Source organism: Polistes fuscatus, unplaced genomic scaffold (assembly GCF_010416935.1).
Source record: "Polistes fuscatus isolate 324 unplaced genomic scaffold, CU_Pfus_HIC Scaffold9, whole genome shotgun sequence".
Classification (NCBI taxonomy): domain Eukaryota; kingdom Metazoa; phylum Arthropoda; class Insecta; order Hymenoptera; family Vespidae; genus Polistes; species Polistes fuscatus.
The window spans coordinates 6,969,642-7,035,452 of NW_025113173.1; the positions used below are offsets into that span (position 1 = coordinate 6,969,642).

Here is a 65,811-nt window from a genome sequence, read left to right on the forward strand (position 1 = left end):
TGTTTAGAGAAATTTTTTCTTTTTTCATTTCCATATACGTGTACATACGTATACATTAACCAATTATTTAATTGCACCAATGCATTTTTCTATATTGCAGCTAATTTTACCCTTCAGTCTCACTGCGCAGGAGCATAAAATAATTACACAAAAATTAAAAGATACTAAAATAATGAACGTACAATCTTAAATATTATGTATTAGTGATGACACCCTTTATACACATGCGAACGTTAGGAAAGTCAGATAAACACGTTTAATCATAAAGTACTTTCATAGAGGACAAGAGCTCATTTCAACGGTGGATTTCGAAGGGGACGGTACCATTAGATCGTATATTCCTAGCTTTTAGACAACAATAGACATTCCTATCGATTATTTAACAATTTTTAATATTCTGATCCAATCTCTTTATATTTCAGATTGTTTAAAACACGCATATGTACTGGTTTAAACATTACATACTTAGTAATATACTTTGAATATAAAATAATTTTAATGTGATATTTTTCTGGATAAAAATTTTATTATCCAAAGTCATCATTGCACAGGGACGTTAAAACACAATATGTTAGTTTTAAACAATTACATAAAAATTGAAGGAATGTTTAAATCAGAAGTGCCATGTGATAAAGTTTTTAGTGTATATTGGTCTTTATTTTATTCGTTATTTTTTGAATATTAACAAGGAACGTACACCTATAGAAAAATAAATAGATAAGCATAATTATTAATTGGATTAATAATTAGATAATTATAATTGATAATAAAATAGATATTTATTGTTATAAATAAATTATGTATGTTCTTCTGTGCGGTGTGATAAGGTTTATAGTGCATATTGTCTTTATTCTTTTCGTTATTTTTAAATATTAACAAGATACTTGTACCTTAAATAGAAAAATAGAATAAATTTTTTATTTATTTAATAAATAAATATCTATCTAGCTTGACTAGCGTGGTCCATAAAGAAAGCCGAGTTACGGACGTGTGACTGGGCAAGCTTGTGTGCGGTTAAATTTCTATATGGTAATTGGGAATTTTTGATTGGTCACTTATCTCTGCAATAATTATCAGCCAATCAGGCTCTTGCTGATCATTCTTCTTTTCTTTTCGCGCGTCGGTGCTGGAGATCGGACGGATGCTACGTCGTTCCGTTAATCTCAGGTAATTAAAAAATATTTTTTAACATAAATAATCTTCCTATACTAATAGATTCTTCTAGCAAATGACTTCCAAATGATATAATCGAAAGATTACGATAATGTCGAGGATAAAGAATATTTGCGTAGAAAAAATTCCATGTACATTGGTATGCATTTTTCTACGCAATGATATATATTGTTTTAACGGCATCATTTCTATGGATATCGACTTATAATGTTCAATTTTGATTGTTTGGATTAATAAAGTATATATTTCGACAATTTTTATGTTCCTATATCCTATTTTTAACTATTCGATATGTTTTCTATGATAGATGGAAATAACGCAACATTCTGAAGCAGCCATGATGTCGTCTCAGATGTCGCTTCGTTTCTTTGCGGCTACGTCATAGCGACGACCACCATTTTGTATACCTGTCATCTCGTTTAACTCAGGTAATTGAAAAGTATTTTATACCTTTCTATTATATATCAAACGATAGCTACACATAAGATTTTCATACGTGAATGTTTTCAAAACGAAATATTGAAAAGTTCGATAGATATCAGTGAGAATGTAACATCGATATATCTCGATGTGCCGCCAAATCTCACCAATGTTACTTAACAATATTTCTTCTAATTTCCACCTTTTTTCATGGTATCGATACTTACTACCACCTCTAATGATGCTCTAATTAATTATTTTTCATAATTATGTATCCAAAGATCGTATTTCGTATTAAATTCGATTCCTGTCACATACACACATACAGGCATATATGCATAAGTATAGGTAGCTCGTACACACACTCATATTTGATTTTCTTTATCTTATACTAATGTAATCTTTTTTTTTCCTTTTTTAGGTACCGAGCATTAGGAGAGTCCAGCAGGAATACATATACTCAGTCTAACAATTGTGTTTACTCTTTTTTATCTTCATATTCATCGAGGTAAGTGTTATTCTTTTTTTTAAACCATACAGAAATGTATAGGAAGAGTGAGAACGAAAGTGAGAGAGAGAGAGAGAAAATAAGAAAACAAAATATTCTATCTACGGGCAATAACGAATGTGTACGTATATTCCAGGAATTTCTCGAAGCGAGAACAGAAGAAACGAAGACAGCCGAAAACAAAACGAAGATAGCCGAACGTTCAACGTGAAGGACGCGGTTACGTGTTCACTCCTGATCACTCCTTCAACGAGCTAAGATCTAACGAACGTGACGTATTAAACTATTATATATATATATATATAACGTTATCGATTTTTATTAACAATTTTCACTTATATTAAATACTTTATATGTAATTTTATACAAGTAGTGAGATAAAGGCAATTAATATTGCTTGAATTTATATTGATTCTTTATGATAAAATATCTTTAAAAGTGTGCAATGCCTTCAGGAATGATTCACAGGATATATTGTTCTATAATCTTTTTAGTATGTTTCAGCTTTTCAGAGTTTTATTTAATTTTATTTTATTCATCGTCATCCTAAGGGTAGGATACCCATCCTGCAGTCATCAATGAAGACTAAAAGTAAGTATATTTTTCTATCAAAAATTTCTATAATAACTTCAATGGTTTTTTATTACGACGATGACATTAATTGTTCTTTTTCTTTTTCTGTTTCAGAACATCATTGCAATCGAGCGCGTAGGCAATGAGGTACTCGTGTGTTGCATCGTAAAAATAAAATACAAAAGAATCGGAAAAAGTAAAGTCAGTGTTGATCGTCGCATGTTAAAGTTTCGTTTGCTCGGTTAAGAAACTCCGTAAGTTTCTTTTATTCGGTTTAAACGTGTGCTCATCGTCATCCTAAGGGTAGGATACCCATCGTGCATTCATCAATGAAGAATAAACGTAAGTCAATTTTTATTTTAAACACTTTCTTAATAATTATAATAATTTTTTTACTTACAACAATGATATTTATAATTTTGTTTTTATTTCTGTTTCAGATCATCATGGGAATATATCAGTGTTGGAAGTGTTTGTGAATTGTGTTTGTGAAGTGTTGCAAGTGTTCGTGCATTGCTATCGTGCGCGAAGCAATATACGGGAGTGTTGTATCGTTAAATATAATTAAAATCACGGATTAGAAGCACGTTCGTTCGTTTTCTTTTCAATTCCGTCGCGTTCGCGAAATATTTTTGAAATTTATATATTAAATTAACTGCGACCAATGCAGTAATTGCATTAGAGTTTGTTCGAGTAAAGTTGTATTTTTATCTTTAAACAGTCACACAGACTGTTCGCGTATTAGAATCAGTGCATCAATGAAGATTTTTCTACTTGCATTGACTGTGTGCAAAGCAGTCTTTGAATTAGTTGTGTAGAATCAGTGATCGGGCGTAAAACAAATTAAAATCAAACGCGAATTAGAATCAGTGTTGTTCGCCGTATAATAAAATTTCGGTTTCGCGATAAGAAACTCATCTATAGTTTCTTATTTTCGTTTATACCGCGTTTTTAGATTCACGCGAGGTGCATCGCCATGGTGCAATTGAATTTCATCCCATTGGAATGCATTGTAAGTATCTATTTTTATTAACATTTTATTCGATTTTATTATATATGATTTTGGATTATATTGCAAATAACTTATCGTTATTTTCTATTTTATTTTACAGATATGACGACGGACTTTCTACCTTATCAAAGATGTGGAATGAATTCTTCGATGGATCTTCGATGGATCTTCGATGGATCTTCGATGGATCTTCGGTGGATCTTCGATGGATCTTCGATGGATCTTCGATACTCGCATTCTAGAATACTTGCTGCGAAGTAGGAGTGTTTTGGAGCCATCGTAGAACTTCTTATGCCGTGAGTTAAAATTTAAAGTCCCTCCGGTGCTCAATCATGTCGAGGATGAAAGGTCCTAATCGGCACGAGTTACTGGTTGTAATTTTTTAAATAAATTAGTGACGAGCACATGAGTAATTCCTTTCTAGGAGTTACTCATGAAAATTGTATATTATATTGTATATTGTATTGTATATTTTATATTAGTTCAGGATAGGTTTTCTTGTCTCATCGGTTAAATTCATTTAATTAACAGTGCAATCAATTAATGCACTTTCTTTTTTATTACGTGTTTTGTTCGTGGTTAGTAGTGATGAAATCGAGCATTTATTTACTCGTTTTCGTCCAGAAAAGCATGTAATAAATGTCTTACATGCATCGCTTCGTACTTAGTTTATCTAATCGCGATTAATTTTGATATATCGATACTTCGATATTACAAATAAATGAGCAAGAAAACAAACTCATTCGCGACGGATAGATTCTAGCAGTTAAGTGGTGGCTCAAAGCCCAGTTCTTTTATTAGAACAGCCAACTTAATGAAAGGAGTCGTCCGAGGTTTTTAAATATATTAAAATATATTAAAAGATATTTTAAAAGATATTAAAAGTTAATATTTATCAAATAAATTGTAGAGTCCTTAGCCGCTTAGATAAATTTCTATAAAAATGTATTTATGTCTTATGTATATATGTGTTTTTAATCATATTTTTTAGATCAGGATTTTCAGCTTCTAATATACTAATCTCCCGTTTCTCCCCCCTATACTTTCTGCGTTCTCATCTATGCCTGTGCCCAGGTGCTACTCGTATAGGTGAGAAACAATTAGTATAGGTTTAGTTTTAAGTTTTTCCCCCTATTGGCGGCTGTCATTGTGCTAGTGATTGCACGTTGTACGTTGCACCTGTGTGTGCGTTTAGGTGTGTGCATTGTACATCGTTTCGCGACACGTAAAACCGCGCTTATTATTTTTTAAAGTTATTGAATAAAAATAACTTGTAGAGTCACGTGTACGATACGAACTTATTTTTTTTTTTTTAACAATCGTTTTGCATAGTAGAGTTACCGCATTTATTTGTGGAAACTTTGATATACTCGTATATTACTAGTATGCATATATACTAGTGTATACTTGTATTTTTGCTGTAGTTTTTTATGCAATAATCACTAGCCTTGGCAGACGATTACAGCAATCAGTACGTATACCCTTTAGCATATAAGTTTAGAAAACGTGGTTGAACTAGGGTGTCGGAGGTGCCCCGGGGCATGCTCTCTAGTTTAGGCTTTTGCACCCTGGTGGTATGTGAGAGAATCGTGGAGTGAGTGGGTGGGTATGTATGTATATTTGCTCTTTTTAAATATGGGTAATTGGCAGGCAGGTAGCATATTTCTCTGAGTGAATGTGAAAACTTTAATTTTAAGTAGGTAGGATCCAGGATAGGCACTAGGCTTGCTTCCACTCCGGAGTGGAAATTCCGCCTCCTGGTTTATACAGAATTGTTACAATAATCTTTTTTTTTATTCATTCTATTATGCTTACTTTGTAAACTTTTTTTTGTAACTCTTCTGTAATTTTTATTATGTATCATTAGATTCAAAGGAATTTGCAACGATTTGAAAGATTCATTTCTATTTCGATTCTATCTCGAACGAGATAGAGTCGAACAAATTCGCAAATACTTTGATGAATTTGATACTTAGTTTTAAGTATTATAACTAACACTTCGCACCATCGCGATTTAGTATTTGAAATATTTGATATAATTCAGTATAAAGAATAAATTGAATGAAAATATTGCAAGAAAATGCATAACATTTATTGCTTTATTTATTTCAATTCTATTTTATTTTTTGACATTAAAAGTGCGACGTGTTATTAGGTCATCGATAATTGTCTGCTTGGACATTCGTTTAATTGTGCTCGTGTATATGTTAATGAACTCTAAGTTCATTGATAGTTCACGAGCTTTACTATTGAACAGAAAATGTAAATTAATTTTTTAATAATTGAGAATTAGAATTGTAACATAACACAAGTTAATTTGCAAAAGTAGTATGAAAGATCTTATCTTTCTTGCACGTTGAAAATGTCCAATGCAGTTTTCAGGGATGAAGAAAGAAGAGGCTAAATGCCGAAGAGGCTAATGCCGAAGAGGCCCCCACTTAATTGTGGCTGAAGAGGGCAACTACATAGACTATTAAGTTATTTTCAAAGGTTCAACAATAAGTTCGAACTTTTCGAAAATAGCTCTTTAGTCGTATTTTATATTCTATTGTATTATTTATTTGCTCGTCATTAATTTGTAATTGTAATTGGAGATGATGGACCATTCCATCTCCTTGGCACATCAAATATGTGTGTCATATCGTCCAAAAGATGCATATGTGTTTAGTTAGAGTCAGAAATATTACAATTTTTGTATTATTAAATTTTGAAGCTTAAATAACGTTCGGTAAATATTACAGTAATTTTTCTTTTCTTGTTTCGTCTTTACAATTTTTCACTTTGATAGTATTTTATTAAATTTGCAATTTTTTTTTTCTATAGAATGCAGTTTAAAAGTATCTCATAATAATTAATAGATATTTTTTTTAGTGACTTAGTATTCTTATTTTTCCTATTTCTTTTTTTTATTTATTTTATATAAATGTAAAATCACGCGTTTAAATTTAATTTTATTTGCAACGGTAATTAGAGATTTGGTAAAAAGTAAATAAAGGATTAAATTGAAAAGTGCATCTGCGAATTGGACCACTTATATGTCAGGCTATTGTATCACTTGATTCTATGATTAATATAGTTTTTTTCTTGTTACAGGTGATCATCGTTGGATTTATCATCAAACATTCTGGATTCTTTTTTATTTGAGTGTCTTAAATTGCTTCATTTTAAAATGAATATATATATAAATGCATTTCTGAAGGCACACACATGTTTATATATTAAAAATTAAATATAACTATATAAAATTCTATATTACAATATAACTATACTATATATACTGTCAAAGAATATTGCATTTTTTTATAGCATTGTACCGTCATTGCATTAGGTATCTACTATCGCCCATTGATGGTCAGGTTAGTAACTGAGATGAATGTGGTTACGTGAAAAGTGGATTTGTGAGCTTCTGTGTACTTCTGATCAAAATTTTATCGACGGTTCTGCCCTATAGTAAATGCGTGTGCGCAATGCCATGTTGAAATTTGGCGCCACTTTATAACAAATTCAAAACGTAATAATTTAAGTATCTAAATATATACGTAATTAAGAACGGAAAAAAGATAAATGGTCGAAATAAAATAAATCAAAAAGACAAGGTGAATACTTAAAAGTGTAATGCTATATTTCGATAACATACAGAGTTTACATCGAGAATGTCAATTCAATTACAGCGCAGTCTCGATAGGCGCATTTTCATTTTCTTTCTCTCTTTCTTTTCTTCTTCTTCATCATCATCTCTGTTTTACACTGCGCATTTTGTTTTGTTATACATTTTGTTATTTTATATCATGGAAAAAATAGCAACGTTATGGAAATGCCGATCGATTGGAAAATACGATAATTGCGATAGGCGACATTTTTTGTTTTTTTTTTTTGTTTTTTTTTTGTTTTTTCATTATCAAACGTCGCACATTCTAAGTAGATTATTTATTTGGCAACAATTAACAACAAACAGGATCAAGGATTGTACGCAATGGTGGCCGTGTCTTTTTTCTTTTTTTTTCTTTTTAAATATACATGCGCGCTTTTATTATTAATTTTTATTATTATAATAATTATGATTTATCATTATTATTGTTGTTTTAACCGTTCATCAAAAATGTTTAACAAAGAATTGTTATCAATCAATTCTTTTAAAATTTAGGGAAGAAAAACGGTACCATTCAGAAATCGTTGATCCCAAGGCATGCGAGAGTTCTCTCTCTCTTTCTTTTTATCTTTTTATCTCTCTCTTTTTATACCTATCTCTGATTGGATCTGATCCTTTCCGAAGTAACGTTTCGGGCCACGTAACACATCTCCCGAAGGGAATTCTCGCGCGTTCAATGGGAGGTTTTAAACGTAAGTAGTTTATTTAAGTAAGTTAAGTTAATTAAGTTAAGTAAAGAGTAAGTAAATATATACATGTTAGACGAGATTCAAGAAATATTCGCATGTTTTGGAAGTAATAAGGTAAACGACCACGTTAGATGGATACAGAATGAAGACAAAACGAGAACTATCAATTCGTATATGCACACACACACGCGCGCGCGCGCGCGCGTGCATACACATACACACACACATGTATATGCCAGTAGCAAAGAAAGTTTGTTTTTTATAGGTTTTTAGGTTTGCGTACTATAGATCTTAATTTAATTTTTCAAACGGCACGAATTAAATTGATCGATTAATTGATATTAGTAAAGAATATATTATGTATTGTGGTATATCAGTTTAGGTGCAATCAAAAAAGGTTCGTGCCATTTGTAAAATCAATAGAAATAAATAATACGCCAATCTAATTTTTTACGCGTATATTTGTATATGCACGAGTGCACGCACGCACGCGCGCGCGCGTGTGTATGTTATACGAATAATTCGAATTCTTCATTCGCGGCAGGGAACATTAAATTAGTTTAATTATCGCAACGTATGTAATTACGAATAGTTTGTTTGTTTTCTTTTTTTTTTTTTCGATTAATTCTCGCCTTCTTTCGAATTTCTTTTAGTATTCGATGAATTCATCGAATAATGTAATACGTAAGACGCGAGAAATCAAAATGGCGCGTCTTTACCGACTCGTTTTACGACGAAAATCGGCTGCCATAATATTTGAATCAATCAATCAATCAATCAACATTTTTCTCAACTTCAAAACTTCAAAGGATACAAAAAATTGTCGTCGTCGTCGTCGTCATCATCTCGTAACAACGAAGAAAAGTCTCTTTGGCAGTAAGGGCGCTAATTCTACGCGTAGTTTGTTTGTTTCTTTGTTTTTTTTCGTTTGCATTTCTTCTTTCTTTACTTTTTTTTTCTCTCTCGATTCTGTAACTTCTTTTTTTTTTCTCTTTGCCTTTTTACAATGATCAAATTAAAAAGTAAGAATTAGGATTGGCGAACGACATCGAATTTGCGGTTCGAGTATACCTGAGAAAAATTATTCGAGCCCTTCGATCGTACGTTCGCTCGTTTCACCATCATTTCCGAATTGTATCGTAATTATTTTCCTATATTATTTGGTTTTATTTTTTATATTTTGTATTAATTCTTTCCTTCTCTATCTCTCTTTCTCTGTCCTTTCCTTTCTATATATGTATATTTCTATTTCCTTTACTCTCATTAACGATCGATCGAAAGGAAGAGAACGTTACGTGTGTAAGTGTTCTCCGCGCAGGCATAGAAAATTTGTGTACGCGCGCGTGTTTGCTATTTGTATGTATGTGTATGTGTATGAGGGTGTGTGTGTATGTGTGTGCGTGTTAATGTAATATTTTTTTTGTCACTTCTCTCTTTTCCTTTTTTTATATATATATATATATATTATATAATTCGATTTAATCGATAAAGTAGTTCATTCTTAAACTCGTCGACGTACCAAATTTGTCTTTTTTTTATTTTTCTTCTTTTGTTTTTCTTTAACTATGGGTATAAAGGCAATGTAACACTCTAAATTGTAAATTTTGTTAACTTCGAAACGTCGTAGGAAGTCGACGCGAAAACAGCCATTCTTGTTTGGCAAGTTATTCTTCCTCTCGAGAATAAAATCGATTAAAATCGTTCATTAGTTTTCATTCCTATATTCGAACCATACGTTATTACTCGTTTAGGATGCTAAAATTATCTTCATTTTATTTTTTTTTAATTTAGGGAATTCTTTGATCAATCAAAAAAAAAAAAAAGAAAAACAAAAAACTGCGATAGAATTGAAGAATAGTATTTGAAAGGGTTAAAAATACGTATTAGCGTACCGTCTCATTTCGTATCGTTTCGTTTCTCGAGAGGAAAGAAACTTATCCTTTCTCTTATTTAGCGATAAGAAGCACGTATTGTTTATTTTTTAGTTCTCTCATTCTCTCTCTTAGTTGTCCGCATTATCTTAATCAACCATATCTCCCGTTCATTGGTTAAACTCGAATAGGTTGTAGGAGAGAATTGTATTCATTGCACCCAAGAAGCTGGAACCCAAAGAGGTTCGGATTCAACTCTGTGAACGGCGTTGACTAGTTGCTCAAAAGCTATCGAAAGATCAGCATTTACGATGACTTCGTCGAACAGATGAGAATAAAGGAATTCTATCCTTGCTGCACTGTGCAAGATCTCGTTGAATTCTTCGTCCTAAAAATCATAGAAATAACAATTAATAAAAATTACAAAAAAAGATAATAATAATAATATAACAAGTAATATAATAAATCAATGAAATTTTGTATATAGGTATACCGTGAAGCCTCGCGAGTTGCTCTCGTCGAAGGTAGACCTAGCTCTTGCTTCGTTTCTGGTTTCTTGAAGTGTCTCAAACCTAGGTGGTTTGATATAAATCACGTATGGTTTAGATTGTGGCGTTCTAAGCATCTTCAGAGCCTGATAATGTGGATTTAATAAGCAAACGTATCCTGCATTGATCAAAGAACTAACACTCTCCGCACTAGTCCCGTAAAGGTTCCCTTTGTATTCGCCATACTCGATGAATTTACCAGTTTCGATATCCTCTTCCATTTTTTCACGAGTTACGAAATGATATTCCTTACCGTCGATTTCACCCGACCTGGGAGGTCTCGAAGTATCTGTGCGAAATCAAAGATATACATATATATATCATAATTAATTTATTCATTTCATTGAATATATTTCTTTCTCTTTTTTCTTTTTTTTTTCTTTTACGTTTCTACTCGTCGCACAAATAGAAAAGTTTCAACTACCAATGTAAGCGGAAAATACAAAACTATATGATGTCACGAGGGTATTCAATTTAATGCTTACTAATACGTAATCCGACTTCATTCAGAAATTCGTTTCGCGTTTCACAGTTCTCTCGGTGCGATTCGATAGAGTTTATCGCTCGTATACTTTCTGTTTTATCTTTAGAGACGAGTGTCCCTTTTCATTACTTTTGTCTTTTTATTTTTTTTTTATTTTTTTTGATTTATTCGTCTTGTTTTTCTATATAGGAATAATCTAATATTTAATAAGAGAAATTCATCCCCAAAATACTCTCGGCACGGAATTATTTTGCAAGACTCATATTTGTTGGTTAAGATAATAAAGTTTATTATTAAAAAACTCACAGGGCACAGGAGTCTTGTACTTGTCAGGATCGGTTGCCATCAGCCTCCTCTTGAGTTCGTTTCTGCCGACACCAGGTGGTCCAATAAGAACAACGGGTCTGTAGAGACCCGGCCTTGGATAAAGTTTGGCGACCTCTTCGTAGGTCGGTACCTCTTCCCGATCGAAGTCGTCGTTTTCTGCAGCGTCATACATGATTTTTTTAGTTTTTATTCCCTGCAAGTTGCACTTTGTAGGCGAGGCGTGCAAAGAGGTACTGGGACGGGGGCACAATGCGGGCAAAGGCACTGGAACAGAACACAAGCCTAACCGACGGTTAAGCCGTCAGGCCATCATCCGTTAAACGACAAACTTACTATGATACTACCAAAAAAAAGGCTTGCGATTTTTGTTTGTTTCCTTTTTTTTGTTTTTTTTTTTTTTTCATTTCTTTCCCTTTTTTTTTAACCCTCTCTTCTTGTTGTTTGTAGTTGTTGTTTTTTCTTCTGTGTGCGTGTGCGTGTCTTTTTGATTTTTCTTTTAACGCACGTACCCCTACTTCGAGAAAAATTGTATTCCTCTTTTTGTTAGCAAAGCATGTGGGAGTGATATGATTTATGTTAGATAAATAATTGATCGTCAGAGCACATCTTTATAAGAAAATACGAGAAACCAGGCCTTAGATTCGAATCGGTTATGTTATTCATCCAGATAATAAATTCGTAAGCACAGGCAATATCTTTTTGAAAGACTCAACACGTTTGATACCAATGAGAATGAGAAAGAGAGAGAGAGAGAGAGAGTGATCGATCGAATCATCCCTCTTTCATCGTTAAAAATAGACGACGAGGTGACTTATAAAATTCATCGTGCTCGTCTCGTATATAAACGTGCTTTCTTTTTTTCCATTTATTTTTTCTACCAATCAAATCGTATCTATCGTGTATCAATATTACGTGTGCTCTGAAAATTCGATCGCGAATGAAATCTAATGTTACTTTTATGTTATTTAATTTGAAGATTGATAATAGTTAATTTATTAGTGTGACAAGAGACATGTTATAAAAATTCGAAAATGAAATTTATTGAATAATGAAAAGTATAAAATATATGTGTGATATAGAAAAAGACAAATCCGATGATATTACGATAATCGGATAATATTATGAGAAGAAAAAAAAAAAAGAAGAAGAAGACAAAAATGAAAAAGGAACAAAAAAATATATCATAGGAAATATTGATTAGATTATCAATACTTACTTATATTGTCATCGTCGATTTTTTCCCTTTGTTGTCTCTCGAGAATGATCCTACGTTCCTGAAGTGCTCTACTGGGGATCAAACCGGCTCTCATATTTCGATCACCTTCCCTTCTTGCTTGCCACCTGATTCAATGTACGATTCTACTTAATTTTTATATGTTTTTTTTTTTTTTTCTTCTTCTATCAGAAAAATATATATAATATAACTAAATCATCTTTAATCTCGACATCGAGAAATCGGAATATCGTTTACCAATATGCATCGTCCTGGCTGACGATGTGCAAGACATCACCTTTGACGAAATCCAATCCTGCTTCCTTGCATGGTATAGAAGGATCTTCGGAAGCTTTGTACGAAAAATGTGCTCTCACTCGTACCTATTCGTAATAGATTTTTCATTTTAAATGAAAACAAAAAAACAGAAAAAAGATTTTATTTTGAGTGTCGTCGTTATGGTTGTTAGCATTCATTTAATTACCTTGCTTTCTCTTATTCCACCCTTGCTGTCTGCCGGTACGATCTTGAACGTTATCGTACCTTCCGAATTTGCTGAACTTTTACAGAAAATAATATTGGTAAAATTTAATCATAATAAAAAAAACTAGGACACCCGCGTATGTAATATTTTTTAAAATTTAATATTTATCATATACCTTTTTCTAGATTATCATACTTCAGTTATATAAATTTGATACTAATAATTTATGGTATCTCATAATTTTAGGTTTATGGATAAACCGTAAAAAGAAAAAAAATATATATAGGTAAAAATATAATCTTAGAAATGTACCAGAATTTTAAGAACGCAATTCGGTGTCTTCCCTTCAACGCTGATACCATTGACCTCGCATACTTCATCCCCAACATGAATAAGGCCAGATCTGTCGGCTGCACAACCGTGCATTATTCGTGCGATCACGATTTTTCCGGTTTCCTCGCAGGTCTTTATGGTTGCCCCCTATTTTCAACATGCAAACTAATATTATTATTTCGTTTAAATTCGTTTTCGTTCGTTCGATTTAAAAAGCAACCTTTTTTCGTACTTTAATAATAAGAAATAAAAAAAAAAAAGGAAAAAAATAGATCGAACAAAAATACCACGAGGAAAGTCCTCTCTCTCTCTCTCACACTCACTCAAAGACGTATCTTGCCTTTCGGAAGAAAAAACCGATAAAAAAAAATATAAAAAAAAAGAAAAAGAAAAAATCTACAAGACAGATCGAGCTATCGAAATACGTGAAACTTTTATACGTGTTTTGCTTATCGATTTATATTCTTTTTATTTCTTTAGATTATTTCTTTTTTCCTCTCTATACTTTATATTTTACATTTCTTTTCTTTACATTCGAATATCCGAACGACGAAGAAGGATCACGTTCGATGTTCGATCTTTTTTCTTTTCCTCCCTTTTTATTTATTATTTTTTTGTCTTTTTTTTTGTACATCACGTTACGTACTCTCACTCACTTACGTGTATATTTATTTTTTTCTCGAGACGAGGTAGAACATAATTGATTATTGTACTCTCGTTTCGAGAATTTTTCGTACGAAATGTAATCGAATTGTTTTAAAATTATGAACATGCGAGTCAATAACACAACGTCTCGGGGTTGTAGTGAAATTGTTCAAGCCACAAACAAATAAAATTAATTCAAATAACTATTACTACTACTACTACTTACTACGACAACAAAAACGAGGGGGGGGGAACAAAAAGGAAACAAAAAGGAGGAAAAATGAAAATGGAAATGAAACGAATGATTGCAGTGCCCCGGAAAATTCGAAATAAAATTTACATATTCTACGCGCATGCAACTTATATGTAGGAAAAAAAATATTATCAAATCATTACAAGCATATGGGATGATCGATAGAACAAATTGATAGACGAACGAACTAAGGGATGAAAAATATAATAAAGGGACGAAGAATATAAATAAAATTACACACATATATAATATTAAAAAAAAAAAAAAGCAACTCGCGCTTCGGTATCTACTGCGATTCGTCGATCAGCAAAGAGCAGCCATTTATTATTATTTTTTTATTTTTTCTAACGATTTCGCGCATTGTAATATATAAATGTTATAATATTTGCAATGAAATGCCAAACGACAGGCGCTAAAATAAAAAGATATAATGCGAAAGAAATAATGAACGGAACGGCAGCCAGTAAAAAACATTGTGTGTAATTTTGAATGAAGTGCAACGATTGTGTTGTAGTTGTTGTTGTTGTTGTTGTTGTTTATCTTTAAGAATTATTCTTATAAATATGTATGTTGTATGTATCATATAGAAACGAGATGAAAACTATTTTTCTTTTGTATTTTTTTTTTTTTTTTTTTTTTTTTTTTTTTTTTTTTTTTTTTGAAAAATAACAAATTTTGTGTCATACCCGTAGCATATTAATATAATATAATTAATATTAATTATATCACATATAATATTTTTACGGGCAGTCAAAAGGCGAAAACTTACCACGATCGGTTCGACCCCGGTGCCGCACTTCGAAGCAAGTTTGACGATGAAAGAAATACGTTTATTACTTGAGAAAATTTATTTTGTTTCTCTTTTTTTTGTTTTTTTTTTTTTTTTTTTTGTTTTTTTTTTTTCTTAATAACCGGCCAAGCGGTAATACACGAGGAGTAACTACTATAAGTTATTTTTTGTACGATTAAAAAAACGTTGTATTCATTTTTTTTTTTGTCGTTTTTTCTTTGGTATCTACACGGTGCTTCAAAAAAAAAAAAGGAACGTTACGAGATATATATATATTTGTCAAAGATCGGCATGCAAGTATAATATAACGATAATGAAAAAAAAAAAACAACGCGAGATAATAATAATAATAATAATAAAAAAAATAATAATCATAATCATAATCATACCAATAATAATAATAATAATATAACTGAACCCTCTCATTCGTTAATCTTTTTTTTTTCTTTTTCTTTTTCTTTTTCTTTCACCCTACCGTCCCAGTTTTATTTCGCGTTTTTTGTAAAAGGGAACCCCTCGGCGATCAATGATTAATTTTCCTATTTCTTTTTTTATTTATGTCGGTTTCGTTTTATGTCAAAGGTTAATCAAATGGAAGAAAAGGAGAATATGTATACGGACAGTCTAGAATCGAAGTTACGATCGAACAAATCGATTTCTACGTACCAGGGGCTCGTTCGATTTGACCAGCTGAACGATCTTAACAGTTTCCTCATCCTCGTCTACTTCCAATGGGATTTCGGGTAATCTGGGATAGTAATCCTTTTGGGCAACGGCGTCGTGAGCGCATAGTAAACCCTGAATAAAGTTACAAAGCTAATTGATTGCAGAAAACAAAAAAAAAAGAAAGAAATTTGTTTATTTTTAAACATAGTCGTACAGACCTGCATGTTGGGTTTTTGTAAAAGATGAAAAAGTTCTTTGTAATCTTCGGAAACGTGGGTTTTCGTAGACAACATATCGAGAACTTCGATATCAATGTCCATAGAATTGGACAATACGGGAAAGAACTTATCATCCTTGACATTGTTTATTATCTTATTGTGAACGGTGACCAATGCGTTCAACTCTTTAGATTGTAACAACTCGCTTAGAAAACCGAACTCCTCGTCGGTACAACTTGGTATTTCCGATTTGTTTTCCTTCAGAGACTTCAGAAGTTTCGACAATGCTGTAAAGAAATCAATTTCATATCAATGAAAATGTTTTTTTTTATTCGATGATAAAATGAAAAATATTTATGGTTTAAGGATAACGTTCATGATTTTGAAAAAATATGTATAAGTGTGTGTCCTATGTATGTAACATGTATCCCCGGCGAATCTTAAAAGACCCACGCGACGTTGGCACGCGAAACCTTGCAAATACACAGGAGTAATACACTCGGTTTACGTCAGACAATATATTTTCGTGTCGTGCGAGTCGATGGCCACGGGTCGATGAATTAACGTCATTGCTTTTCTTTTTTCTTTTTTTTTTTTTACACTGATTCTATTTTTTTATTTATAACACAATTTCATTCGCCATTAAAAACGAACGAACGAATCATTTATCTTTGTATACAGCATTACGTTGTTTTCAAATAATTTTACACGATCGCACAAAGAAATATGTTATGGGGGTTTGTCAGATTATTTTTATAGAAAATCTTAATTTTTATTACATCAACAAATATCGAATGTATTAATCTTTTTATCTATCTGTATATTTAACATTGTTTTCTTGACACAGTTAAATGAGATATATCAAGTTTTAACAAATAATTCATTCAATAATTTCATATTTGTGACTAAACAAACGAATCGTACTATATTTATCAATCCAGATATATATCTAACACTGTTTTCTTCGCGCATACACGAGTACACCGAACTAGAGAGAGAAAGAGAGATAGAAAGAGAGAGAGTGAGAGAGTAACTCGTGCGTTTAAAGGGATGAAAACACAGATAGAAAGAGAGAAAGAGGGTAACTAATTCGTAAACTTACCGGGATCCCAGTTAACGTTTTCCATGACGAGCGCAGCTGTCATAGTTTCCTGTCCGTTTGGTATTCGCACGTCTGTCGTTCTGCCGTGATTTATCAACGAGAGGAATGAAATCCCGACGGGACGCTTTCACAGAGACACCACACGGGTGCTGATATATACGTATATATATATGAGTATTTAATATATATATATATACATATATTGAAAGAAGAGAAGTAGGTGGTCGACGACGATAAAGAAAACGAAAATGAGTGCAATGACGCCGACGACGACGACGACGACGACGAGGACGTCGTGGACGCCGCAAAGAATGTACAACGAGGAAGTTGAGAATAACCGAGGAAGAAGAAGTAATAGTCAAAGTAGAAGAAGCAGAAGTGGAGAAGGTTGGTGAAGTGGAGGAAGAAAATAAGAGGAGGAATAGGAGTAGGAGGGTAAAGAGAAGGAAGAGGAGAGATGATTATTCGGGTCAGTCACGACGTATTTCTGGCAGGGTCGCAGGCAGCGCCGCGAATAACCACCCGTCGTTGGAAGGATCGTTTCTGTCGTTTCGTATTCGCGCCTGGAGTATCGTTATCATAGCGAGAATAATCCGTTACGTAAGCGGCCGCCTGTCACTCGAGATCCGGGGTAAAACGGAGCCCGATATTCCTATTTGCATGTATATATGTACATGTACACATATACACACGTTTATCTGTCTATCTATCTATATATATATATATGTATAAGAAAGACAGAACATGCAATAGGACGAAGCCGTCACCGGATTGGCCCATTTAACGAGCACAAGCTCAGAAGGTTGCCACTCTTGAGGGTGCCCTCGACACCTTTAACGAGTATCTATATTTTTCCTCTATTATTACTCTTTTAGTACAATGATCGACTATGATACTACTCGTTCACTAAACACCAATTCCTCCTCCTCTAGTTCGCCACCGTCCTCGTCTCACGTCCTCGACGCGAAGCGTCGCGCACACTGCCGACGCCATCTTCAGAACGACCGACCCCTCGTCTCTCCTTCACCCCACCTCCCTGCCACCCTTTCCACCCCTACCTCACCCACCCCTTCTCCTTTCCACTCCTTCTTTTACTCCCCCTTATTTCCACCTTTTTTTCATCCCCACTTTTCTACCTTCCTTCCTTCCTTCCTTCCATCCTCCTCAATTTACTCTCTGTGCTCTTATTAAAGGTTCCTTCATAATAAGGGTTGAATAGTGGAATTTATTTCAATTGAATTACATTTTATTTTTCGACAGAGATTTTGCTCCTTTTTTTTCTTTCTTTTCTTTTTGCATAACCAATTAATTGGATGATATTTATTTCGTTTAGGATACTTCGACGATTCGTTTATTTCGAATGGGGCAGAAGGGTGTTTCTTGTGAGAATTGCTTTAAAGAGATGGCAGAATTGTTACAGGCCAGTGATACGCAATTGGTTTTTGTAATATAGTTATTTTTGTAGGAACTAATTGTTAGGGTTAGAAATAATTGATTGTTATATTCGATTAGAATCTACCTTTTGTAGGATTGTCTTTGATAGCGGTAGTAATATGTATTAAGTTATTAATAAGTGAAAAATATATTGAATTGTTCGCGTAGAAATGAGCACCACTGTGGCGTCTGATACACCCACGTTTATAGCGCCACCGATGAGACGAGACTACATACGATTCGTCGGAACTTGGCCTGAATTTTTTAACGTTTTACGAATGTTTCGTCAATAAATATAAACTTCTACTACTTTTCAACTTGTCTCTAATGTTAATAAAATATAAATGAAGTAACATATATAATATATTCGATAAAAACAATCGATTCTTATATAAAAATTCTTAGTATTTCTTTCGTCGAGTAGTAAAAGTCAATAATCGTACTCACTTATCCTCGATTAATTTATAATAATCAAGAAAAACAAAGAAATTCAGGTATAATTTTGAAGAATCACGGAGAAAGGTAACGATTGAGTTTGAACAGGCGTCGCGACGCGAATTTAAATTTGGCGGGCTTGGGACCTTGGAGGGAAGGAGGAAGAAAACGGCGTCGTCGCGTTAGTACGTTGAGACGCCGTCGACTTGGCAGCACTATCGCCAATGTGTACATGCAGTCGTTCCGCGGACAGAGGGAAACGTCTCGCCGCAAGTCTCCTCCTAGTATTTTGGTGAATTCCGTGGCCGTTTGATTTCATGTGTATCGCGACTCAATGGGATACCTTTAAAGAAGACAATATTTGATCGTTTTGATCGTTCATTGGTAAGGATCAACGACATTTCGACAAATTATTTGGCCCAATACTAAAGCGGCAGGAGCACACGGAAAACAGGACGCACACGAGCTCACGGGGAAGATTATTTACCGCGAGAAATCGTTGTTTTTGCCCAACCCCAACTACTTTCCCTCCCTCCCTCCTTTTTCACGAGTACGACGTGAATATCGATATTAAAATTTCATCTCATTTTGTTTGATTATCTTTTTATTTTTATTTTTCATCCACTCGTTTCCAATCGTCGTTTTCGCGTTTGTGTCGTGTCTTTTTCTCGTCTTCGTCGTCGTCGTCGTCGTCGTCGTCGCCATTTATTTTGTTCATTGGAAGAAGCAGTAAGAGCAACAACACACAACCATAACTGCAACAGCAATAGCAACAGCAGTAGCAGCAAGAGCAGCAAGTGTCCTCGTCCTCTAGGTCGTGCATCTCTCTCGCACTTTGGGCCATGCCTGCAATCCACAAGTGGTTGTGCAGTATACAACGCGGTGGCGACGCCTGCGTCGTCGTCATCGTCATCGTCGTCGTCGTCGTCGTCGTCATCGTCGTCGTTGTCGTCACCGTCGTCTCTCGTGCGCGTCACGCCATAGAGATGTCAAAACTATTATTCTCTTCCCTTCACCCCTCAAACACTCCTTCCCTTTTTGTCCCCAGCCTCCCCCTCTCTCTCTTTCTTACTCGTTTCTTCGAATATCTCGCCTACGGCTACGATCTTCCTAAATTTTTATTCTTGCTTTCCCGTTTTGGAGTTTTTTTTTCGGATTCTTTTTCTTTTCTTTTCTTATTCCTTTCTATTCCTCATCCTTTTGCATCTTATTTGCCTCCCCGTCGTATTATCAATTAAAACTTTGACTTTAAACGAAATAGAAACTTCGGCTTTTCTCGGGCGAAATCGTTCGCGCCATTTTATCATTCATCCTTTGAAGTTTTCGATTAATCCAATTTGAATCAGTCGGTACATTGACGTCGTCTTTCCGTTCTTTTTAAAAAACGTTCGTCGATTAATATCGATCCTTTTTCAGGATCGATTCTTTTTGTCCTTCTCTACGTTTATACCTACGATTGTTTTTATTCTTTTCTTTTCTTCTCTTTACTCTTTCTTCTTCTTTATTTTTTTTTTTATTTTTAAGATAGTTTCTTATTTTATTCATTTCGCGGGTGAAAAATTCTTTCGTACCGACCGTTCCCTCGTTCGATGTTAGAGTTCTCCTTGATTCCGGCGTTCCTGTCAATTTTATCTGTCATTCATTTTTGTCATTTTCTTTTTGTTAATATTGTTTTTTTTTTTGTTACAGAATTTCTAACGCCTTGTTGTTAAACTTCTGTGCCCGATTACCAATTGTTTCAATCCAGTTTTCATTTCTTGCGTTACACACCCCGCAACCTTTTAAATTCGATTTTGTTTTGTTCTACAAGTTTATTTTGGTAAGTTTTTATTTATTTATATATATATATTTATATATATGTATATATTTTATTTTTTTAATTTCATTTTTTAATTTATTTTAATATCCTCTTTACTTTTAAATATTATATATTTGAATTGTTAATTGTTAAAAAATAATGAAAAGAAAATATGAGTTTCGTTTGTTACCATTGATCGATAATATCGAACTCGCTCTCCGTCCGTCGGATGGCGCCAGCTGTATCTCTTCGAGATAAACGATACGAAATTTAAATGTCCTCTTCGTATTTTTTTCTTTTCGTATTTAAAAAAAAATAATAAAAACTAAAAAAAAAAGAAAGAAATAAAAATAAAAATAAAAAGATCTTAATACCTATATTTAAAAATAAAAAAATCAACGTCACATTCCTCTCGTACCAAAAACGTGAATTATATTATTCAATGCAATTTCCAGTTCGGAAAGTAAGATGGAAAGAGAAAATTAGCGATTATAGATAATGATTAGATAGATGTAGAAAGATAGTAATAGATAGACAGATAGATAGATAGATTAGTAACGGTATCTATACATTGTCCCAGTATAATTAGATTTTCCAGTTGCAATTACGATAATAGTACAAACAACGAACAAGGAGAAAGAGGAAGCGGTGGAAAAGGGGGAGACGAGGAAGGTAGAGATGAGGAGAATGGGTGGGGGGAAGAGGGGTTTTGAAGGGGGATTCGTTGGGTGATCTAAAGCAAGATTATCGAACGTACGAGCGATTATCGAATATGAAATAATAATTTAAAGGGTGATTACGCGTGCGATAATTTAAACCGCGATCGTTGAAGGAAAACGTTTAGCACGGTTACGAGACAAAGTTTTAAGAAAATAAGGGGGTGTGGGGCGGGGGGGGGATGTTTGACATAATTCGAAAGTTTCTTTCCGGTAGGAATATGAAGGAATATTTCGTCGAAGTATTAACCAGAGAAAAAGGGGGTAGGAGCAGGGGAGGGGGTTGTTTAGTTTAGTAGGTTGAACGTTCTACGTTAGAGGAGGCGTTTTGGTAAGAGGAAGAGAGAAAAGGGAGAAAATTCGCGTTACGCTTGCAAAGTGGGTGGAATAGACGGGGTTGGGGGGTTTTCTAGAGAGAGGGAAAGGGCGAGAGAGGAAGGTGTGGAAGAGAAAACGGCGGAGAGTGTCAGGAGAGTGTTTTACTAGCCTTAATTTCGTGTGCTTTCGCAGCCAATATGTCGGGCAGTAAATTCCGAACTTTCTGCCTCTCTCGGCTTTCGGCATCGCGCGTTTTTGCGATCGTGGTTTTAACGATTTCAGCCAGCTTCCATCCTCCCCCACCGATCCCTTCCTTCCTTCCTTCCTTCCTTCCTTCCTTGCTTTCTTCCCTCCCTCCCTCCCTTTTCTCCCTTCTACTATTCTCGTAAAAGAGAGCCTTGTCCCGTATATTAATTTTCGGTATAACGTACGGCACTTTCGTTGTTCGGACTTTACCGCTGGACTTTAAGCGTCTTTACCATTGGAAACGGAGAAAAGGGATTTTTTATTATTCTTCTTTGCGAAATTAAGCAAACCCGGAAGATTATTTTCTTTCTTCGTCCCTTCGCCTACCTTAGTTTCTTACTTGAAATATTCAAGATGATATTATACATACGTTCCGATTTGAAAAACAATGAAAATCGAGGTTCGGCCAAAGTAAGGCATTCTCGGTATAAGCTTATTTGATTTTTTCTAATATCGAATTATAATCGATTGAAAATATAAAATCAAAGTTAAGGCTAAGGATGGGTTTTATCGAATCGAATTTCTTTTTATCGTTGTGGTTGGCCAATCTTTCTTGAAGAATTTGAATACGTCCTTGGCGAGTACGTAAGAAAAGATAAGAAAGGACGAAGTATATAAGAAAAAAAGAGAGAAGGGGTACGATAGGAGAATGGAAGAGAGAGAGAAAGAGAGAACGAGAATGAGGGGGAGAGGGGGAGGGGGTGGCGAAGGAGAGGGAGAGAGGGAAGGGTAGGAATCGATTGAGCCAACATTAACGCTGGGTAGACTAATAAAAAAAAAAACAGTAATTTACTTAGTAAAACATAAAGCCACGTCGGTGGCCGGCGAAGGAAGGCAAACACATTAAACATTTAGAGGGCATAATAACCCGTGGCATACGTAATACGGCTGGCGCCCTTTTCACCGATGTCTATGAATAATGTACATACGTACGCCAAGGTATGACGTAGGCTCACCGACTTGTGTGTATTTCACGATGGGGTAGTAGATCGACCAGGTTAGTTTCCAATAACCATCACGTTACGTTTAACCATTTCCAAAAGTATCCTTTTGTTGTATTTGTACGCTTACAAGTAGATACAATCGTAAGTAAGAGTCGTCTTAAACGCGTCCAATAAGTCATTGAAATATTTGTCAACTATTCTTTCGTTTCATCTTCCACCTCCTTAATGTCAATTTGAAGTAGAATCGTGAATGATTTTTATCGGTAATCGCACAAATGTGTTTTACAATTTGTTTAAGAGAAATTCTAATATATAGGATCGTTCAAATTTTTCATATTGATACGCGAATATTATTTTTTAAGATGAATATATTATCTTTGGAGAAATATTATTCGTCATAAATGATAAGAGAATTGATCTATCACGAAGAGAATATTCGAGAAATACAGGGCTGTATAAGATTGAATAAAAATATAATGATTATATTCTTTTCTTGAGAGTAATTATTTGATTGGTACATTTTCTTGCATCTTATGTTCCAAGGAATCTCGTTGGATTAATTTTTCTATCATTTATTTTCTCAATTATGGTTTTTATATTTCAAAGATTAAGAAATGTTGCAGAGTAAATCTTATCTAAGTATAATCTCTCAATGAGAAATTTCTATGCGTAATATATTAGGTCGTTGCATAATTCCCGTTCTTTTTTTTCTTTTTTTTTCTTTTTTGAATTCATTTAAAAAATATCCATCATAATTTGAGAAAAATTTCTTTAATTAATGCTAAAACCGTTCGTTATAAGCAACAATTTGTAACCATTTATTAAACGGTTTATTAATATGTTTCCAATGAAAAAAAATGTTCTACTTCTTATATCGACGCAAAAAAAAATCGGAGTCCGATATCAGAACGAAATGCTACGGAAATGATGCAACGATCTAATATTATATATTATTGATGTTTGTTAAAATTATGCGGGTATAAAACTCGTTCGTGTAAAAAAATATGTTAATATCGAGCACTAATATGTATGAAATATTTATAAATAATTAATAAGATTATATGGAAAAAGAAATATATATATATATATTAAAAGTCAGTCAATTTAATTTGATATTTTTCCTACGAAGTCGCAGAGAAGAAAAATTGTAATAACGAAAGTTACGTTAGAAAATCGATGTATTACAAAAGTATTGTTTTGCGTGAGAAAAGAGTATAAATACATATAACGAAAAAAGAAAAAAAAAAGAAAAAGAAAAAAAATACAAAGAACAATAGTTCCACGTTCAATTTCTTTATCTTTCTTTTTGTTTTTTAATCGTATTATTACGTTGATATTTTTTATTTCCAACAAAGCTAGCTCTTTCTCCTTCTTTCTCTTACACGTACGTGCACACATATGCATTTTGATGTTTCCGTAACGTAGACAATGCAAAGCAGAGGAATGCAAATTCCTTTTTAAACACATTCTTGTTATAAAACCAAACGTTAATGATGATATTTGTAAAAATCGTATTTATAACGTCACATTGTTGGTCGAACAATCGAACCGATCGCTATTTGCGAACAAGCCTTTGCTGCAATCGTAAGAATAAATCAAAGAAACAGGTAAAAAATGTAATCGATGATAAGAATCCATTTTGATTTTATTTATTTTATATACAAGTTCAATCGATTTTTTGTTTTCCATATTTCTTTTTTTCTTTTTTTTTTTTTTAATAACGGATATTTACTAATGTAACAACTATCGAACAAATTGCTTACGGTCATATATATATATATATAATAAATATTTTTTAATGAAAATTTTCCCGTTCATTGAAATTCAACGACGTTTATGATTGCAATCGTTGTTATATTATTTTTCACATACTTACATTTTATTCGTTATTTAATCCGATAACAAATTGACCATCAGCCGTAATCGATGATAAAAAAAACAATCAAAGTTTTCTGTTAAAAATTGTACGTTTGACCGGTCGAAAGGTATAAAAGTTGAACACAATTAATTCAAAACCAATAAGAATACGTTAACCGTGATATTTATTCCAATTGGATTTAACACATATTGTTCCTCTTTTTTTTTTTTTTTTTTTTTTCTCTCTCTTCTTCGTAATTATTTATTAGTTTCTTTTTTTTTCTTTTTTTTTTTTTTCGAATTGTAATCTTTCGACGCGTTAAATTTTAGAATACAACAATGTTACATTTCGTTAATTTACAAAGAATCGAAATTAAACGAGGAATAAAAATTCACGTATTCGTAATTCGAAAATGTGTACTATTGTTATAAATAATTAATAATATATTATCTAGATTGAGATGACATTATTAATACAATATTGTAACATTTTATCGATCGATCGGTCGAAATAGTCGAAATAGTCGTCTAATGGAGTCAAATTTAATCGGCAAAATATCGAAATAGAAATGATATTTGGTTTCTTTTTTTATTTTTTTCTTCTTTTCTCCCCACCCAGTCTCATCTCGTTTGCAAGAGCGAGAAAGGGTGGGGCATGGGGAGAGGTTGGAGAGAGAGAGAGAGGGAGAGGGAGAGAAAAAGCTCTTCCCGTCATAGGAATTATCGTAATCTTGACAGAAACGTGAAAAACTTTTCATGAATTTATCAAAATCGTTAGAGCGTCCGCAAATGCAAGTCGGCGAAGTTGATTTTATTAATCAATGCTGAAAGCAGGTGTGTATGCATACTCAAACGACTTAATTCATATTTCAAAGCATCCGAACGTAATTTTCTTTTGGGGAAAAAAAATTGTTTTCTATCGTTTTGTTTATATATATTATTTCTTTACTTAAATCTTTTTTTTTTTGTGTCATCTACTTCCACTTTTTTTGGTTTTCCTGATTTTTTTTCTTCGTATATTCTCTCTCTTTTATTTTTTTTATATTTCTATTTTTTTTTTTTTCTTCTTTTATTGCATCGTATTATTAGGAATGTAGGACGATGATCGATATTATATGGTACGATGTTGCAGGTTATTATTATTATTATACTTTGGTTTTGCTTAAGTTATTATTCTTATAAATCGTATACGCCCATAAAATTCCTTCGATTTATTCTTATCTTCTAGGTAATGGTATTGCAATTTACAAAGTAGGTGTCTATAAATATTTCTATTCTTTGATTTCGTATTACGTAGATTTGATGTATCATCGTGTATCGTCGAATATTATCTATTTAATTGTTTATCGATATGTGTTCAATCGTAGAGAAATTTTTCTATAGGAAAAAAATTGTTCTCTTCCAAATAAATTCTCTATAAATCTTTAAACAATATTTTATATTTAAATATCATGAGACAAAGATTTTATTTTATCCATCGTTTATTTCAAGTTAACTCGACCTGGAAACCTCATAAAAATACATACCGAAAGTGAACTGCCAAGTGAAAAGAAATCAAACTATTAATACAAATATATATTTCATCGTTCCATTCTCTCTCTCTCTCTCTCTTTTTTTCACACACACGTATACACACGTACACGCACACATTCACTCTTACCAATAATCACAATATACAAAAATAATTTCAATAGAATAAAATACTAATATAACAATAAGAAGAAACGCGACAAAAATTCGTCGTAGATAAAGTCAAAACCCTTTAAAGGATCCCTTCGATGAACTGGCGAAATGAAAAGTTAGGATCGAGTGAGTGAGTGAGTGAGTGAAAAAAAAAAGAAAGAGGGTAGGAAATAACGGAACGATAACGCGCTTGGGGGGAAAAAAAAGGTAGAAAAAGGGTTGGAGAAGAGTAGGAGTTTTGTTAGGAGGGGTTGGGGGAGGGGGGGATGGCTTAGGAATGGATGCAGGACAGTGCAGCAGGAGCAACGGCAACGGCAACAGCAACAGCAGTAGCAGTAGCAGCAGCGGTGAAGTTTTCCCCTCTTCGATAAATCGTCGAGGTGACTGCGGGCGGTAGCGTTTGGCAGGCTACGCGTTGTGCAACGAATATCGCCATAAAGGCCAGCTCAAAAGTCAATCAAGCGGCCCGAATTACGTCGAAAAGCGGAGCGCGAGCGGCCGACCGGCCGCCGATATACAACAAAATGAAAGCTATCAGAGGTGACAATCCGCGGACGACAAATCAGCGTGTATATTTAATGCCCGTGGTGGCACTACCCCCGTTTACCCCCCCAACGACACCTCACCTATCCTCCCACTTTCTACCCCTTCCTCTCTCTCTCTCTCTCATTCTCACTCATTCGGTGTGTATGCGCGCGCACGATCGTGTCATCGCGTTGTTACTCGGATATGTCACTATGCTACCGGCATAACCCTCTCTCACTCTCTCTCTCTCTCTCTCTCTCTCTCTCTCTCTCTCTCTGTGTGTTTCTCTATTTCCATCTCTGTTCGTTTCCCTCAGTAGTAGGTTCGACCCAAAGCGTTATTCGAAACGCTGGCTTACACCATACCCGCTGCGATCTAGCGCAATCAGTGCTATTATATTAATATTTATGCCCCCTCTTCCAGTAGCCAGTAGCTGCTGCAACTCCTAGTATCATGGTATATATACTTCAGGCTATGCTGGAGAACGTTCACGTTCCCCTACCTTCCTTCCTTCCTTCCTTTCTCCTACCTCCTCTCCCCTTCTCTCTCTCTCTCTCTCTCTTTCGGTTACCCACCTCTTCTCTTCCCTTCCCTTCCCTTCCCTTCCCTGAATATTCCCGACCGATGGCAACTCGCGAAAAGCCAATCCAAAATGAACTCGGCGGCCGCCACCTGTCGACGTTCGTGGTTTTCCATCGGTGAACTTGCAAAGATATTGACAGCTACCGACTGATATCAGTGAGTTGGTACTCTAGAGAGAAAGAGAATGAGAGAAAAATCTGATTCTCTAGTCGATGATTTGGTATCTATGTATCTATGTATCTATGTGTCCGTGTATATTATGTATCTATGTACATAGGCATAGGGGTAAACTGCATCTATTATGGAACTCTACCTAATATGAAACCTCGCAATATGTCGACTAGTAAACAACATGAACTATCGAAAACTATAAGAGATACTTCATTTTCTTTTTTTTTTTAAATCGATGTCACGATCATTAGGTATCATATTTTTCAATTGGAATTTTTTCTTTTTTAGCGTATCCAATTTTTTGTCGTAAAACATTTACGATTGAGACGTCAAACCTTTGACAATGTCATTGACTAATTCATATTCATATATCATTAAGTAGAGTTACTTAATATGTTAAATTAGGTATGGCATGTTAATGTAAAAATCTATTACGACTTATTTAACATTTCATTATAAAATAAAAATAATTGAAAAGTAACCTTGTGCTTAGATTTATTAAATTCGTTTTTCGATGACGTTACCAAAGGTTTCACGACGACGACGACGACGATGTCCATGATAATGATAATGATAATGATAATGATGATGGTGATGAAAGCGAATGGTAAAATAGAAATATTTTTTTATGCGAGTAATAATATTTTATATAATATATTCATTAGTCTTGCTCTCGCAGACGACCCACTTGTTACGTAGTATGTAAATTTATGCGCGATAGATTCGATTGTATGTAAATAGTAAAAGGAACTCCATTCCTTTGCATAACTCGCATAGGCCCTCTCTCTGTAGTTTCTTCTTCGTCTATTACGTATATGTAATTCTTTCTTCTTCTCTTTCCTCTTAGTATATATACATATATATATATATTTTTGTACGTGTGTGCGAGTGTTGAAATGTATTGGTAATGCGTTAGCACACACACCTCTAGTTTTCCATTGCGCGAAGACGATTATTATTTGATTTACATTAGAAGCGAGGACGTGCTTTTTCTCTTCGTGCCATGGACAAAGAGGCAAGGCTCTTTTATGACTTTTGCGAACGTCGACTCGAATAGAATCTACTACTACTACTATTATTATTACTACTACTACTACTACTGTTACTACTATTACTATTACTATTACTATTACTAATAATACTACTACTACGTTAACACTCTTGAAAGATCGATAGATAGTAACGTTGTTTTAGAAGGATCGACTGAATAAATATACGATACCTACGTAAAATTACATTCCCTCGATCTTTCGTTGAAACAACATTCGATAAATGTAATTATTACAGAACACCTTCCTATACCCTTTTCCTTCTAATAGCTCATTAGAATTAATGTCGATGCTATTCTATGTTAGTCATAATATTTTCTAGGGAGAAGAATCTCTCTCTCTCTCTCTCTCTCTCACCCTCTCTCTCTTTACCTTTATATTATATTTAAATGTTATATATTTAAATCGTAAGAATAGAAATAAAATTGATATTCGATCTGATATACACCGAATAGTACAAACGAGCATTTCCATTCGAAATTCTTCAATACAATTTATTCAAATACTTTATGATATTTCTTTTCGAGAAATATAAGTTCAATAATTTGTCGATTAAATGATCAATTTTTTCTAGTGTTTAACAAATCGTATAATTATTCGATAATAATATACGAACAAAGTTTGACAAAGTTACGCGAAGATAAATGATATTTAAACAGATTTCATATGATTCGATAATAAAGTTGTCAAATAGGATCGTTGTCAAAAAAACGGGGTGAATAGGAAAAAATTGCCGTGACGGAAAGTGTTCTCGTGTCATTGATACACACACCGTATTTAGTCATGCTCGATTAGACGCGCCTAATCGATGTTCTCTGAGAGAAATCCACGAGACTCTTCACGAACGATTACCTTCTACACATTTATCGTAAACGTTCAACGAGCCGTGAAACCAAAGAAAAGTGTTTTGCCTCCTTTTTTTTTTTTTCTCTTCTTCTCTCTCTCTCTCTCTCTCTCTCTCATTCTCTCCTTCTCAATTTTCCACGTTGACCGCGAATTAAATCCTACTCTCGCAATTCTTCTATCGTGTTGCATGCATCGTCGAAGCTAATTCGAGCGAGCTAGTAGTAGCTGAGTGAGTTAATCCGAAAAAGCCCCCACGTGAAATATTTATAAGTATGACTTAGGATCGACAGATGGGTTTTCAAAACCGTATGTATGTATATATGAATGTATGTATACGTGTTTATATATCTCACTATTTCTCTCTTTATTTTTTTTTATTTTTTTATTTCTTTTCTTTTTAATTTCGTTTCGTATCTCTCTCTCTCTCTCTCTCTCTCTCTCTCTTTATATATATATATCTTTCTTTCTCTCGGTTTTTGCGTTCCTCATTTGAAAACCCCGCGGGAGTCGGTCTAGTTTTTCTAAATTTCCTATTGGTCACTAGATGGGGATGGATATTGTAATCGCTCTCCTAACCGAGTAAATCGCCCTTTTATTTCGTTCACCGACACTATCTCTCTCTCTTTCTCTTTTCTATTCGTAAACTCCCGAACGACGACCCCTTGCCGAGTTTCAACCCCTCGTTGAAATTCGACAGCACGTGCGTTCTCTTACGATCGACGTTGAAACGAATGTCAACGTGAAATACAAGAGGGTTCAAGAATTCTTCTTAAAATTTTTATCTATATATATATTATATATATTATATATATATATTCCTTTTACCCTTTTAGTTCGAATGTTTTTAATTTATTCTTTCTATTATTTTTCGTATTTTTATTTTGCCATCCTTTTGAAAAGGAAAAATATAATAAAAGAAGAAAAAATATTTAAAACGATAGGGAGTAATAAATTAAAAGATAAAATATTCTTTTAAGTCGTACGAACGGATACGATAAAAAAGGGAAACAATATATTCTACTATATACCCCTTTGAACGATGAATAATAAAATCATTTTATGAATCCCTTCGCTGCGATAAGAATTTTCTATTGAATAAAATAAAAAGGAAAGAGGAAGAAAAAAAAGGGGCAAAAAAAAAAAAGAAGAAGAAGAAGAGAAGAAGAAAAAAAAAAGAAGTAAGACAAGGTTAAGTCATTATACTTATCATCATAGAAACCCCGTAGAGTTTAGAGGGTTTGCCCACCGACTGCGAATTGCAGGTTAGATTTCTAAGGGCGGTGACGGGTGGTTCTATACCCCAAAAGAAATTTTATTTCCGTCTGTACGAATTGGCTACCCGGGGTTACGAGCGCGTGTCCCTTTGCGTTCCCTGAATTAGATCGTAGACGGTATTATAAAGATAATCCGGGAAGAATTTCGAAACTACCCCTCGTGGCTTTAGGAGTAATAAAAGAAGAACAAAAAAAAAAAAGAAAAGAAAAAAAAAGAAAAGGAAGAAAGGAAGAGAAGTGTCCTCTTTATGATAGAAGTGTATCCGAATAAACGAAGTTAGGCGAACTTCGACACACATCTGTTCTAACGTTTGCAATTCCTTTTTGTTTTTTTTTATTATTATTTTTTTCTCTTTGCATTCTTATCTTCCTTTCTTTTTTATTTCTACTTTTTATATTTGTGAATTTTTGGTCTCTTGGTCACTTCATTTATGATAATAATTTATCTTATTATTATTATCAGATTTTTTTTCTAATCTTTTATTACACATACGCGTAATATATATTTAAAAAAAAAAATAATATTTTACGATTCTCATATACAAATCAAATGTAGAATAACCGACAATTCGATTGTTGCACGATCGCAGAAAAATATTGACAATTGATAGATAAAATGATAATGAATGATCATAGGTAAATACCGTGATCCCGTTTTTTCCATAAGGATGGGTGGGGTGGGGGGAGGAAGGAAGGAAGAAAGGAGGGAGAGACCCTCATCGGGAATACGATCGTTCATCTTTGTACATACATACACACGTGTACATGAATAATATCGTTCGTGCTGTATTGCACCTCGGGCCATAGAATTATGCATTATGCCGAATGCACTCGCTAAGCAGTATGATCGAATTGGATTGGGGGTACCGGTAAAGTAAGGATACACGAATGGGCGTAGATTAAGTAGATAGAGAAAAGAGAAGATGAAAAAGGACGAAGGACGCGTAGTATGAAGAAGAAGAAGAAGAAGAAGAAAAACAGGAGGAGTAAGAGTAGTAGGAGGAACTTAAAGAAAGAAAAAGACAAAATAAAGAAAGGATAAAACGATAAGATAGCCAAGTGTAAGAGAGAAATAGAAAGAGAGAGAGAGAGAGCCAAGTGGATGATTTTCGTGATTTCACGATTCGAGATATCGAAGGGGGATCGACGGTAACGAGCGAATCGTGACTCGACGTTTTCTTCCTACGGTAGCTCTCGTTCGCGAGCTGTTACTGAAAGCAAGTAAGCAAGCAAGCAAGCAAGTAAGCAACAGTAACAGCAAAGTGAACGAGAAAAAGAGATAAATAGATAGAGATAGAAAGAGATAGAAAGAGAGAGAGAGAGAGTGTGTAGAATCTTGTGAAGAGCACACGAGCGTGAGGGTATGCCACTCGTATCGGGAGTCGTTTCAGAAGGAGAGGAACTGCCACTTTACCATGGCCACTTATCGGCCATGGTGAGCCAGTGAGGCTTCTAAATCGCCTTCGACGATAGCTTATGTGAAATCGGTTTTAGAATTCATACGTACTATATATATATTTATATACATCCCTTAAGTACGCAACAAATTCGGAATTTCCATAAGGTGGGTTCTCGATCGCGATTATATTATTCTTTTATTTTATTTTATTTTATTTTATTTTATTTTATTTTATTTTATTTTATTTTCTCTTCCCGTTTCTCTTATTTCCTTTATTCATTTCCTTCCTTCTATATTCTTTCTTTCATTCTAAGTTTGAAGTTGTTCTCGTTTCATTACCTGTTTACAGAGGAACGAGCATACTCGTTGTGAAAGACCGCACGGAACTTGCGCGTTCTCATGTATTAAATGCCCAAGGATCTATCGATCGATCCCTTCCTTCGATCATTCCTTTGATCTATCAATCTCTATTCATGGATGGGATCGGTTCGGTTCGGTTCGGTTTGAACGATCGATCAATTCTCAAGTGCGGGTATCGTTGCACCGCGGTAGTAACCATCGAAAGGAATTGCCGCTGGCGGCTTTGCCGCTGGACAACTCCGAGACTTTATCGAATGGAAAAGTATGTGCTAACGACCCTGACGTAAATAAGGATGAAAACAGGATAATGGGGATGGGATTAGGGGGAGGAGGAGGAGGAGGAGAGTCTTTTCGATAACGTTCAACAATTGAGATAGGGGTAGTTTAAGGATAATGGTGGTTACGTATTATACGTGGATACGTTTCTTTTTCATTTTTCATTTTATTTTTATTTTAATCGTTCGATTAATAAAACACACATTTTTCGTTGTTATTTATTTTATTTTTTTATTTTTTTTTTTTAATAAAAATGCACGATCATTGCATTATATTTATTATATTACATTATATTAATTAAAATATATTTAAAAATAATAATTAAATTATATTTTTTATATGTATATATTATATAAATGAATTGTCAGATTGACAAATCTATCATTTACGCGTGTATTTTTTAAATAATAATTATAATAATAATGATAATAATTGATTAAAAGAGGAAATAGGAAAGTGGAGGTAACTAGAAGGACGGTTGTAATCATTAAATTTACTATGTTTGCGTTCTTGCCTCTATACGTATCATCCCTTTTCTCTCCCTTTTTACTATGAGCTCTACTGTGCTCCCTCTTTCAATTCGCACATGCACGCACGCACGCACGCACGCACGTCGCAAGTCTCCCGTTCGGTTCTCTCTTAGTCAATCATAAAATTACTAGGATTCAAGCGAATCGATTTAACGAGCCACCCTCTTATTCTCCCCCCCCTCTCTCTCTCTCTCTCTCTCTCTCTTTCTCTTTGTGTGTGTTCAAATTTATGATTATTTTAGAATGGATAAAAGGAACTCAATGATGGTGGATCGTTGAAGAAAGAAATTTTTCGTGAACTATCTCTTCCGAAAATTTTGAAAAAAAATAAATAAGACAGACAGACAGACAAACAAACATACAGACAGATAAATAGATAGATAGACAGATAGATAGATAGATAGATGGAAAGATAGAATAAATTTAACGTTACCTGTGTAATTTCATTCGTCTCTCAAGGGCCGGCCGATCTTCGTCACAATACGCTCGTACGATGTAAAACGAGAAGAAGAAGAAGAAGAAGAAAAAAAAGAAAGCAAGAAAGAAAGAAAAAAGGAGTAATAATAATAATAAAGAAAGTAAAAAGAGGAAAAAGAGAAAAAATAAAAGAAGAGAAAGGTTTTTTCTAGATCGGAGAACTTGATGATACGTTGCCTCGTAGGAGGGCCGTCCAAAAGCGAGAAGAGAAATAAAGAGAAAGAGTGAAAGAGTGAAAGAGAGAAAGAGAGAAAGAGAGAGAGTAAAAGTAGGGGGAGTAGAAAATCGGATCGCATGTCTACCACGAATCTTTCCGCCATCTTGCGAGAATTCTTTCCACGGCAAGAAGAACGAACGAGCAAGTTAGCGAACGAATGAACGTAGGAACGAACGGAAGGAAGGAAGAAATGAAACGAAAAGGAAGGAACGATAGGAACGAAGGAACGAAAGAAAGAACGAAAGAAAGAACGCGATGAGAGAACGACGAGCGGCGAAAACCGAGCTCTGCGATTACATTCCCTTATAAATATGCAAATACGTTGTGGGGCATGGTGCACGATGCGGGGTAAAGAGAAGGGGCCGTTCATGGGGGACAGAGAAAAGAAGAGGAAGGGATCGGAAAGAAAGACAGGGAAGAGAAACACAGAGAGAGAGAGAGAGAGAGAGAGAGAGAGAGAACGATTTCTGTGGGCCTTTCATGGTTTGCATGGAAAGCTTCGAGAATCGCGAACGAAAAGAGTGAACGAGAAATAATGAGAGAGAAAGAGAGAGAGAGAGAGAATGTAAAAATAGAGTGTATCACGGTAATAATTATTGATTAGGTATTCGTGACCGATTCGCTGCTTGGCAAGTCTGTTCGGTGCATAAGCCGAGTTAAGTGTACTCTCTTGTTCTATCTTTGTTTTACTCTTTCTCCTTCTTCTCCATCTATTCATCTCTCTCTCTCTCTCTCTCTTCCCTACAATTTCTCGTTTTTTCTTCTTTCTCTTTTTATTTCCTTTATTTTATTCGTAATGTTTTCTCTCTCTCTTTCTACCCCATTTCTACTCCTCTCTCTCTCTCTCTTTCTCTTTTTTTTCCGTCTCTGCCCTTTCGGTTTCTTTTTTTTCTTTCCCCTTTTTTCTTTTTTTTCTAAGAATTTTCCTGTCGTTCGTTTTAAGAAACGTGTGTACAGGTATTTAAACTTATGTAGAGGTATTCTTCTGTATGAGTAGCTAGCTAGCTAGCTAGCAGGTAGCACAACAGTAGCAGTAGCAGTAGCAGCAACAATGTTTTGTGTCCTCTTACGATTCCACAAGAAGCACGTCCGTACGATGGAGATGTCTCGAAGATTTATCGTTCACCCTTTCTCTCTCTCTCTCTCTCTTTCTCTCTCTTTCTCTCGTGGCCCTTTCTTACTTACACCACGGACGAAAATCTCCATTCCTATGTGGAATAAACGCAGCCAGTAGTAGTAGGCATTTCGCTTTGGTATCGAGTACCACCGGCACGCCATTGACTTTAACTCGGCACGAGCTAGATAAATTCTCTTGGGGCAACTTTAACCTCATGGTTTCTAGTCGAAAACGGATTTACAAAGAGAGAGAGAGAGAGAAGATTATATGGGATAATTGTAGAACGAAGAAAATGTTAAGAGATAGAATATATAGATTATAAATGATTGATTAGAATAAAAGAAAAGTTAGATAAATATTGTATAATGAATGGTGTTGTTAAAATGTTAAAAAATAAAAGAAAAAGTAAAGGTAAATGAAGAAAAAAGAAAAATGACGAGAAGAGAAAGAAAGAAAGAAAGAGATAGATAGATAAATGCGTATACATGATGAGAAGGTAAAGGAAGTTGTTGGTGTAATTCGGGTGCTCTTACAATTTTTGCATCATGCTTTAAAGAGATCGAGAGTGTAGTAATGTATCGTTCGACCGTGAATCGATCGAAGAAGGAGGAAAAGGGGTTGGGAAATAAAAAAAGAAGAAAAATAAGAGGAGGAGGAGGAGGATGGGGATGAGGATGAGGATGAGGATGAGGATGAGGATGATCTCGCACGGAAAGACGATCGAACGTAATGCGCCGTCTGTGCGCCTCTTGGCGCGCCGTGTCGGTAATTTTGATAATTCTGGGTTTTGGGGATAAGGGCCTATGCTCGAAGGTACCCAGCTACCAGTCTTTACATCGCCGATTTTATCATTCTACCCCTCGGGATTCGCCAAGCCGAATTATCGCTCTGTTGTTTACCGCTTCTTTCTACTATATCTTTTCTCACCACCGAAACAACTGCGATGTTCGTTCGATTAAAAAAAATAAAAAGAAGAAAGAAAACAACAGTATTTTTCAATTCTATTCGAAATACACGAATAATATTTTATTGCGTATAATGTGTAGGCACGTATTCTTTCTTCACTTTTTAATCCGTAGATACGATTTCTTGTTGTATTAAATAATTGTTAAAAAGAGTAAACATCGCTTCGATTGGAAATGAAAATCATTGGAGAGAATTCAATTTTTAATCGTTCAATATAAAGGATTCTCAATATTTGTTTCATTCGTATATGTATTAAATTATCTTTCCAATTATATTAATTATCTTCATTTTTTGTCCTTCTATCAGTCGAACTGTGAATTACGTAGGAACCAACGTTCGTGTAACTAACAACGAATTTTAAATTATATTTTAGTGAGTTTTTTGAATACAGAAAAAATAATCCAATCAGGAGGGATAAAGCAGAGAGATTCGGTAAGAGAAATTTTTCAAATTAATCGTTTTACAAGGCAGGATTTTTTATAAACGATCAAATATCGATCTTATTTACTTCGACTTATTTTTATATATAAAATCATACACACACGCACATACACACACATACACATCCCCTTACCTTTTCTTGCTTATTCTAAATCAACCTATGTATTTTATATAAAATTCTTCGTCTTACTTTGAAAAAAAACAATCACACAAGAGTGTTCAATTTCAGCAACCTTAAGGCGTAAAAAGATACTATGTATTTAAAAAAAGAAAGTAATAATAGATCGTTTGGCAAATAATAATCATCGTGAAAGACGACCGACAACCACGACGACGACGACGACGACGACGACGACGACGACTCGTCGAAACTTCAATTGATAATAATAATAATAATTGGATCGATTATCGATTTAAATTCAGTAGAATCGAGCGTATAATAAACCAGCTCGCGTTCCCCCGAGTAATATAACAACGAGAATAATCTCTCTTTTAAGAGTCACTTTGAACGAAAAAAAAAAAAAAAAAAAAAAAAAAAAAAAGAGAAAAAAAAGGCAGAAAAAACCAGAAAAAAGGCAGGAAAAAAAGAGAGAGGAAAAAAAAACGAGAAAAATGGGGATGGGTGGAAAGAGAGGAAGAGAGACAGACATAGAGAGAGAGAGAGAGAGGGAGGGAGAAAACAAAAATTGCTGCCCAAAGAGAGAGAGAGAGAGAGAGAAAGAATAGAGTGGCGGATATGCGGGAGTAAATTAATTCGACGTTAATGCGCGGGACAGGATTTTTATATCGTCCTGATTTCGCAGGATGCATCGAGTTCGCCGTTACCAGGAGAGTTACGTTTCAATCTCTCTCTCTCTCTCACACACACACACACACACACATATATATATATACACATTTAGTCTCTCATTCGTTGTACAGTTATCTCTGTCTCTCTCGGACGTTCACTCGCTCGACGAGTTCGGATTTGCGTACGTCGATGGCACTTTGAACACCCCGTATAGGAACGCGCTCTGCGGGAAGGCACGTTGTACACGCAGCATTATCATTCACCCTACCCATTATCCATCCACCAGCACCATCGACGATCCACCCCTATTCTACCCTCAACTATCTCTCTTTCTCTCTCTCTTTCTTTCTTTCTTTCTTTCTTTCTTTCTTTCTTTCTGTGTGCGTATGTATGTATGCGTATGTGTATATATGGTTCTCCCCATACTCTGGTATCTTCCTCGTTCGCGTTCGACGAGATGGAAATTTAGCGGAATCATTCGCGATTTACGACGAGGGCAAATCACCTACCCCCCCCTCTATCTCTCTCTCTTTCTCTTTCTTTCTTTCTTTCTTTCTTTCTTTCTATCTTTTTCTTACCATAATTCCTCCTTCCTCTTTCACTAGTTCGATATTTTCCTTACAGTTTTTATCTCTACTCTTTTTTCTGTTCATCAATCATCTACTAGTTTCACTCACTCTCTCTCTCTCTCTCTTTCTCTCTTCGGTATTTCCTGTATTTCATTTTTACCTATTTCTTACAACTTTTCTTTTAGTTTCTTTTCATTTACCGTCTCCCTTTTTTTTTCCTTTCACAATTTGTTTTTCTCCAAATCTCGTTCTGCCCGGTTTTTTTACGATCCCGAAAGATTTACGAAATCGAATCGATTGCTTGTTATCGATCAATCCCTCCCCCCTCCACCCCACCCCAATCTGTCCCTTTTCTATTCTCGATACCTTTTCGTAAAAAAAAGAAAAAGAAGGACAAATATATTAATAGGAAAAGTAAGTGTCCCCGTGTTACTTCAGAGGTTTTCGGACACATTATTTTTTCGACGAACAACAGCATCAACGTTGCAACTGCAGCGGCTAATGCAACAGCAGCAGTAGCTGCAGCAAGCGGGGCGCGTTTCGGTTTACGAGAGTCGTTCGTTCGTAACGACGGAAGCGAATACGCGAAACGGTCCGATACTTTGCTGCTCGTGAAACGCGAGAATCGATCGATAGGCATCGATGTTGTGTTACATCGTCGACCCTATCTATATCTCGCTTTCCTATCGACGAAAATGAGCTTTTCGAACGTGCCAAGAATAAAATACCACTCTCTCGATCATTTCTCTAAATCCTCTTTTCTTGAAATCCAAGGTGTTTTTCTTATATTTTTTTTTCTTTTCTTATTCCCCTTCCAAGTTTTTTTTTTATTTTAAACAACTCGTTACCAATGTAATTTTGTAATCACGATTTAGCGATAATTATTAATTTTATTTAATTCGAATAAATATATGTCAATTATTTTTATATTAATTAATTTTAATGGCAAAGTCGAACGACGAACACTTTACAAATCGTGATACGTAAATCATAATAATTGTTTATTCGATATATATATATATGTATATATTAATAGAATATTTAAATGATATACGAATGCATAATGTAAATCGTTGTTAGTAGGGTAATAACGTCAACGAAAGATGAATATCTCTCTCTCTCTCTCTCTATCTCTCTCTTTCTTTCTTTCTCTATTTATATATCTTTTTACTTTGTTAATTTCGAACCTCTTTTTCAACGATAATAAGAAGAAACAATACTAATATTTCGGCGTATAACCTGGTTTTCTTCTTTAACGGTCCTCCTCCTCACCGCGTTTCTTCCATCGTCAACACAGTTACACACATTTATACGTGTATACCTTTACGTATACCACACCTACTTAAGTTTCTTTTCATATTCGCGACGTAAAGAGGCCGAACGTGTAAATTATTGTAATCGACTTTTCTCCTGGCTACTTCTCGAGTACAAACAACTGCTCTTTCTTTCTTTCTTTCTTTATTTCTTACTTTATTTTTTCTTCTTTTTTTTTTTTTTTTATTTTCCTTTATTTCCTTCTCTCTCTCTCTCTCGCTCCTCTCTCTCTCTCTCTTGGAATATTTTATTACATACTTCGTGGCCGTACGCGAAATACAAACACAACGGTAAATCACGCATATCGCTCGTAACGGCTGTTAAATTTAATTTACGAACGTATTTGTGTACGACTTTATATTTCCCATTAGCGGGATAAACTGACCTAATTCGGTCTCTCTCTCTCTCTTTGGTCACTTTGCCATTCGTCCTGCACTTGTTGTTGTTGTTGTTGCTGTTGTTGTTACTTCTGTTTTGTTATTATTACATAGTCACATACGTGGAATGTTGGAAAAAGAGAAAGAAGAAGACAGACAGAGTGTGCATGTTTGTGTGTATGTGTAGGTGATGCAAATTTCGTAGTCTCATGGAATACAATTTGTGAATTCCCGGTTGACATACATATATGCATATTTTTGATCTACGAAATCTCTAGTCTATAAGTACCGGACATTTATTGCCATCAATTCAAATGTTTATCCTTTACAAATTTTCAATGTATAATATATAAAAGTACACGCAAAATTGTTTTGTTTTTTATATTAAAAAAAATGGCTGTATTCATAAGATTAAATCGAGGATTATTATTCAATTCAACTTTTAGTTACGCGTATTATTGGCGATAGGAGTGAAACGAATGAAAGAAAGAAATAATGTGAAAGAAAAAGACGATACAATGGTAGGTAATTCTCTCTCTCTCTCTCTCTCTCTGTCTCGTTCAGCCCCAAGTTGGAAGAGGTTTGCACACGTGTAAACACGTGCGTGCATGCGTGTGACTTCAACTGGCAGGTAATTAGTTTACGTCGCGCGCGAGAATCGTTCAAATCATACAGCACGTGGGCCCGTGCTCCCTTGAGCACACGCGTTACCAACGAGAGAGAGGAGTATGCTTTGTTGAATCGAACCGATTCAACCGGCGTTTTGTGCCTTTGCCTATCAACAGGAATTGGCAGGTTCATGCACACCAAAGAGGATTTCTAACGTTGAATGGAACGATTCCTAATGTTTGAATTCGAATCTCTAACAACAACAAAAATCGTTTAACGTCTACAAACCGTGTTACGATTAATTACGCTAAAGTATAGTCGTTCCTTTTTTCTATCTTTGGTTTTTTTTTTTTTTTTTATTTTTCAATGCTCATCTCTTAACGTTTATTTTTTTATTTTTTTTTATTCTTTCTCCCAACGATATTTGTAATTATCGAACATTATTGTTTTAATGATTTATCAATCATTTATTGTTTTATTAAGGAACGAAATTTAACGAGAAATATTTTTGAACTTAGATCAATTTGATTTTTATTATTTTCTCTTTTTAATTTTGTAAATTTTTATATTTTAATCGGGTGTGCGCATATTTTTTCTTTTTACCACAATAATCGAATCGAAATTAATAATAATAACAATACGTGATTATAATAGGATACATTTTAACCGATAATACGAAGCTGAAATTATCTGTTGATAATAAAAAGAAAAATATAAGAAAAAGATTAAAAATCCCTAGAGACGAACGAACGAACGAACGAACGAACGAACGAACGAACAGTCGAATAATCGAGCGGAAGAAGAAGAAACAAACGTTCGGATTTCTCGGATGATTTTCTCCGTCAGCAGAAGTGAACGCGTTGGTGGTGTTCGAGCTAGCTTTGGAAAAAATCAACGTCATCGGAGAGGAAGAGAAAGAAAGAGAGAGAAAGAAAGAGAGATAGAGTCAGTCCATCATTTTCCATCCCTTCGGTTCTCGATGATGCGTACGGGGGTGGTGGTGAGCAGGGGTGATTGAGTCGAGCAACGTACACCCATCCATCCATATACATCTACTACAACACACATACATATATTTCCACATACAGGAACAAACGGAAATGTACATATATATATATATACACACACACATAAATATTCATATACATATTTCTATATATACATATACATATATATGTATATATATATATATAAACGTAGGAGTGAGAGTTAGGAGAGTAGCGAGCGTCCGGTAAAAGGGTGCAAACGAGCTCACGAGGAATATAGGCGGGGCTGCGGATGCATAGCGCAGCACTGGTTGCATGCTTCGCTTTCTAATCAGACATAGTACTTCTCGGAATCCATCTACCTATAATCAATCGCTCGGGTTATAAATTTTTTTCGATGACGCACCGAATATCGTTATTCCTTTCCCACGTCGGACCAACGCGCGCGCTGGCCCCGTCGTGTTCTCCTTTCTCTCGTGCCTTGCACCATATAACCGTAAATACACACACACACATACACACAAATATTCATACATGTATATAGCAGAGATAGAGAGACCATCGCATGATTGTCGTAGTATTAGTGTCGCGTTACGAGCGTTCATTCTACTACCCAAGCCGATATGGAAAAAGCCGGAAGGTTTCGTTGCACTCGACAATTCCCTCTCCCTCCCTCCCTCCCTCCCTCCTTCCCTTTCTCCCTTCCCTCTTGCGATAGCCTAGGTATATGTATACCCACCTACCTATCGAGATTTTAATGCCGATATATCGAGAGCGAACGAATAACGGGAAGAGAGGCCAAACTGCGTAATTAACTTCAATGCATTAGTATTAATCTTTCGCGCTGGTTATTATTCACTTCCTCTTTTTCTCTCTCGCTCTCACTCTTGCCACCTCGTCCCTCACCTATCTTCTCCTCCTTCTCCTCCTACTCCTCCTCCTCCTACTCCTCTTCCCACCGCACACCATTGTACCGTCGATTAGATTTCACTTCCCTTTTACCGAAAACTTCGTCGCGATTTATTAACTATCTCTCTTTTTTTTCTCTCTCTCTGTCTCTCTCTCTCTTCATTTTTTAATTTTTTTTTTTTTTTTTTTTATGATAACAAGTCTATCCATATAACTACGTAGCAGGTGTGTTACGTTCCAATCTACGTAATCTTTCCCTTTCTATTTAAACTATTATATATCGTATATTTATATATATATACTGTTATTATTGTTATTATCATTATAATATATTTAACAAATCTATATATATATTGAATAATATCTTAGAATTAATTTAACACTACGATTACTTCTATGATTTGATATTCAAATAAAGAAAAAGAAAGAAAAAAAGAAAAAGGCAAGAAAAAGAAAAAAAAAGGAGAGAGGGTGTACGATTAAAAGATTCGCAAGTAGTTCGCGATTGAATAAGAGAGAGAGAGAGTGTTAGATTCAAGGTAGGAAAATTCTTGTGGAAAACCTGTAGGAAGGTGGAAGGTACTTCCCTTAAGGGGAAAAGAAAAAGAAAAAGAAAAAAAGAAAGAAAGAAATAAAGAAACAGAAAGAAAGTAGTAAGCGCGTAAAGGGTTTGCTCGAAGAGGATAAAAGTGGTGGTGGTGGTGGTGGTGATGGTGGTAGTGGTGGTACTCGTCGTCGCCTTGGTGTGTTGTGTAGTAGTCACCTCGGTCGCTAGCTTTAATTAAATTCTGTCACGAGTGAACGGTTAAAAAGCCACTGTGCGTCACCGCGGTTCGCGTACACTAGCCGCAAAAGTACGTTTCTTCGTATGTCGGTATGATGGCTAGTAGTATTAAGGGCCGAAAGCATTAAAGGGCTATATCTTTCTTTTTCTCTCATTCTTTCATTCTCACTCTTTCAACTACACACACACACATACACAGAGAGAAAGAGTCGTCGCGCGCACGCGCGCTCACACACTCTCTCTTTCAAGTTTTTCTCTTTTACTGCCACTTTTACGTCATGCTCGCAACGTCTCTCTGCGGCTTCGAGAGACCACGGACCACAAAGTGAACGAAAGCGAGAGAGAGAGAGAGAAAGAGAATATGCCTCGTTTTCCACCCTTAGTTATAACCCCATGACGTTCCCATGGCATAAACAAAACCAAACCGCCAATTTCGAAGATGAAATATTATAAGTAATAACATATATCTATGGAAGAGAAGATGTGGGGAGATGAACGAAGGGGGTAGGGGGGTTAGGAGGTTAGAGCCAGCAAGGGGGGTTTGTAGGGGGTAGGGTTAGGCGATAGGGGGAGGCCGAAGATCGTCGATGCGTCCTTCTATAACCCCCCCCCTTTCTTCTTCTTCTTCTTCTTCTTCTTCTTCAAAGGAGACTCGAACAGGAACAAGATAATAACACGGCACTAAACTATACGCCCGATACACGCCGCGTACCTACATATAATTGTATAATTATTATTAATGATATCGGGGCCCCTTACGGGTCTTAAACGCGCCAAGATCCGGCCTATCGACAGATCGTTTTCTTTCTTTCTTTCTTTCTTTCTTTCTCTCTATCTTTTTCTTTTTTTATTTATATATATATATATTGTTATTTATCTGTATTTATCTTTCGTGTTATCTTTAGTAAGCTTAATTTTATCATCCTTTTTCTTTTTAATATTATTATTTATTATTTTCGATTCGAATTTTATATTGTTAGTTCTCAATTGGGTAGATGATTATATCCTTGCTACAATGTATTACAATTCGTAAGCATTTACACGACGGCAAAGTTGCTTGTTGTAATTTTTATATGTAATATTTTTATTGAAAGTTAAGTATCGATTCGTTTGCAAATAATGAACGAGAGTTGTACGACGATATAGGGGGTATCAAATTTTATTAATAAAACTAACGTAAGTTTTCTTTCACTCTCTCTTTCTTTCTTTCTCTATCTCTTTCCATCTTTGAAGTCGATAAATATTCGCGAGCAACGCGAAAGGCGACGAGCTTGTCTTCCCTCATCGAGAGTTACGACCCTTTTTCATCCTTACGTCTCATACAAAACGTATCATGTTTTCTCGCTTAATCTCACGTTGTCGTATCGCGAAATCGTACGTCACACGAGACGCGTGGAAAGGAGAGAAAGAAAGAAAGAAAGAAAGAAAATAAAAAAAAAAAAAAATAAAAGAAAATAAATTAAAAGAAAGAAATAAAGATAGAAAGAGAAAGAGATACTTTTAACATGGTGAGGATATTCTCTCTCTCTTTCTCTCGTATTTTCTTCTTCAAAGCGATCTAGCACTTACCTCGTCTTTAGATCGTATCGTTTGAGTTCGAACGATATAAGAGCCCTATAGGTATATAAATATATACACACTTTTAACACAAGCGTATGCCTGTGTGTAGGTGTGTTGCATATACGTGTGTCTGTGATAATCGAAAATTACGAGTCGACGTGTATGTTATTTACGATGCGTTATTTATTGCTTTACAAAATTGTCTTAAGAAGTAAGAGAAGTATGGATTCTCGATTAAACGTGTGATGATGATATAATACTTCGTTTAGCGATGCACGAGTTTGGTTAGTATAACATATTATCGGATAAATTCTGTTCATTTTATATTTCATCTGTTTACCCGAGAGAAATAGAAAGAGAGAGAGAGAGAGAATGGGGTGGGGGAGAAGAGGGTGGGGAGAAAGATTTTCGATTGGAGTACGAATGTGTGCGAAAATTTATTCTCGATTAAAATTTAAGTGGTACGAATGGGGATAGGAAACTTAAGATAAATTAACGAATCGTTGAATAAAGAATTGAAGCAAAGCGTTTTATACTATTTTAATACGAGTGAAAAACAATTGATTTATTTATCTATCCATCTATTCTTTAATATTAACCCAATTTACCTGATATCTCTCTTTTTAATTTTTATCTTCCGATAATACGTGGAAAAAATTATTTTACAAGGAATAATTTTTGTTCCTATATATATATAAAACAATTCTAATAAATATAAATATTTATACGCTTAGAGACGTATATCAACATTCTCGACTCGTATCAATCTTTTATCATTTCCAATAAAGATGAATAAAACTTGATAGAGAGAAGGAATAAAAAGAAAAAGAAGAAAAAAAAGGAATAGAAAGGAAAGATAAAGAATCTAAAAAGAACGAGAGAGAGAAAGAGAGAGAGAGAGAATCCTTTAAGATATCCACGACACGTCGATCTTCGTTCGAGGAAAAAAAAAAAGTCAGTAAGGTTCTTTAAAGTTTAGCCGCTTTGGTTGGTAGTGGTGGTGGTGGTGGTATCTCGTCCGAAGAAAAATTAATTTCCGCGTGTAATGTGAAGCAGCTTGTTACGAGAAATAAAAATAAAAAAATAAAAAAATAAAAAAATAAAAAAGAGAATGAGAGAAAGATATAAAGATATAGATAAAGAGAAACATAGAAAGAAAGAAAGAAACAAATAAAGAGAGAGAGAAAGAGAGAAAGAGAGAGAGATTAAACGATAGGTAGAAAAAGAGGAAACGAATCGTACGTGGAATATTAAGTATGATCATTAACATAAAGGGACAGAGAAGAAGCGTGCGTGTCTCTTTGCGATCGTGACGACGTTATCGATTGTGTGTCGTCGAGGTCTACCTGCCGACAACGCAGGTAAGTAAGTAAGTAAGTAAGTAAGTAAGTAAGTAACTAAGTACTTACTTACGTTCCGTAAGTGAACTCTGCCTTATACTACTCGTACTTATACTTTACTTACATAGTTTCGTACCACCAACAAACCAAAGAATAAAACGAATACGAGAAACCGAGGTTAAAGACACGAATAACATAAACTTTCATCGAAAGGTAAAGAGAGAGAGAGAGAGAGAGAGACAGAGGGGGAAAGAGGTGAGGAATGAAGAGAGGACAAGAAAATCGCAGACGAGTGAAAAAGAATGAAAAAGAGAGAGAGAGAGAGAGGGTAGGAGTTTGGGTGCTGAGGGGTTGGGTGAGGAAAAGGTGAAGTCGTCAGTATTGTCAGGCAAGAGCTCTATGTTACTGGTAACCATAACTGTACTTACATTCCGATCTTCTGAATAATACCAATGTAAAGAAAAAAGATTAAGAGAGGGAGAGAGAGAGAGAGAGAGAGAGAGAAAAGAATAGTTCGCGTTGTGAATTTTGACGAACTTATTCCATGAAAAGTATTGAGAGGATAAGTTAGATGCGTTAGAAATTTTTCTTAACAACGTTTTTAATATTTTGTATAATAAATGTTTTGTATTAAGAGTTCTTATTTTTTTTTTTTTTTTTACTATTACATAGTCATAAGTTATAGAAAATTTTAATTAATTTTGAACGTAATAATTAACGTACACAAATTGTTTGTAAAATTGGCAACGAGATAAAAAAAGAAAACAGTTGGTACAAACGAGTTAGATAAAAATGAATCTAATAATATTAAAATAAGAAATCGTTGAAATAAAATGATCCTGATATAAATGAAATAATCAAATGTTGATCGATTTAAGATATAAATTAATCGAAGTAGTACTCTCGAGTATATGTGTATATATATATATATATAAGTTCGAATCTCTTGTGGTGGTAGATTTATTAGATTTGGAAAAAAACAGACTTCCCCCATGTCGAATGGTAAGGGTTGCTGCTTCTAAGCTGGTAGTTCACTTAGCGTTACATTGTCCACCCTTGATTGTACGTCATAGAATAAGCCCTTAGGTCGTTCTACGCACACACAAACACAGACACATACACAGACAAGAGTGAAAGACTGAAGGAGAGAAAGTAGAAGAGACCCTTCTACGAACGTTTCAAACATCTGGTGTCGGCAAGGATTGTCTTACGACGATTGGTAAGAACGTTCCCTCTCACTCCCTCGCACAACGAATATAGAAACCAAATGTATAAATTAGTTTTCCAACGATCCCCACATTGCTAACGCAAAGTCATACGCGTATGTCTCTTTAGCATGAGCCACAAACTATCCGACGTCTTTGTCTTCCGACAAAGTCTTATTCCAGTTTATTCTCTTATTTGAACGAGTTAAATGCTGTCTACGACTATAAATACTTTGGTGACTTTACGTCGACGATATTTCTTATCCCCCTTGATTACTATTATTACTACTGTCCGCTGAAGAAAGGGAAGCTTTTTTCTTCCTCTTTTTCCAATTAATACAAATAAAAAGTGGCGTATAGCCAGTCATTTTGTTTTTCATTATCTTTGATTTGTTCGCGAATCAAATGTCTACAATCAAAATTCATCTTTATAATAACTCATCGTATTTTCATTTTCGTTGAATGAATATTTGTTTAATCGATCGAACGTTTGATTATTGATTATTATATGTATACAAATAACGTTATATCGGATTAATTAAAAATCATATTTTTTTATCGATAGTAATAATTGATTGGAATGATACGAGTTATTTAAAAAGGTATTTCATTAAATTGAACGTAATGCATAGGATAGAGAGAACACTTACTTAGATCTAGATACACACATGTATACGATGATGATCTATGAAAACAAGGGAACACGCGATAGACGTTCTGTTGGCTTTGAAAAGGAAGAGTAGGGAGAGAACATAGGTAACACTACGATTAATGTATCGATGTCACGGACCAGGCCCCGTAATCTCGTTGATACCATCGACTTTATACTCGGCTATTTTCCGATAACGGTGCAGGCGTGAAAATAAATCATACGCCATGCATACGCCAGAGAATTATGAATTAGAAAACTTCGAAAACTGATATATCTACTGTGTGTACGCTTACTTACGTCTTTTCAATGTGTGTGTGTGTGTGTGTGTGTTTGTATCTGTGGGGGTGGGTTTGGAAGGTGGAAGGTGTGCTTTGTACAAAGATTACTACTACTACTATTACTGTTACTATTACTTGGTTTATTAAAATAGAAATAAAGTAGCAACACGTTTATCTCGAATACTTCGTTTCTATTTCGACGTTTCAATATCGAATTAGTATTATTAAATTTTGAAACGTCTCACAAGGTTGTGCGAAATATTTTCTTACCTTTTTTCTTCTCTATCAAAATATCTAAGTATTATTATTATTATTATTTTCTACGTTTTCGAATGCTATATAAAAGTTAGAATATTAAATAGGACATATTTTCTATTTTGAAAATAGAATATAGAAATAACATTTCTATCGCATAAATTTCTACGGTATTTTCCCTTTTCGTCATATAACCGTTGGCATCGATCTAAAACTAATCACTTCATTAATGATTCATACGATCGAAATCTAATTCGTTCGAGGGAGAAATCGTCGCTAGGGTTCATTCATATTAAGTACTCGACGAAATTCCCTAATTTCTCTCGACGATTAATGCTACGATAAATCATGTTGAAAATTACTAAAGATATTTCGGGGGAAAATGTTTCAAATGTTTTATTCTTTTTCATATCTTTTTTTAATTATACATATTACATTTTATTTAGAGAAATATGATTTTCAATTGTCAATGTTGACAATGATGAAATATTACGAATATTTCACATTTGTAATCATTTTACTTTTTATTCGTATTTATTAGAAAATTAAAAAAATAAAATAAAAGAGAAAGAAAATAGATATATATATATATATGTATCAAGAAAGAAAGAGTGTCGTTTAAAGAAATTAGAGAACAGAGGACCACCAGGTGGATGATAGTCTGAGCGGTCATTAGGGCAGATTTTCCGGCAGGCACGCAGTTCTTTGATTGCCTCACGTACGACGGTTACGCGCGATCATTCGGTTCGATGATGATTCCCAAAGAGTATGCTTGCAGTTGCTGGTATATAACTGAGAGGATACGAACAAGTAGAAGGAGGAGGGGTGAAGGGTTAAGAGGAGGAGGAGGAGGAGAAGAAGAGGAAGAAGAAGAAAAAGATTTCTCTTTCTCGTCGAGTTGCGTTGGAAAGAGAAACATCCAAAGGTGTACACAGTAGAAGGAGAACAGAAAAGTGAGAGGGGCGGAGAGGGGTGGGGCAGGTGGTTTAGGAGGAAAAGGGGGAGAAGAAGAAGAAGAGTAGAAGAAAGGGTGGGAGAAAGGGTGGGAGAGGGATGGTGGTGGTGGTGGGGGGATGGGGGGAGGGGGTACGATCTCTACGATCGTACGCAATTACATGCTGAATCTTTAATGGAACGTTTCGAGCCTGGAATTAGTTGAATGCCATGGAAAGCCATCGCCACATAATGCAACCATCGCGCGAGTGTGCAAGAGCTCGAGCACCACCTCTTCTATCTTCGTCTTCCTCTTCTTCATCCTCCTCATCCTACTACTTCTACTTCTTCTTCTTCTTCTTCTTCTTCTTCTTCTGCTTCTTCTGCTTTAGATCTCTCTTCTTATCTTTCATCGTCTGTGTTTTTCTCAAATAAGACTAGAAAAACGAGTACCGAGAAATGTTGATGTAATTACTAAATCGAGAGTTGAAGAAGGTCGATCGTAATATTTTTTTTTTGTTGCTTTTTTTTTTTTTTTTTGTTCCTTCTAATTGTTCCCAATTAAATTTCATAGAATGAAATTATTCTCTTATTATTCCTGTTACGGTAAATAATATATATATATATATTATTAATTATTTATAAATATTATTTATACATGTAGAATTATGTATTATATTATAAAGAGTGATAAAAATAATGGTTAGACTTATTATATACAAATTTTAATTATAAAAACTTATTATAAAATTAATTACAAAAATAATTTGCAGGGCTAATGTTATTCACCGAGACGACGTAAAAAAATTATCCAATTAACACGTGCCTTAAAATCAATCCTTTCGTTGTAAATTTATTCATTTTGTTTTTCTTTTTATTTATGAATATTCTCGATATCGTTAAACATTTTTATTTCTCTTTGTTAACGCATTCTGTGAGAATTATATATATTTTATATAATTATAATATATTTGTAATATTTAGAAAGTAATAATATATATATATATATATATAATTTTGATAATACGGAATAAATTATTTAGTTTTGTTTTTACGTATTTTATTTTCGTAATTCAATAACCATATATGTACTTGAGTTCGATCGATATTTATGATAATGACAAGAAAGCGAACGAACGAACGTGTATACGCGTGTGTATGTGTGTTTACGTACATTATAAACATACAAGGGGATGTGTTACATAAACTCGTCTAAAGGATAAGAAAACATAACAATCGACAGTTAGGCTAGAGACATCGAAGCGTGACGTACACGTTCTAGGGCTACGTATTCTCATTTTACGTTTTCTTTTTTTAAAAAGAGAAAGATAAAACGCGTATACCCATATATATCTATTAATTTTAATTCTAATATATACACTTCGTTAACTCTTACTTGTTAAACGAGCTGTCACGAAGGCTTTAACGCTAATTGTAAGTATTAATTAGTTCACAGTAAAACTAGATATTAAACTTTTTGATGTACTAATCGTTTACCTTTACGTTTTTTTAACATCATTTTACGGTATGTTGGAAAGATATTTGCTTTTCCGCCTATTCTTTTTACTACTTTATCTTTGTATCGTTTTCTTTCTCTCGTAGGATATCAAATCTTGAATTATTATAATGTACAATGAATTTGTACAATTTGTATATTAGAAAATATTTGAGCGTGCGAGGATTAAATAGCTTTTTTTTTTATAAGTTTTCTCTTTTTTTATTTCAAAGTTAATTGTTCGCGAATTAATATATAGTTCGAATTACAAAGAATATTCGAACGTGTTTGAGAAATATTTTTTCTATGGTTAACGTTTTTTCTTCTTAATTTTGTTTTAATTTTATTTAAGAAAATTTCAAATTGATTCGTTCACGAATTCGTATAAATATGTATTATAAGATTATTATCGTTTAAAATAATATTACAATATCTCTCTACCTTCTTCTCTTTCTACCACACATTAAAACTAATAATTAAACGCAATAATAATTATAAAAGAAACGATAAAAACGTTTGATTAATAATTAAACTGAAAGAACAATAATGGATAAATAAACAAGAATAATGTCGACACACAGAGAAATATATGAAATTCATACAAAGGGTAACAAATTTCGTTTAGGATTTCGTTCTTGAATATCGAAAATAATGTGGTTTATTGTCGAGAGTTAAAAGCATAGAGAACAAACACATACACACATACACCGACACAAACAAACAAACACATAGAAAGAGAAGCGAGGTATGAGAAAGCAGAAGTGGAAGCGGGAAGAAGAGTAAAAGGGGTAGAAAGGGAAGAGGGAGGGTTGTGGGGGGGAAGGGGGGGTTCAGGAAGGAAGAACAGGACGATTCGCCAGACGATTCTTGGAGCAAGTGCAAAACGATTTTCCGAAATTTGGAATTCTGTAGGAGAAGAGGAGAGCGGTGCGATAAAGCGGCCCGTTTCCAGCGAGCACTTAGATACCACAATTTGCTAGATGGTCGCCCAGGGCGACCCATCCACTCGAGCAACCTTCGCTTTGTGTCTCCACCGGGCACAGGACACCAAGGGAATTCGATTTAACTACCACGTCTTCCTTGTCCGACCGTGTACGTGTGTCCTGCGCGAACGTACGTACACATATATATAGGGTGTAACCGTAACGCAACTTCATTCATCATTTTTTTCTTTTTTTTTATTACGATTATCGTATAAAATAGCATTTTTCTTTCATCCAATTTTTATCAATGGAATAAATTATATCATATTCATTCATGATTAATTAAAATAAGTTTCTCAATTATTATTATTATCGATTTATTATATCGTAATAAAGATTATTTTCTCGTCGTGGAGATAATATTCGAAGTTATAAAAATGCACGCGTGCGCGTGCACGCCTTTGTAATGTTTGCGGTTGAATACCAAAGTGACGTAAAGAAAAGATAATAACACCCGTTAGGGGGGATTTAGCTGCAACTCTAGCACGCGCTGGACAAAGGACAACTATGCATATGTATCGTGTGTCCCTCGTCTATTTGCCATGGAAATGCAATGTACTTTAACGCAGGACGTTTGACGTTGGTTCTCGATGTCTTTGCGGTCTAGGTATTACATCGTAGTCTCGTTGACGTAGGGTATTCCTACGTAACATTTCGTTGTTGAAAGTATACGTGTATCTATCCATATATAGATCTTTATATATATATATCATATATATATGTGTATAGAATATAGAGACGTTTTAGGTAGGCGAACATGTCCGTACGCGGTCGCGCGTGTATATTTGCCCGCAGGACGATAAAGAGGTTTGGGTCTCGAGACCGTCTCTTTCCTCAAATTACCAGCAGTTTACAAAGGGTCCGAGCATCGAAATTGCATTTACTAGGTACCGTAGTAGTAGGTACTCGGACAGTCCACTCTTCCGACTATGACTATGAAGAAGAAGAAGAAGAAGAAGGATGAAGGATGAAGGATATGGGGAGGAAAGTGGGAGTGGATGATTTCGAGGACATAATCGGTACGATGTTACATCCACTAAAGTTTTTGATGTCGATCGATCGATCGATCGATCTTAAGGAATAGGGGGAAGATGTTAAAAGAAAGAATAGTTGAACGATTCGTAAAATATCGTTTATCTTGGACCGGGGGTTCTTGCTTGCTTTCTTTATTTCTTTTTTTCTTTTCTTTTTCGATGTATATACCCTGGAGCACATGCATGGTTGCTCGGTAACGCACATGCCAATCGGAAACGTATGTTTATGCCATCTCGGGTTGGATCGTTTAGCTCTGATTTATCGTAAGAAATTATCCGAATGTTAGAAAGACTATATCATTATCTTGCAACGGACTCGCGCCCTGGGATCGTTGAATTTACAGCTTGGCGTTGAGAAAGAGGATGGATGTGCTGCTGTTGCACGCGGAAAGAAAGAGAAAGAAAATATTAAGAGAGGAAGGGTGGGAGGGTGGGTGGAAGGTAGAAAAAGGGAGACTACTGTAACCTTTGACCCTTCTCAAGAGAATTTTGTTTTCTCGTTAGGTTTCCTTATTTTTTTTTCTTTTTGCTTTTTTTGTTTTCTTTTATTTCTTTTCTTTTTGTTTCCTCCAGATCCAGTTAATATGTTTTTCCCATTTTCTTTTATATCTTTCGTTTATTATTTTTTATTTTATTCTACCGCGTAATCGTGTAACAGGAAAGAAAAAAAGAACAGAAAATAAATAAATAAATAAATAAATAATAATAAGTAATGAAAAAAGGATGAAGAGGAAGTAGAAATATGGGAAAAATTTTTCGTGTCCCGTAAATATTCTACAAATTTTTCCACGTTTATAACGATGTTTACAGGGGGGGAAAAAAGAGAGGAAAAAAATGAATGTAGAAGAAACGAAAAACTAAAAATGAAAAATGAAAGAAAAGAAAAGAAAACAAAACAAAACAAAACGGAAAATAAAAAGAAAGAAAGAAAGAAAGAAAGAAAGAAAAACGCGAAGAAGAAGGGAAAAAGTAAAACGGGGGAGGGAAAAAAAATTTGAGTGTTAGTTTTTAAGAAAAAGGCCAGACCGCCCCGAGGGTGGTAATTTATGCGTAATTTAAACGTCCACCCTTCCTCCCTCCCCCTCCCTCCCTCCTCTCTCTCTTTTTGCACGACTCGAGGCGAATATGAGAGCGCGTAAAACTCACCGAGAAGATTTAAACGAAACAATGTCCGACACCGGTGGTACCGGAGTACCGGATACGAGAACCAAGAGATATACGCGTAACATTCGAACGAACGAACGAACTAACGGGTTGTTGGACTATGTTTGTTTAATCGTTCTTCTTTTTAACTTTTATTTATTCGTTGAGCCAAGATTTCAAACCAAAAGTAAGATTCGCGAATTTTCCTCGTGACTAAGACGATTAATTCGAAATATTGAATAATAATTAACAAGAAAAAAAAGTGATTCTTTTTTACATGACTTCGTAGATCGTTGCACGGAATGAAAAAAAGAATTTCTCGAATAGTTCGTCAATAGTTTAACAAATATCAGGGGTGGGACTGGAAACTAATGTCATTTTTTGCGCATGTCAGTATTTATCTATCATGTTTGATATCAGTGTTCGTTATCATCATGTGTTACATGATGTGAAACAAAATAAAAATCGTAGTAAGAGTAGTTTCCTTATTCGTGATAGTTGACAATGCGTGGGATCTTACGATTGACATCTCAATCGAGTTATTTCAATGGAAGAATTTTCGGAACATTTAAGAAGAGATAGTTAAGAGAAAAAAAAAGAAAAAAAAAGAAAGAAAGAAAGAAAGAAATAGGTAAAGAAGGGTAGACAGAATATGTTAGGTTTTTGAAGGGATGCTGAGTAACAGCAACAGCAGCAGCAGCAGCAGCAGCAACATCATCCAATAGTAGGAGTAGTATTAGTAGCAGGGATATACTCGTATCGATTCGTGGCCGCAGGTGAGAGACCGATGATTATATCGATCGAGTCTTAGGCACTGGCTGCGGCTCTTGGCGGTGACGATAGTGACGGTGATGTTGGTTGCCGGTGTAGTGGTGGTGCTGCTAGTGATGGTGGTGGTGGTGGTGGTGGTTGTGAATCGAGAGAGGGCAAAGAGGGTTGAAGAGAGAAGAGAGAAATTGGGGTGGGTAATTTCGATATTCGGTACCCGGTAGCATGATCGACGCAGCAACAGCAACAGCAACAGCAGCAGCAGCAGCAGCAGAAGCAGCAGAAGCAGAAGCAAAAGCAGAAGCAACAGCAGCAACAGCACTAACAGCAGCGCTTTATACTCTATACTCGTGTTTGGATGTTGGCGGCCTCGGGGCACTAGTATTACCTACCCCCGTTGATCAGCGCCTACATCGAAAATCGTCAAGGAAAGATAGAGAAAGAAAGAAAGAAAGAAAGAAAGGGAGAGAGAAAGGGGAAGAACCAAAATAAAAAAGTAAAAAATATAGAGGAGGGAGGGAATGAATTTTGTAAGTCTTATTATAACGAAACGCTCCCGTCTCGAAATTTTTTTGCGTCTAGCCGGTAGTAAATGTAGGGTAAAAGGAATCTCTCTCTCTCTCTCTCTCTCTCTTTTGTTTCCGTTATTTTCTTTTAACCTTGATAAAAAATTACCTATGCATGTATGCGCGTATGTATGTATGAGGGGTTGAAAAAGAAAAAAAAAAGGGGGGGGGACTTCCCCGTTTGGATATCGTTGATTTCGGTGGCTGTTATATCTCTCGAAGAAATTTCAAATTCTCCAAAAATAAGGATCTACGAAATTGTATACTTGAAATGCAAATCTACAACCTCTCGTCTCTCTCTCTCTCTTTATTCCTATTTTCTTCTTTTATTTTCCTTTCTTTCTTTCTTTCTTATTTCATTTTCTTTTTATATCTTTTTCTTTCTAATGGAAGATATTTAACGTGATTGGCGATATCGGAGTTGTTAACCGATTATTATACGTTTTTCGGATACACCGCGCACACACACGTACATACCGCGTGTACACGCATAAATCGTTTCCGTCCTGTTCCGTCATACAGCTCGACGTGATAAATAAACGAACGAGACGGCTTCAAGCGTGTATAACAAAATAGCAAGCGTCGGGCTATCTAAATATATATCCGGTGGGTGCGCGGGTATATAATAAATATATTCGTGTGTTCGGTTGGTTGTACCGAGAATGAGAGTGAAGGATAGAAAGAGAAAGAGAATCAGAATGAGATAGAAATAGATAGAGTGTAGAGTATAGAAGAGTAAAGTAGAGAAGAGTAGAGTAGAATGTAGGTAAAAGGTAGAAAGAGAGAGAGAGAGAGAGAGAAAGAGAGGGATGATGGTTGTGGAAGGGGAGTGGGGTAACGCAGCAACAAGTGGCGGTTTTCACGGGTTTTCCCGAGGATGAAACGTTGCGGGCCGCTGCCGGTGGAGTCCCACGCCACTTCCAACAGCGAAACCACCGACACCACCACCACCACTATCGCCACCACCGTCTCCTCTACTCGCCACCCCCCACCCCCTTAACGGCCACAAAGCTCCTGTCCGGAATTTAAGGGTGGAAGAGCTCTCTCTTACACGGCACCACCTTCTACTACGTCGTCCCTTCTCGCTCGAGTTACAGATTGAGATAGGTCGAGCCCACGGTCAAGGCTCTCGACCTCCTGCGATTAGGGGATATATAAAGGAAACAGTGCGAGAGAGAGAGAGAGTGAAAGAGAGACAAGCAATTTTAAAGGGGTCCTATCCGTACCAATTTTCTCGTCCTTTTCAATCGAAACATTTATTTTTCCATACAACCCTTAAGTTATCGTCGTTTTTAAAAGAACGTCTTATTTTAGAAGATATAATTCGATTTATTATTATTATTATTGTTATTTAGTTTTGTCTTTTGTCAATAAATTCTTTATTTTATATTATGTATTATAATGATTGTTCGATGTTTTTGTATTTAAATTTATTTATCAATATTTTTATTCTATCATTTTTGAAAGAAAAAGGGGTGTTTTTTTTTTTTCTTTTTGAAGGATCGTTAAAAGGTTTATTTTAAGTTACCGAGTTCATGCCGAATCTGCTTTTAATCACTTCGGAAATCGGACATCGATTAAATCTGTCCAAGGACGAGGATTAAATTACAGTGAGTTATCGTTTAACGAATTCGATATACGTATGTGTGCATGTCGAGGACATTGGATATATTTAAGGTTTCGCGAATTCAAATACGTATCTCTCTCTCTCTCTCTCTCTTTCTCTTGGCCAATATTAAATTTATTAAATGGCGACCCGGAACGGTCACGTTTGTATTAGCACGATTAAATAATTTCGATACTTCTCCGACACACCTTCGATATCATTTCTCTCTCTATCTCTCCTTCTTTGGAATTTAATTGGTCGTATTAAAACACTTCTTTCTTTCATATATTTCTTTTTTTTTCCTCCAAGTATGTATTATTAATACACACATTATCTCATAGATTGTTAACAACGCGATTGTTATTTCTTCTTCGAGCAATAAACTTACATATATATATACCTGCATACATACACGCGTACCTATATGCATATACGTATGCATATATACGTAGAAATTTCCAACAAGCTTAGCTTTACCGTGGCTCTCGGTGGAAACCATTATTCGAAATCGGCCGACGCTATTGGCCGACGTGCAGTAACGGAGAACGGTTCGCATGATTAAGATCATCCAATGATTCCTTCTCTATAATGATAGCCTCTGACGTTCCTCGCTCCCGCTTTCTGGGTGGTGATGGTGGTGGTGGTGGTGGTGGTGGTGGTGGTGGTGGTGGTGGTGATGATGCTGTTGCTGCTCCATTCTCTGTTAGCCAGTAGGAGGAGAGGAGGGTGGCGACGAGAGAATTCAAGGAGTAGGAGTAGGGTGAAAAGGGGCTTGAGGGGGAGAGGGAGCGAAGAAGAGGGAAGAAAGAGGAGGAGGAGGAGGAGGAGAGAGTATAATGCGGTATTACTAAAAAGAATCTTATGCTAATGAAAATGCATCGTCTCAACCTCGACCGCAGTTCTTCGTGAACGTACGTTTTGTTGCTTATCTTGTTTATTTTTTCTTCCTTCCTTTCTCTTTCTCTTTCTCTTTCTTTCGATTTCCGTCCTTCGCGAAAAAGCTGGGTAGTGGTAATGGATATATAATTTTTCTAACATTGTCCTTTTTTTTCTCTTTCTCTTTTTTTCTTTTTTTACATTCCCTTCCCTCTTTCCTTCATTTCGTTTCGAGATTTTCGGGTCTCTAAATTATATTTCTTTGATAATAAAATATTCTTTAGATACGATTAAATTGATACAAATTTTGCGAATGTTGGTTAAATTAAGATAAATTAATTATCCGTTTATGATTTTTGAAAACTTTGATTATATTAGTTAATATGAATTGTTATTACCATTGTGATACGAATGGATTAAGAATAATTCTGTAATTTTATTGTACATAGAGAGAAAGAGAAAGAGAGAGAGAGAGAGATACTCGTACAAAGTGTAATCAAGTTTTTTCAAGTGGTATAAGATATTTATTGCTATCTTGGTTGTGGTACCACCACCACCACCACCACCAACTACCACCATCACAACCATAATACACTATACTCTTTTCGATCTCTTGCTCGTAAGTAGTGTATAGCTATTTATCTATACCTACTTTTCGATCGTTCGGTACGATACGCTCTCGAATCGATGGGGGATTTGCATAAACGTTGATTGCTTTGTACTCGGGGGTCCCGGTTTCAGATCGAAACGGATCGAAAATGTCGAACGTACTACTTACTTTCTTTTCCTCTATTTCTTTCTCATTCTCTAATTTTTGTTTTGTTTTATTCTTCTTTTTCTCTCTCTCTCTCTCTCTTTCTTTCTTTCTATGTTGAGAAGTTTCAGCAAAGGAAAGATCTTATCCCACGACCGGGGCTCACGTTTTCTCAATATTCCGAAATTTTTCTTCCGTTCGTTCTTACAATGGCCAGTCCTCGATTTCACGTACATATTTACGTGTATACGTGTTTTATATATATATTATAAACGTGTATGTGTGTATGTGTGTGTGTGCGAGTGTGGGGGTAAAAATCGAGTAGTTTCGTAAATATGTAAGTAAGTAGGTACTTCTGGTATTTTATGAAGAGTTCATAACAATAATTAAAATAATAATAATAATAATAATAATAATAATAATTCTCTTAACAATTCATAGTATAATTCCATGGATCCTATTTCCATTATTTTTCTTAAATAACATAAGTACCCTTCATTCTCGATGGTTAATAAATTCTTATTTATGAGTCAACTTAAAATAGGTTTAATCATTTCCTATACGAGTGGAAGAATATATTTTGAAAAACATAGACTGAGTAATCTTTGCGTTAGTATACACGTTTATTACACCGGACTATACGTTATCTTTATAAAAGGTAAGCGGTTAGATTATCGTAATACATTGCGATAGGTTGACGAACGCGTATCATAGTTTCCAATTATAGTAATAACGTCGCACACCGGATATGAGTGTAAGCCGACCGAAGAGCAAATATATGTGAATAAAGAGAGGAAGAGAGAGAGAGAAATAAAATGAATTCGTACAATTCATACACGTGGAAAGTTCATGTTAGGAGGATGCCGTTCTAACAATTCAAAACTGGTACACACACCAGGAATTTTCAAGTTTCGAACAACGAATGTTACACGCAACGATGAAGAAGAAGAAGAAGAAGAAGAAGATAGTTTTAATAATAATAATAATATTAATAATCTTTATTCTTGTCATTATTTACGTTAATTTCTTTTTAAATGAAACATTTAACACCGACGTTATAAAAATAGAAGAAGAAGAAGAAGGAGGAGGAAAAAATAAAATAAAAAATAAATTAAAGGAAAGGAAAAATAAAAGAAAGAATGAATGTAGCCGTGGAAGGAGGTAGAAGAAGAAGAAGAAGAAGACGAAAGAAAGAGGCAAGAGGGTGGGAAGGGTGGTAGAAGAAAGGGAAGGGGAAGGGGAAGGACGGAGATGGATTGAAAAAAACCATTTAGCAACTGGCCATTATAATAATACGTGATTCGTTTATCCCGGTACAGTCGTGCTCGGACGGATTATACGACTCTTCCAGTGAGCGGGAGTATGAGAGAGAAAAGAGAGAGAGAAAGAGAGAGAGAATCGTTTCGATTCGACGGTGAACCATTCTCTTGCTTTCATCATAGTGTCACACACATTGATTAAAGTATATTCGTGTTTGTACGTGTACGTGTACGGAGATAATTGAATAATCGGGGAGGAAAGTTAGTAGAAGAAAGAATTATAAAGAATTAGATTGATTCTCTTTCTCTTTCCTTCTTCTCTTCCTCTCTCTCTCTCTCTCTTTCTTTTTCTTTCTTTCTGTTTCTACAAAGTTAATATACGCATATATATATGAATATTAATATATATATATATAGTATAAAAGCGAGACGTAATTATACAGTGTATTCATATTTTATAAAGAGCATCGATCGGAACGGGAGTATAAAAATAAACTCATCTTTGAAAGGAACTTTCTCTCTCCCTCTCTCTCCCCTCTGCCCCTATCTCTCTCACTCTATCTAGGGGTAAACTAAATAATAGAGTTAAACGAAACAAGGCTGCATCATTATAATATACAGTTCGATATCCGATACAGCATCGCTTCACTGACGAGTTATAACAATAGAAGCTAAATAATCCCAACGTATTCGTCTTTCGAAGCGACGCAAACTATTTTAACGCTCAACCGTGGTTCTCTTTGTTGACTCACGCCGTTGTAAATCACAGGGCATAAATAACCGTACGGAGCATCCATCCATCCATCCAACCATCCAACCAACCAACCATCCAACCATCCATCCATTCGTTCACCTATCCGTTTACCTATCTATCATCCATCGAGAGTTTCTCTATCTCTATCCTTTTCTATTTCTATTTGCATTTCTTTCTTTATTTCTTGATTTCTTTTCCAGTCGTTAGGATGTTAAGCGGGCGGGTGGGTGGGCGGGTGGTCAACGTATAGTCTTCTGTATTCTTGCTAAAAAAATACAAAGAGAAAATAAAAACAGATAGGAAGAGAGAAAGACAGTAGGAGGAGGAGGAGGAGGACCGATAAACGTCTCGAAGTCGTGCAAAAGGAGCAAACGTTTATAAGAGAATGAAAGAGAGAGAAGGTCTCGTTGTTATCGCGTACGAAGACAGCCCGTGGACTCGGTTCCACGGTTGCTGAACAATAAAGACGCCACGATATATATCGTCCGCTGTCACCGTTGCGCTTGGTCGTATGGAAGAAGTGCATCATGTATATACGTGAACAAGGCACGCGTGTAACTACGTAAATACCTTAGTATCCTACCTATGTAATATATCCATATACATGTGTATTTCTACGTATCTATATACATATATATGCAAGAAAGAGAAAGAGAATTTATATAATATATATATATGTATAATATATAAGAGAAAGAGAGAGAATCTATGGACGTGTATGTGTATATGTATATATATGTTTGTATGTGTATGTGAATACAGTGGCGTTTCGTTCCGTGCCGTAGAACACGCTGCTCACGGAAGTACGTAGCTGCTGTCGCGGACTGTACGATAATGCAGCAGGATGGATACCTCCGCATTACAATATGAACTTGGACCGCCTCGGTCACGTTCGCTCGATCTCTCTCTCTCTCTTTCTTTCTTTTTTTCTTTTACTCTTTCTTATTTTCTTGCTTTCTTTCTTTCTTTCTTTCTTTCTTTCTTTCAGCATGTATGTGTGTGGTCCACCTCTGGAAACCTCGATCCTTTCCATTTTCTTTTTTTTTCAGTCTCCCCCATCCCCACCCCCAACCCTCCTCCCTCACTTTCTCTCTCTCTCTTTCTTTCTTTCTTTTTCATTTTATTTTTTTTACTCCTTTCTCTTCTTCTTCTTCTTCTACTATTTCTACCCCCCAAGTTTATGTGTCTCTCCCACCGTTTACCTTGGTCTCTTAAATTTGTTGTTGCGTTGATTCTCTGTAATTTTTCTTGTTATTTTTCTCTCTCTCTCTCTCTCTATGCTTTTTGTTCTCTTTGATATCTCGTCGAAATAATAAGGTAAATGACGAAGGAAACTCATTAAAAGGGAAGATAAAAAGGATTGGTTCGTAGTATGAGGGAAAAGTCGTAGGTCGGAGGTTAGTTTAAGATCTTAAATAGAATCTTACGATTCTATGGATTAACCGATGATGTGGTTAATTAGGAAAATGTGTTTTTAGTTCTCTCTCTCTCTCTCTCTCTCTCTCGTGTCTTTACTTTTTTTTTTCCCTCGTTTTAGAAAACATACGCACTTGGTCGTTCGCGTTCTTCGGTAACCACGATGGGTTGTTTAACTCGCAGGAAGAGGAAACGAGACCTTCCAACGACAGCCATGAATTTTTCTACGTGCGTGCCTTGAAATTTACATAAGACACTGTGTTGGCACCGTATCATTGCAGTAAGAAAACTTACTGCCCCGGGACGCATCGTTCTAATGAACGAGCGTTCAAGGATATTTACCTTTAATATTATAGAATTCAGAAAACAGGGCCCACGGAGGATAGAAGGAATAAGAAAGAAAAAGAGAAAGAGAGGAGGAGAAGAAGGGAGACAGAGAAAGAAAGAGATAGAAAATATGAGAGAAGAAAACACGCGAACAAACCACGCTTTGTTGACCGTCATTTTCCAATGCTATTTCTCATACTATTGGAAATAGGGTAATATTTGAGACATGATTATCGGTGTAACGTTGTTCTATCGCATTCAATCTATCGGTTCAAAATCTTTTCTTTTTCTATTTATTTTTTTTTTTTCTTTCTTTTTAATTATAGCAACGACGAATATAAGGTAAAAAGTATTTCCTTGAACATTGCCAACGATTTTTCATATTGATTTATTTATCTCTCTCTCTCTCTCTCTTTTTCTCTCTATCTTTTTCTTTATGATATTTAAATGTTATTTAAATAACAAACGAATATTCCTACATAGAAATCCGCTCGCATATGCAGGCACGCACGCACATTTACATATATAGACGTATTTAAGGATTTGCATATGAAATGCAAAAATACGAATGATCGGAATAATCACATTGAAATTTTGTATTAGAAATATGATGAAATGTTATAGGAACGAAGGTCTTCTTACGTTTATATTGTTAACATTTCGATTGCAAAAGTTAAGAATATTTATTTGTAACGAAAGATATGGATTCCCAATGGATATAGGAATATTCAACGAAAAATTATAATAATCATTTTATTTATAAATATTAACAATAATGTTAATCATTTATTTAATTTATACTTGTCTCTTTGCGAGACGAAAAAATCTACATTTTTACAAATTCTAATGACGTCAATGTTGTTTGATCGGTGGAATGAAAAAAAAAAAAAGAGAATAAAATACGCGCGCAAAACGATATGTATTTCAAAGGTTAGTAATTCGTTGAGAAAATTCAACCGAAAAAAAAAAAAAAAGAAAAAAAAGTAACTTAACCGCGATGACCAATCGAATCAATCGAACATATTTTGAATCAATTTACGTTTAATATCGCGCGACATTCGCATAAAATTAATAAATTTGTCGATGTTATTGAAATTGATCTATTGACAATTATTAGCTTTATCAATCTCTTCTTCGAACGTGAATTTGTTTAACGTCCGTTTGTATTTTCTCGATGGAAAAAAGAAAAAGAAAAATGTAGAATAAATGTATACGTGTTACGTTACTATACTTATGTACAATGAGTCACAGAAATATTCCTACTCGTTCTTCGACCATAAATTTAAAATAATTAATGTTTGCACAATGCGCAAACCTATTAAATTCTTGTATTACGCATAAAAAAAAAAAACAAACAATTTTATTTTATTTTCTTTTTTTTTTACATTCTATGTTTGTTTTCTCTTGTTTTCTTTCTTTTTTCTTTTACATTTTGCATTCGTCTATCTTTCCTTTCTATATTTTATATTCGTTTCGTTTCGTTTCGTTTCTAGTTAGGTTATTTTAGTTTGAAGCACGTAAAAGTTGAGACGAAAGGGAGGGTATACGGCGGGCATCGTACTCTCTTTGTAAATCGAAGTTTAATAAAGATTTACGGGGACGAAGACGAATCGTTCGGTACGAGGGAATCTAATCGCCTAATGACAAGGCCTCGCCCGGCTGTCACGTTCTGATCGCCGGCCTCGTACTTTTTCCATCGAGACTGACTCCATTGCACTTTCTTTGTTTTTTTATTTTTCTTTTTTTTTTTTTTCAATTTCGTTTGTTCGTTAGTTCGTTCGTAGTAAGTTCGATGACGGAAAGCCAGCCAACCAGCCAGCCAACCAATCTCATCGTGAAATTTCTCTTACCCCTCGTCGTCTTATTCGAACATGTATTTTATTTTTATCCATTTTCTTTGTGTTTTTTTCTTTTTTTTTCTTTTTTTTTTGTATATTTTTCCATAACTCTTTTTTTCCACTGTTAAACGCCAACGTCAAGGAATTACGTTCGTAAGTTTGTAGAAACGCTCGTGACGTGTTTATTTTGGTTGCATGGGGTATGAGAGAGGGAGAGAAAGGGGAGGGATTTTTTTTGACAATGTCCGATCGTCCAATCGAATCGTTCGACTAAATGGAAAGCCAAAAATTCATTCTCCTATCGGAGGAAACTCTTAAAGTGAATTTGAGTTACGTTTTGTCATGTATTACCACACACAAATACCAATATAACTTCACAGAGTTTATATTGGATTAATTTATTAAAGAGTATCGTTTTATACGACCGAGAAGTTTATTATTATAATAAAATCGTATATTTTATTAATCATTATTATTTATCCGGATAATAAATATGATATTTTATAATCCGAATTTATTAGGCATTTTATTATTTTCCATATATATATATATAGATATATAGATATATAGATATATATAATATATTGAATCGATTCATGCATAAATAAGTCCAAAGATAATATAAAATAAGAACGCAAATTTATCACTATTTAAATGGTTTTTAATTAATGAATCATGAGCCAATAAATATGATACCTTATAATCCTCCATTCCCTGAGTTATTTTATAATGTTCTCTAGCCATTGGTATCGATTCCGTTAATAATAAATATATATATATATAAAAGTTTGTTCCATTTCAATATTTGCATTATAAATTATTTTACCAAAACAATATAAATATAAATATATATACAATTATAATTAGAATTTTTGATCATGCAAAAAAAAAATGATCAGTTCATCGAATTAAATGGATTTATTAATATATTCGTTCGAGTGAAAAATAACTTATAATCATAATTTGAAACTTTTGTATTTATGATTTGAAATTAAAAATCCTGACGAGGAAACTAAGATGAAAGAACTTTGGTGAACGTTTATACGAGCAAGACAAACTTTTTCTCCCCCCCATTTTCTTTCTCTCTCTCTCTCTCTCTCTCTCGCTCATTGAAGTTGCGAAAGCACACCCGGTAACCCAGTGTTGCCGACCTAGACCGGTGAAAACAGGCGAATATCACCCTCGCGTGTCCTCGCGATTGATTCGTCCATGTATCTCCAACCCCTCGCTTTTTCCTTCGAGCCCTTCGACGAGCCCTTCGGAATAGAAGGGCTGCGCTAACTCTCAAATACTATTACGTTCTATCAAACGAAGAAAAGGGGACTCGATGAAGTCGTAAAATGCTTCGAAATCGGGACAAGAATTTTTATGAGTGGTAGATGGGGTAGGAAGAATTTTTATTCATATATATATATATACCTATATGCTTTTAGTTTTTTAATTCTTTTTTTTTTTCCTTTTATTGGAAGACTTTCATTTATTTTCCTTTTTTTTAATTTTTTTACGATCTATACGTATTTTTATATTGAATCAATATTTTTTTTTGGGACAAAGTTAAAGAGAGAGAGAGAGAGAGAGAGAGTAGAAGATAGGGGGTAGGATCGAATATACGCAAATTATTTGCTTATCGATTATTGACTTGCGATTGATTGTTTCTATTGTTGAAAACATGCAATGCGTGAAATGCATGGAATTTATGTATCTCTTTCTCTCTCTCTCTCTCTCTTCGTAAATATATAGATACGTATATATACTAGGGTGTGACAATTATTCCTACGAGTAATAATAGTTTTCTATCGATTTATATATATA

General features: G+C 34.9%; 1 protein-coding gene across 3 annotated transcripts; it reads right to left on the reverse strand.

The window, feature by feature from the left end:
* Nucleotides 1–9,260: 9,260 nt before the first annotated feature.
* Nucleotides 9,261–17,973, reverse strand: LOC122525803 (MAGUK p55 subfamily member 7). 3 transcript variants are annotated; one of them, XM_043648778.1, is made up of 11 exons: nt 16,959–17,973; nt 15,857–16,143; nt 15,639–15,770; nt 14,952–14,978; nt 13,265–13,431; nt 12,952–13,024; nt 12,726–12,850; nt 12,471–12,595; nt 11,234–11,536; nt 10,389–10,732; nt 9,261–10,283 (listed from the first exon to the last, which is right to left on the reverse strand). In XM_043648778.1, exons 1-11 carry the CDS (start codon nt 16,999–17,001, stop codon nt 10,107–10,109), a joined length of 1,803 nt encoding a protein of 600 aa, XP_043504713.1. In that variant the 5' UTR covers nt 17,002–17,973; the 3' UTR covers nt 9,261–10,106. The 3 variants fall into 3 exon arrangements, with proteins under 3 accessions (XP_043504713.1, XP_043504715.1, XP_043504716.1); XM_043648780.1 differs by lacking the exon at nt 14,952–14,978; XM_043648781.1 differs by lacking the exon at nt 14,952–14,978 and having other exon boundaries at nt 11,234–11,410; nt 16,959–17,971.
* Between the last annotated feature and the right edge of the window lie 47,838 nt (nt 17,974–65,811).

Bases quoted from the DNA above. Each gene is read 5' to 3' on its own strand.
- LOC122525803 (XM_043648778.1), bottom strand. From the start codon at position 17,001: ATGACAGCTGCGCTCGTCATGGAAAACGTTAACTGGGATCCCG. The intron at 16,144-16,958 runs GTAAGTTTACGA...ATTTCTTTACAG, and splicing joins AAACGTTAACTGGGATCCCG to CATTGTCGAAACTTCTGAAG. The intron at 10,733-11,233 runs GTGAGTTTTTTA...GATTTCGCACAG, and splicing joins GTACAAGACTCCTGTGCCCT to ATACTTCGAGACCTCCCAGG.